Source organism: Daucus carota, chromosome 9 (genome assembly GCF_001625215.2).
Source record: "Daucus carota subsp. sativus chromosome 9, DH1 v3.0, whole genome shotgun sequence".
Classification (NCBI taxonomy): domain Eukaryota; kingdom Viridiplantae; phylum Streptophyta; class Magnoliopsida; order Apiales; family Apiaceae; genus Daucus; species Daucus carota.
The window spans coordinates 13,269,978-13,342,066 of record NC_030389.2 but is presented as its reverse complement, the minus strand read 5'-3'; the positions used below and the strand labels follow the sequence as shown (position 1 = coordinate 13,342,066).

The 72,089-nt window shown below is 32.9% G+C and overlaps 5 protein-coding genes across 6 annotated transcripts in view; 4 read left to right on the top strand and 1 right to left on the bottom strand.

The window, feature by feature from the left end:
- LOC108202987 (serine--tRNA ligase) overlaps nucleotides 1-4,048 on the top strand; it is a 6,968-nt gene extending 2,920 nt beyond the window's left edge. For both annotated transcript variants that reach the window (XM_017371661.2, XM_017371662.2), the window contains exons 6-10: nucleotides 657-850; nucleotides 2,152-2,255; nucleotides 2,430-2,613; nucleotides 2,790-2,969; nucleotides 3,581-4,048. In XM_017371661.2, coding sequence (XP_017227150.1) covers nucleotides 657-850; nucleotides 2,152-2,255; nucleotides 2,430-2,613; nucleotides 2,790-2,969; nucleotides 3,581-3,781 — 863 coding nt within the window. In that variant the 3' untranslated portion in view covers nucleotides 3,782-4,048. The remainder of the gene's footprint in view (nucleotides 1-656; nucleotides 851-2,151; nucleotides 2,256-2,429; nucleotides 2,614-2,789; nucleotides 2,970-3,580) is intronic.
- A 2,744-nt stretch (nucleotides 4,049-6,792) lies between these two features.
- LOC108202375 (non-specific lipid-transfer protein 1) lies at nucleotides 6,793-7,250 on the bottom strand. Its single transcript, XM_017370754.2, has 2 exons — nucleotides 6,922-7,250; nucleotides 6,793-6,805 (listed from the first exon to the last, which is right to left on the bottom strand). Exons 1-2 carry the CDS (start codon nucleotides 7,248-7,250, stop codon nucleotides 6,793-6,795), a joined length of 342 nt encoding a protein of 113 aa, XP_017226243.1.
- Nucleotides 7,251-50,454: 43,204 nt separating this feature from the next.
- On the top strand, nucleotides 50,455-51,003 carry LOC108202165 (ethylene-responsive transcription factor 13). Its single transcript, XM_017370549.2, has one exon. It carries the CDS (start codon nucleotides 50,455-50,457, stop codon nucleotides 51,001-51,003), a length of 549 nt encoding a protein of 182 aa, XP_017226038.2.
- Nucleotides 51,004-59,675: 8,672 nt separating this feature from the next.
- Nucleotides 59,676-60,251, top strand: LOC108202124 (ethylene-responsive transcription factor 13-like). The gene has a single exon (XM_017370506.2). It carries the CDS (start codon nucleotides 59,676-59,678, stop codon nucleotides 60,249-60,251), a length of 576 nt encoding a protein of 191 aa, XP_017225995.1.
- Nucleotides 60,252-66,214: 5,963 nt separating this feature from the next.
- On the top strand, nucleotides 66,215-66,751 carry LOC108201933 (ethylene-responsive transcription factor 13). Its single transcript, XM_017370279.2, has one exon. It carries the CDS (start codon nucleotides 66,215-66,217, stop codon nucleotides 66,749-66,751), a length of 537 nt encoding a protein of 178 aa, XP_017225768.2.
- Nucleotides 66,752-72,089: the final 5,338 nt, after the last annotated feature.

Here is a 72,089-nt window from a genome sequence, read left to right as displayed (position 1 = left end):
GAATATAGACATGGGAGATGAGATATCTACGATGATTTGATTGACAACAAAACGAGGGAGAGAATTTTTACGATATAAATAACACTTTACATTTCCTTATTAGATTTTGTCAAATGTTATAATAACAATTTTGAATGCTCTATATTATGAAAGATTATATGGGTCAACAAACTTAGTTATGATGTAACTTGATTGTGGTGGGCCATGATATTAGCTAAAAAAAAAAGTGTTTTATATTAATGTAGATGCGGAATTATTGTTTTTTTTGGTGCCACGATAACCTTAAGGTATAGCGAACTTTTTTTGTGGCTATATATACAAACTTTTTATTGTTGGACATGCTTTAATTGAGCTTCTCATCTATTAGAAAGTCAAACTAGTTTATAAGATAATTGTACCAATTTGTTGAGTGGAAAAGCTAGGACATGACTCTACCTTTTGTTGGATTAAATGCTTTTGCTTTCTATATTTTTTAAACCAATACATGTCCAAGTAGAGGATAAATCATGTAACTGTCTAATATGCAAGTGCTTAAGCATTAATATTTGTATAAACAATGATTTATGGTGGTGTCATGAATCCCATTAGATTCAAGTGAGTATTAGAAACCTATTACTATAATTAGGCTCCAAATTATATATTTTTGAAATTCTCAGGGGCAAATGTAGCCGGAGGTAGAGGTTATTATCTAAAAGGAGACGGTGTACGCCTTAACCAAGCTCTGATTTGTTTCGCTCTTGATTTTTTGGAGAAGAGGGCTTATACCCCATTGCAGCCTCCTTTCTTCATGAGAAAAGATATTATGGCCAAGTGTGCTCAATTAGCACAATTCGATGAAGAGCTTTACAAGGTAATGTTTCTTCTTTCTTCCATAAATCAAGAAGTATTATTATTGTTTACTTAATCTTACCCTCTACTAGCGTGTTTAATATTGTGGTAACTGGTAGCACCCCCATGTAATAACACTAACTAAATCCTGTACAGCTAATTTGTATACAGTATTACATCTAACCATTAATATGTAATACGAATAGTATATATATACTGATAGTATTACATTTATATATTAAGTGTATTCTGTTAAGTGTATATAATGAGATATCGGCCGTAACAAGGCCAGAAACATAATGATAAAGCAAAGCCCCAAACCTGTGGGCTAACCTGAAGTCCAATAACATAATAAGCCATCTATACTATGTTTGGACATGGAGTTCAAGTTAAAGTTGTGTTTTTTACCACCTGTGCCTCATTAGCGTCAGTCATTTCACTAAGCAGTAACATAAACTGTCTAATACTTATATACGTAATAAAATGTTTGGACATGGAGTTCAGGTAACGGTTGTGTTCTTTACCCGCTGCGCCTCTCATCAGCGTTTCACTCAGCAATGTCTGACTCCGTCACATGGAAATGGTCATAAAGTCATTACAAAGTTTATTAGATAGTAACTTTGAGGAACAAGTAGCAACACCATTACTTGTCAGGTGTAGGTTAAAATTAAATTTTAAAGTGGAACTTAAGTTCATATAGAAGATAGTAAGCTGTTCTTGAGAATGATCTTATCCTCAGGAAAAGTCCACTTTGCATATAAGTGTTTGTTAAATGCATACAATTAAACTATTAAAGTTACTGTACGATCAATGTCATCTGTCAATAATTTTGCGCTTTGGCGCAGATAACGCTTTTGACAACACTGGTAAATTTTTAAAAATGTTCATTGCTTGTATAATTTGTAAAGAAGTTGTTAGCTTGTACAATTTGTAAAAGTATTGATAGAAATTACCAGAGAAATATGTGGATTACATGCTAACATATACGTATAATGTATGTATGTACCAGTAACCAGTATTAAAGGGTAACTCGATAGTTTTAGCCTTTTAGTTTATGACAGGAAATCACTATAAAACATTATCCACAGAGCCTCCTCTGTGATACATTATCATGTGAAAGGTTTCTAATATACAGTTGAAAGAAAATGGAATGAACATTTTCTGCAAATAGTTGATGACCATACAGTAACTGTTACTGTATAGGTAACCTATTATTTTAAGATGGACCGATGTAATTGGCATTTTTTATTCCTTATTTTTTATCCCTAAGCAAGATCAACTGTACAAGTTCGTTATACACGCCTGTTTTTCGGTTTATTATAGGTTAGTGGTGAAGGAGACGATAAGTATCTAATTGCTACAGCTGAGCAGCCACTTTGTGCTTATCATATTGATGATTGGATTCATCCTTCTCAGCTTCCAATAAGGTAAAATTAGACAGGAATGGATTCTTTGGACACAGACAATACAATACAACCTTTGCAACCACCCCTGCATCAACTCATATCCTCTCCAGATGCACTCACTCACACCCTTCTTTTTCCTTGTTGAAAGTCAGATATTCATAGATCTTAAATTGTTACATTGACTAATTTTGTTAGATATGCTGGATATTCCTCTTGCTTCCGTAAAGAAGCTGGTTCACATGGTCGAGATACTCTTGGTATTTTCCGAGTTCATCAGTTTGAGAAAGTGGAACAGTTCTGTGTGACTAGTCCAAAGGGAAATGATTCCTGGGACATGTTCGACGAAATGATCAAAAACTCTGAAGAGTTCTACCAGACGGTATATTTGTTTACTTGTTCTTGTACTAATTAAATTATTTATTTGCGTTTTTCTTCTTTGATTTCTTTTCTGTTTTGATTTTTCGACTGAGCGAAATTCACAAGAACATCGTACTGATTTTAGCAATGCCAAGTTACACTGGTGTCCAAAAAAACTCATTGAATTCTACGTCACAGCTAAAAATTCCGTACCACATAGTGGCAATTGTCAGTGGTGCTCTAAACGATGCAGCAGCGAAAAAATATGATTTGGAAGCATGGTTTCCAGCATCCCAGACTTATAGGGAGCTCGTCTCATGTTCAAATTGTACCGACTACCAGTCCAGAAAGTTGGAAATCCGATTTGGGCAAAAGAAGGTAGATTTTCTTTATCTTGTTTTTCTTGCAAGGATGATTTGTATTTTATATATATAGGGTAAAAGTCTAAAAGACTAGGCTTACCATAAACCTAAAGGTCAAGGAATTAGAATGAACACCTTACTTCAAACATAAATTCGTTCCTGTGTATTTGGTCAGTGGCTTGAAATTATAGTAATTAGTACGCAATGAAGCTCATATATGCAAAGCAGCACATTAGTTCTTTTGAAGAAGGCTGTAAAGTTATGTCATTATACTGCTCATATGCTGCTAAGATGAGATTTTAAGGAAATAATTGCAACAAGCTTTGCGTTCATTTTTTGAAGTGGAGCATAGTGCAGTTTAGGTGGCAATCGACGAACATCTCACTTTTTTGTTTTGGTTTCTTCCTTGATCAGGAATTTTTGCATGAAGTCTAATTTTGAACCCAATGACAGTGTTTTGTCTGCTTATTTACTATACACTTTTCTGGTCAAAATTTTAAGATCACCTGTACCTTCTAAACTTGTGGATTGTAATGCGATAAATGTATTGTGTGAGGGTACCCTTTATATGCCTCACTTCTGTATAGCTGTGGCTTTTACTAAAACACCTTTTCCCTTTATTGGCAGAGCAATGATCAGACAAAACAGTACGTTCATATGTTGAATTCAACCCTTACAGCAACAGAAAGGACAATATGTTGCATTCTCGAGAACTACCAACGAGATGATGGAGTGGAAGTACCAGAGGTTCTGCGACCATACATGGGTGGCAAATCCTTCATGCCTTTCTTGGCCAAGGAAGCAAAAGGGAAGAAATCAAAGTCTTGATTATATCTTCTTATTAGTAGCCATGATTAATTCCCATGAAGATTGAAAGGAATCATTGAAAGGGAACTGTAATGACTATAGTTTGGATAAAAGTTTTTTGTTTGCTTGGATAATATTTGATCAGGCGCCCTTTCAGTCTGTGTTTAGATGGTGCATCAAGAATCAATTTCTGGGAGAAGGATATCAAACTTGTATTGATGATGATTGGATACATTTTGAGGATGATGATCTTTACTTGGATGATATCTCATCTTTTAACGAAGACCATTGCCTGACTTGTCACCTTGTTAGGGAACACATACAGCCAATTATGAGTACTCGTAAGAGGATTTAATTGAATTTTACAGAGCAGAACACTGTTCTTATTTCTTGATTGAACAGAACATATGATACTGTCCTATGTTAGTGGTAGGAAGTATGGTTCCGCAAGTCACTTTTCTCAGCCTGTGGGGTGTGGAGGGAAGGTCACTCTATCTCTTGTTTTAGTCTGTATAATACAGATAAAATATATTGTTATGATAAATTTAAAGCCACAGGTTATTATAAAGGTTTTACAAAAACAAAAGACTTGAAAGAACAGGTAGTTTTTCTTTTACCGAAAATGAAAACGAAGATGCAATGATTATATATAGTGAAACAATTTGCGCAGAGAATCAGGCATATCATCCCCGCATTTGTGTCCATTATTTTATTTAAAAGTCGAAATTCTTACACAATTGTATTTAATCCCCTTCCACGGTTGTTATTAGTTGAGCAACAATTCTAACAAATATTTTCATTGAATATACTTTTCAAAAAATTTTAATATTAAACAAAGCACACTTGGCATTCTTGGTGTTAGGCCGTAAATTTTATAATGTTCTGTATACCAAGCAAACTAATCTCTTCTCTGGTGTTTGCTTTAGAAATTAAGGTTTTAGATTAATATGAAATATTATTTTAAAGATAGGTTACTTTTTTTGAGAATGAAAGATAGGTTACTCATATTTCAGTGTTAGTGTTTGAAGTGGTATCTCATATTATTTTTTCTGTTATACCAGGCATGAAAATTTACTTGCCATTCTTGGGAGTTATTAACTAAAAAACCCAACTAATTAGTCATTTTTTCTGCCAAAAAACTTATAAACCTTTTTTTCACCGATAACCCCAATAAATTTTACTGAATCTTTGAAAAATATTTAACTAGAGTTACTTATAGCTGATGTCGACTAACCATGATCATCACGTATCTTATGTGGCAAATTGATTACAATTAATCAAAATATAACTGAAAAATATATCAGCACCACTAAAATCAGCTGGGAAGTACCAGGCTCTCATTCGAACAATAAACAGATTGAGAATTGCTCTGCCGCCATAGTTATCCGACTGAAGGCTCGGGCCAGGCATTTTATCTACCTCGTTTCTACTTGATTGATTTTCAATGTAGAAAAAATATATCTTATGGGGTATATTAATGTGTGAAATCCTTACTTAACTACTCGAGCATAAACAATTAACCAAGTTTCAGGTGCAGCTGTGCAGCACATCAAATATCAGAATGGAAACTCTGAATTGAGTAAGACATATTTTAACCACTTAGCACGAACAATCCACCAAAATACAAACAAATTACTCAATCATATACTTTGTCCAATCAACAATCCTGAGCAACTCCAAATAAAACACCCCTAAATTTCTATAAAAATTAGTCGCGTGAGACACCCCAACCAAACCTGTGAACTCAGGAAAATATAAAAAAGCTTTTCCATCTCCTTAATTTTGTATTGAATGGAGTCGAAAATAAAAATGATAACCCCATAATTTATTTCAAACATTAAACTCAGCCTTTATAATAATCTGTCAATATCACACGTCTTCACTTGTTTTTTTTTTTTTTTTTTAAATCTTAACTAGGATATATCATATCATAAATTATTCCTATTAATGACTAGGCGCTATGTGTGGCACACACGTGTACAGAAAGATACTCCCTCCGTTTCTTTTTTCTTTTCTTGTTTTTGATGTTGGTACTGTTCATAACATGAGACAAATTACTAATTTACATCTAATTTATAAAATTAAATATAGTCATGAGTGATCTTGTTAGATTCGTATTCATAAGTACTTTAATAAGGTGAAGTTTTTATATTTAATGCTATTACGAAATGAAAAATATTAACGATCAAAAGTGTGTGTTGACAAACGTGAAAAGTACAAACAGGAAAAGTATTTAGAGACGGAGGGAGTACAAATCAGGAAAAGATACATATGACAAGTCACATTGATTTAACCATGGTTTATTTTGTATTTAATTTTATGTTTTTAATAAAGTTTATTGGGGTTGTTGAAGAAAACACAAGTTTAAAGGTTTTTTGGTAAAAATTTGACAAGTTGATTGAATTTTTTAGTTAAGATAGGTTTATCTTATCAACAAATATTTATAAGATCTTTGATTTTAAGTCCGAAATTAAGATTTTGGGTCAATATGGAATATTAATTTCAAGATAGGTTTTATTTGAGTGTGTGTTTGACGTACATCATATTATCTTTTGGATATTTTTGTCGATAATTGACTAATTTTTGTTGAAATGTTAAGTTGTAAACATGTCCAAGTTAGAAACAAATTTTACTGAAAATCAAGTCATTAAATAAACATGAAATCCGTATCATCCCAAATTGATTATTAATTTGAGAATATTTTTGAGAAAATAATTTGAGGTAGCTAGCATTGTCCATTTTCTATCGCTAACCCTTTTTTTTATTATTATTATTTTGGTAAATCATTTATTGACGTTTTATTTGGCATATTTTTTCCAGCGGCGTTGATTATTTGTCAAAGGGAGAAAGAGCAGAGAAGAGCGAGTAAAATAAACGTCAACAGCATGCATAACAAAAGTAGGACGCTCGAAAAAACAGGTTCTATGCAAGTAGAACCATCTTATTCAACAACAAAATCTTATAGTATTACATCAACCAGCGTCTTGCTAGCTTGTCTTATTCATTATTTCTTCATCCCTCCTTCCAACTCTTCAAAAGCTGATCCTGCAACCAAAAATCATACCAATAATCAAATAAATATCGTAAAGGAGCCTGTTTTCCCGGGACACCAGGTTCGACTCTGGAAAAAAAAACTTATCGTAAGAGTTGCATCAACTTACGCTTCACAGTTGGTAGTCCTCGAAATGGGGATATCCAGGGTAACTTTACACATAGCTGGAAGAGCTTGAGCTACTTCATCTTTCAAAGTCGGGTATCGCTGAGCCGCCGCCTTGAGACAGTTGCAAGAATCACGCTTGTCCTGAGGGGTTACACTGATATCCTTAATACTCTGCACCCCTTGACAACACTTTGGCGTGGGAGTGCCTCCTGCAGTAAGATAAGGCACGCACGGTACTAAAAATGAGTCCACTTTCCCGCAGTCTAGAGCAGCCTCAGCCGTAGCCATAATGGCTATCAATGCGATCACTGATATGATGGCTCCCTTCATCTTGTTTGCGGATTTTGATGTATGAGCTAGCTGAGTACTTGGTTGTGGTTTGAGAATTGAGATGATATGGTTTGTTCATCTCATGGAGGGTTTATATAGTGGTTTGGCGAGGGGTTGAGAGAGGAGTTTTGAATCGTTTTGGACTTGTTATTAGCTTTTTTACATCACTTTGCTGCAGAATGGGGCTGCGCAGCTTTATTAGTTTTTTTTTGGATGCCAAATTGTATCAGCAGTGATATCAGGTGGGGGTAGGGTTAGTTTCTATTTGATTTTATCTTAATATATAACTAGGGGAAAAGGCCGCGCTTCGCGGCGGCGTTATGAATTTTTTTTAAATTTAGACAAAAAAATTGTTTTAGCTACTTTCCCGTCAAACATAATACTAATAAAAAAATATTATTATTTAGGTAAAAATTAATTTGGGCCGCCCTCCCCTTAAACACAATACTAATAAATAATCTTTTTTATAAATTTTGATACGAAATAATATTATAATTTCATAAAAGTTATTTTCAGTCGTGTTCCCGTTAAACATATCTTCAATATATCTTATCGAAAATAAGAATTGTATATATTACTTTACATATCTTAAATATAAATTGTATTTTATCTATTATTATTAGTTTGAATAAATAAGAAAAAAATTGTATCATCTTTAGAATTCAATAAGAAATACTATTGTATCATCTTTAGAATTTAATAAGAAATACCAAATAAGAAAAAACTGTATCATCTTTAGAATTAAATAAGAAAAGAATTGTATTACTTTTAGAATTCTTGGACCTGATTTTTTGAATTATAATTATATTTTATCTCCGAAATTCAAGAAAATTTAGAAGACTGAATCGAACAATCCTAGAGACGCTCGCATCCTCCTTTATATATATATATTGATTGATTGATTGTTCAGCTGTAAAAGGAATAATTTAAAATGTTTTCTTTCATGCAGACAATTAATATGCAATCTCAAATTTTATATATTCTATAGACTTTAAAAGATTGAATCTGATTTTAATTTTTAATGTTTATTTTTATATGTTAATTCACTTTTTAGATAGAGTTTTTCATGGTTGGAATCGCTATCATGATTTAAATACAATACTTCAAAATCTCATAAATTTTGATGAGATTTTAAATATCTTAAAATATATTGTACCATCACACGAAATTCATCATTCTAGCAAGTCCAAAAAGAACCTATCCAACATTTGAAAATCATCATGACTTTAATATATTTCAAATGGTGACAAATAAATACCATTAATTCTTTAAGTATTATTTGAAATCATGATTGAATTTGATATCATTTCGTCACATAACTTAAAATCCTAATCGAATATCTCAGAATTCCAAAACATTCTTCAAAATCTGAATCAAATACCTTCAAATTTCACAAATAAAAAAATTCTTCCAAATTACAATTAAATCGTACGCCTTTAATTTTATTTTTTTATCACATGTACAAATCTTTTTTCTTATGAATGAGGACCCTGCCCAAGATATTACAAATGTAAACCAACCTACGGCCCTACTGTCCGTTACCAATCTAATACGAGTCCCCCTTTCTTGTTATGCATGCACCTCCAATTTTGTTCATTCGCACAATCTTTTTTGTCTTGCGTCTCTTATTATTTAATTTTCCCTTCCAACATTCGGAAATTTTGCAATATTCGAGTCTCCGTTTCTTGTTATACATGTACCTTCCAATTTTATTCATATGCTATATGCCCATCCTTTTCCGTCTTGCACCTTTTATTATTTAGTTTTTCCTTGGTTCGTCGAAGCAATGAGATTCGAAAAATTGAAGTTAGGGGATGAAATAAAAATCTATCAACTTGTCGAAGTTAGATTAATAGTACTTGTAGCTTCAAAATAAATAAATAAATAAAATGGTACTTGTCAATCATTTGTGACAAAAAAAAAATAGTACTTGTATCATATATAAACACAAACACATATATTATTTTGAATAATTATCCTCTTACTTCAATCATTATAGATTTTCATAATTCATGTATCGGTTTTTCTATGGTGTGCCCATGGGCACACAATAAGCACTAACTCCTATGAGTTTGGTGCATTTTTATTGGTCACCTAATCATAAGTAAGGATGGCTCCCCTGCATTTACATCAAGTCCACCAATCAAAATCCACCAAAACCATCAATTTTAGTGTATAATGTGTGCCCATGGGCACACACTAGACAAACTATATCAACCTATCTTTTTCTTTTTTAGTCGAGGATGGGTCATCTAGTTACGTTACAAGGCAAATAGAAGGTGAAACAGAAATTGTGCAGGCTTATCCTCATCATCACTTGAAATGGGATGGGATATATATCTTCTTTGTATCTATGCATGGAATCAGATGATGATGGCCGACGATGATGTTATTCATTCATTTATATGGCAAACAATTATAATCGCAAGTGACGTTTGGAGTTGCTTCACTTGGTGGGCTCAATCATTGTATTTTGTTTTCCCTTGTGGGCTAGCTTATTCATTGATTGTATGAGCTATGGGCTTTTAATTAGTTAAGTCCATAAACCTTCGGCAGAAATTTGTGTGATTGATTAAACTTATTTTTATATAAATAATAACTTATTTATGGAAAAAATTAATTAAATTGATGTATAATTTTTTTTTTCAAATGTAGAATAATAATCATATATAACATGCACAAACAATTTAACACATATTATCTAATTAAAAAAATATGATTTTTAAATTTGGTTCTACTATAGAACCATTTTGGATGATTATGGTTCTATTGTAAAACCAGTTTCTATATTATAATTAACTTTCAATATCTTTTTAAAGTAAAATGATGAAATTTTATTTTTTAATACATTAATTACATATTTGATGAATAATGAGACTGGTACATGAATTTTATTGTATACAAAAGTGTTTTATACTAAGACTCTATATAAGGTGTATTGGAGTACTAGTCATATAGTTTCGTTAATCATATATATGATTTATCGTTTATATGTTGTCCTAAATATATTTATGAATTAATCATTAATATCTTTCAACTTGAACAAGCATAAAGATTGTTGTTTAGCTTGTGAGTTATACTGTAGAATATAGTGTCTTGTGATTTATAAAAGTAATTGTTCTACCTTTTGATTACAACTAGCGCTAAAACACGTCTCGCACGAGTATTGTATTTAGTAACTCGGTTTAAATATGTAGTTCTTTTTATTTTTTTATGAGATTTAATGTGATCATATGATTTAACCTTGGTAAAAAATTTCAGGCTATATTATTTTTAAATGTTGGAGTATATGTTGGTTTACAAGTCCTCTGATTTATTACCTCTGGGATATACCGATTCGGATTTCCAGACAGATAAGGATAAGAGAAAGTCCACCTCGGGATGTGTTTTTACTTTAGGAGGTGGAGCCGTAATATGGAGGAGTGTGAAGCAGAAATGCATCGCAAACTCAACCATGGAAGCCGAATATGTGGCAGCCTCTGAGGCAGCCAAAAAGGCTATATGGTTCTGAAACTTCCTGCTGGATTTGGATGTGGTTCCTAATCTGCCACAGCAAATCACGATTTATTGTGATAACACTGGTGTTGTGGCGAATACCAAGGAACCACGGGCCCATAAGGCAGCGAAACACATAGAGCGTAATTATCACCTCATACGACAGTTCGTTAAGCGAGGAGATATCATTGTGGCTGACATAGCATCGAAGGATAACCGGGCAGATCCTTTCACGAAGAGCTTACCAGCTAAGGCTTTTCAGGAGCACGTGGAAGCGATAGGAGTCAGATACTTGGTCACATAGTTGTTATAGTTGGTAGTGGATTGCTTGTAATTGACACTGATATACTCAAAGAATATCTTGAGTATAAGTGGGAGATTGTTAGGGTTATACTGAAATATTCGTTTGAAGTATATAACAATTATTTGAGAATCTTAAATGCATGTTTTCACATTGTCTGTATATTATATATTGTAGACAATCTAGTATCAAATGGGATAGCAGAAGATTAGATTGTCAGACTCCTTATATAATATAATAAAGGTTCACAGTCGAGGTGGTGTTAGACAAACCACTGGAACGGCTGAAGTATTATTTGGAAATAGTTTATCTTGACTATTGAATAATACTTATATACTTTGTGTATATTGAACGGGATCAAAATAGTAGAATAATTGTTTCTTTAATTCTAACAATAAAGAACTAAGATTCTATGATGTTATTAATGCTTAAGTTCTTAATCCGGATATAGTGATTGACACTTGTATTTAATGCACATGACTTGACTCATAAGTTAAGTAATTTATTTTAAATTACGAATTTATGTATTGGACAATGACATTATATACAGAGTGGGATATTGACTATAAAAGGAAACCGTGTCCAAAAAATATATTCGGGTGATGATGTCCTCTTGAAAGCTCATGAAGATAATTATGCTTTAGTCCTGCAGGCAGATTTGTTCTTGCATAATTATAAGGTTGAGTGGATGATCAAGGATAAAAGATATTGATTAAATTAATTGTCAGAAATTAATTTAATTAATGGACATGCGATATCTCAAACATGGGGAATTTATAAGCAATTAATATGGGAGCCGAATTAAATAATTAATTTACGGAATTTGGAAAGGTAGTGCAAATATTAATTCTTTAGTGGATTGAATTAATATTTAATGACATTGGACCTGGCCCGGAATGTCATTGGAAGGCCTAACCTAATGGTCCAAGATCCCTACTGTAGCCTATATATATATTCTCGTTCTCCTAAAGCTGGAAGACACACCAAAACGAATTCATCCTAGAGTTTGAGAGAGGCAGACGTTTTTCTCAAGGAGACAGCTAGGGTTTTGGGTTTTCGAAGCTTTAAGGAGAGGCACACCTTGGGAGATCGAAGGCCACACTTCGTCCAAGGAGAATCAGGGAATACAGTAGAAGACGTGGATTTGAATCGCTTGCGCCGTAGCGATTAAGGTTAATATTCTGTTCGAACTTTTAATAAGTATCATAAAACGCAGGGCCAAGGTCCGATTGTTCCTACAATGGCATCAGAGCCAGGTTGCGGTTCTGCGTTTTATGATATCCATGTCATGATTATATATGCATGTATGTAGTGGTTCTGTGATGTAGGTTGTTATCCACTATTATGGCCGTGTTTTAATTCTGTTATGTTTGGATTCCACGTGGTTTATCGTGGTTGTTGTAAATCACGAGGGTTGATCGTGATAGTTTAATCTTGTAATTCAATTTGTAATTGTTTTAGATTATGATCTGATGTAATAGAATAGGCTGGTTCGTCCGTACAATTTGTATGTAATTGTTGGATCAACGGGGCTGCAAGAAACAGAGATCTTCCGCTGCTGCGATTAGGGTTTCGGGGGTGTTGCACTGTTTTGGCCGTAACCTTTGCATACGATGTCCGATTTGGGCGAACGAGCACTTTTCGGAGACGGCAGAACGAGACCTACAATAATAGGTTTTCGAGTCTGTTTTTCGGAATTTTTCGAGGCATTCTGAGGCCGTTTAGGCATCCAAACGGGCTCTCGAAGTTTTCTTGAATTTTTCGAAGGATGAATTCGAAGCTGATTTTTCCGGAGCCATAATAGTGGATGTGTTTTATTATGATTTACATAATGCTTGATTATTATTCTTATGTGTTTTTTGTCTTTGTTGTTATGCCATGTGATACTAACCCTTCGCATGCTAGAATGACATGGACATAGGGATGTTTTTCATTAATGCTTTAATCATGCTAGTATGCTGCCATGTTATGTGTTCTTTGTGTTGCCATGACCATGATAGTATGCATGTGGACTTCGAAGAAATAACATAGGGCGATTCATCTAGATTAAAATTCTCAAAGTAAATTCTAAGTGCGAGAGGGACTTAATATGATATTAAATCCCATGGTCTCCATCATTGTTTGTATGTAATTTAACATAAAGACGAATATAAATTATGTATACGTCACCCATCGTGGCATGTAATTTATGGTGTCTAGAATGTTATAGATATTACTGGAACAAACTTCCTAAATTAATACGAATAGATACGAATTTTCTTTATCTCTGATTTGGGGCGATTTCTACGGCTTATGGGTATTAAGTGAGACCGATGTGACTCCTTCACTGCCTAGAAATCAAACCAGACACGAATATTGAATTGAAGTATTCTATTCAAAGAATATTGGAAGGTATACATGCCGCCCATCGTGGTGTACCAAGTTCCATAGGTTTCGGATAATTTAAGATTTGATGATGGTATGCACTTAGCTATGAAAAATAATATAGACCACCCCAACGTGGCTTAATGTTTAGTAATAGGACCGAAGTAACGTTTAAACAAATTTAGGTGGTATACATGTCACCCATCGTGACGTACCAGAAACTTATGGTGTTTAAACGTTAGTGCATTTAATTTTAATGATTGTTAGAGGAACCAATAGGTCTTAATTTAATTTTCATGCATGATTCTCAGGATAAAATGGGCTTTAATCCACTGTTCACCATACTTAAGGATAACAAACTTACCGGACCTAACTATATTGAATGGAAACGTAATTTGGACATTGTGTTGACTGCTGAGGAGTACAAGTTTTGCACTTATGAACCCAAGCCTGAGCAGCCTGCTCCTGATGCTCCTGATGAGGAGAAAGAGTATTATAAGCGGTGGATAAAGGCTGATGAGATGTCGCGATGTTACATTCTGGCAGCAATGTCGGGTGTTTTGCAGCATCAGCATCAGGCTATGGCCACTGCTTCGGATATGCTCTTTAATCTCAAGGAACTTTTTGGAGATCATAATAGGGCTGCTAGGCAAGTAGCCATGAAGGCTTTAATGAACACTCAGATGGCTGAAGGTACACCTGTAAGGGATCATGTTCTCAAGATGATGTCACATCTGAATGAGATAGAGATCCTTGGTGCTGAGCTTGACGGGGAAACCCAGATAAAATTTAATCAATTTAGATAAGAATTTCTGTATGATATCATATATTTTACAGAATTTTACAAATAATATAGTCTGTGTTAATTATAATATAGATTAGTGTGTAATAGGCCTGGAAATATAGGCCCACAACTATTTATCCAGTCCAAATCAAATCAATTTTTAAAATTTGTCCCAACAAAAAGTCACATATTTTATTTGAATTTGGTTGGTTTTTCAAAATCACCTTGTTTATCCAAAATATGGACCAAAATATATGATATCCATATTTCAAAGAAAAAGACTTCAACCTAGAGTCCGATTGAATATTCAGCACGGTAACTCTCGACGCACTGTAACTCTCGGTTGTGAACTTCCGACTAATTTCCATTCAGCGTTTGAAGATTCACGGCTGATTTCTGCCCACTACAGCTTCTCTGGTATATATCTCTACAAACACACACACACACACACACACACACACACACATATATATGTTTATGTGTGTTTGATTATTTAGGTATGTTTGATTTATATATGTATGTTTAGGTATGTTTATCAAATTGAGTATCGATTGTGATAAGTTATGTATATGTGTTTATGTTTTATCATGTGTTTATGTATTTTTCTTATTTGGGTAGTCTAATTCTAATGTGTATATCTATATTTTCGTGTTTCTTGTTGGTTTAAAGTAGATTTAAAGTTGTAATGGAAGAAGAACAAGTCCGACCTCGAGTAGACCTACAAAAAGATTTAATAAATCTACATCAATGATTTGAGAATTATTTGATAAGTTTGTGGAGAATGGAATACAAAAGTCTAGATGTAAAAAATGTGATCAAGTTTATATAAGTGAGCATGGTACCTCAAATATGCGAAAGCATATGATGTCAAAACGTGGAGAAGCTGTACCTGGTGATGAGCTTTAAATTGTTTCATTTGAGCAAAGTGTTTACCGGAATCTAATGGGAAAATCAATAGTACAACATAACTTGCCATTTAATTTTGTTGAATATGATAGAATTCAGGAAATGCATAGGTATTTAAATCACAAAGTACAAGATGTTTTAAGAAATAGTGTAAAAGCGGATATCTTGAATATATATATATATATAGGATAAAAGGAGAAAAATGAAACAAGAGTTAGAGTTTTTATCTGGGAGAATATGTCGTACATCTGATTTGTGGTCTTCATCAACTATGGATGGGTACATATCTCTTACTGCACATTATGTGGATGAAAATTGGAATTTGCAATTAAGGATCTTAAATTTAAGATTTATGCCTCCACCACATACACGACAACTATTGACAGAAAATTTTATTAGTTTACTTAAAAGTGGGGAATTGAGAGGAAGGTGTTTTCATTAATTCTTGACAATGTTTCTGCAAATAATTCTTTCGTAGAAATTTTGAAAAGTCACTTAACTATAAATGGTGTCTTGCTTTGTGATGGAGATTATTTTCATGTAGCATGTGCATCGTGGTGCACACATCTTGAATTTGATTGTTCAAAATGGCCTTTAAGTGGTAGATAGTTGTGTAAGTAAAGTTAGAGAAATAATAAAATATGTTAGAGGAGCAAAAGCAAGGATGATAAATTTGGCAGAGTTTGTTAGTCAACTTTCAATTAGTTGCAAGAAACTTTCTCAAGATGTTCCAACAAGATGGAACTCTACTTATGTCATGCTTGAGAGTGCGTTATACAAGGTTGCTTTATCTCAGTATGGATTATAGACAAAAATGTGGGTTTTCTAACAGATTAAAAATGGGCCAAAATTCATAAAATTTGTGAAAGAACATCTTCGATAAATGATTATTTTGGTATTTGTATAACTCACATAAAATTTAAATACAGTTAGAATCCTCTCCATTAGGACATATTATTTAAATGATTTTATCAAAAGTCAAATGGTCAAACTAGCTCAAAAAGAATCTCCAAAGTTATATTTATATGATAAAAATAAATAATACTCCTTGTTTACAAAATGATTTTCAATATCTTTTTAAGGAGTATTCAAAGTTTTTACATCGCAATTTATCGGACGAGAAATATTGATTAATGGTATCTTCTTGTTTTACAATTGCAAAAGCGAAATGCAAAAGGAGCTTGAAAAAGGAATATACATTCATTATATTCTTTAGAACACTCTTTTGACATTTATTTAAAAAGACAAAAAAGTTATTACTCAAGTCTTTTATTTTAAAGTAATTTATTCCCAATTATTCAATTTATTATTTTACGGAATAAATTATTTTAAACTCTCAAAATATTTCCTTCAAAATTCAAAATATTTTATCTTCAAGGAAATATATTTCAAAGTGTTTACTCAAGTCAAAATATTAGCCAAAGTTCTGTTCAAACTCGCAAATGGCTAATCGTGTTTTATTCAAATCCGGAGACCGGTTTTTATCGTTTTAAATCCAAATATTATACTTCTACTTTCTAGAATGACTTGAAACTTGAGATGGATCATTTGAATAATGTTTTTGGTGCATAGTAAAAGTTTCGTAATTTTCTGAGAAGTTTGGTCCGGACGCTATTTTTTGGGGCTGACTTGGATCTTTGACTGAACGTTTGACCAAGTCAACATTGACCAAAATTGACCAAAATTTCCAGATCACCATTTTCCAATATTCTATGATTTATCATATTTTTGGTGTATTTTATTGGAGGTTTCGAAAAATCGTCGCATTTAATAACGATACAAAGTTACGGTTTTAATCAAATTCTCGGGAAGCGTGCTTGTCTTTTAGTGACATAACTCAGCTGAGATTTTTCCCATAAAGTTGTTTGTCTTCTTGTGCAAGTGGCCAACAAACACAACAAAACCACAATCCACACCTTTTCAATCTCCACCCTTTATTTTCCTTTCATCTCAACCATTCACTCCACCCACTTCCCTCTATAAATACCCACCTCCCACACACCAAATACTTCTAAGCTAAGAGCCAACAAAGTGCTGAGATTTTTAGAAGTGTTCAAGAAATCCAAGTTTATACTCTCTCTCTAAAATACTTCTTCTCCAAAACCTTCTCTCTCCTAGATATATATTCATATATACAAGGTTTTGAATTACAAGCTCTCTCACACTAACCAAGCACTTTCACAACCACTTTCCGGCCTTCGTAAGGGTTGCCCAAGATCGTCCAAGTGATAAGATCCGGTCGAACCTCCGACGAATTTTTCCGGCGAACCTTTTAAGTTTATCTCGTAAGTGGTTTCTCTTAAGCTTCGTATTTGTGTCTTAACCGACCATTATTGTTTTAGAACTTTGTGCTCAACATCTCTTCATCTTTACAAGTTCTCTAAACACGGATCTCTAAACGAGTCCGAAGATTCAATCAAGTTCAAGACATATCTTCGTCTCGCTAAAGAGAAAAGATTTGAACTAAAGTGCTCCGTCTCTACAAGAGATAATCCCTTTGAATCAAATTTCAAGGAGTACTTCATCTCTACTAAAAGAGATATTTGACTAAACGTCAAATTTGTGATAAAAGCATTGTCGTTCTCCTTTTAAGCACTTTAGTGTTTCAAGGAGTAATCATACGACTAATCGGCCTTTTATCTCACAAGAACTTCAAACGAGAAGTTTAGCCACCATCTCAACTTTACTATCTTGGCTACACTTCAAAGAAATTGAAGAAAGCTCATTCGATATCCCAAGTAACCTAACTATTCGATCTTGGGAAATTATATCGAATATCCGAACTAAGTTCATGAGAGTTTTTCTATATCCTTACAATCTCCACTAGACACTACTAAACAACGAATAGCCAACCGGATAATTCTATTTCGCTATATCATAGTACGTGTAAGGAGTTACAAAAAGGATATTTTACAATCTCCGAGATCTCTCATTATATCTCAAAACGGAGTTTTGTAAACCAAGTATTCTTTGATCAACTTTTTGAATCAAAAGAAAAGAATACTTGTGTGGCCTTAAGCTTATTTTGCTTAAAAGAAAAGGCTTGATTAATTACTCCCAACTTAACCAAACTTGGAGTAATTAAACGTATACTTTATCTTAATTTATAGATCCAAAGATAGTATACTATACTTGACCATAATATTTATATCTTGAATATTATTGTCATCTCCGAACTAGTACAGTAACATACTAGTTCAAAACTCATCTTTTATAACTTGTTTGTTTCGTAGATATTGTGTTCTAACCTTTGCAGTGAGGTGAAGTGAAGTGAGGTGATTCTTGTTCTAAGACCCAAGTCCTAGACGCACTAACGGGGAGTTAGACGTCTTCGCACCGTGAAGAAAAGAAAAGACCCAAGATCTAAGACCTAAGATCCAAGACCCGCAAAAGCTTAGGAATACAAAGACTACACCAAGGCTCTACACCGACTTTGAAGAAGTAACGGGGAGTTACGTTCTAAGACAAGTCAAGTAGAGGTTTTACATTTATTGTGAGGTTGTAACGGGTAGTTACGGACCAAGATAAATATTTGTAAGTCTATATTGTAAAGGCTTCTCCGCCGGCTATAAGGAGTACATCTTTCTTATAGTGAAAAATCTCGAGTCCTGAGAGGAGCTCGGGGACTGGACTAGGGGTGAGAGAATCTATTAGAGGTTGCTCCATCGCGAACCAGGATAAAATCAACCGTGTGATATTTGCTCTTTACTTCCGCATATATAATTGCTTAACAACATGGTAAAAAAACTTTTAAAACTTGGAAAATATTTTTAAAAGGCATTCATAATTTTTAAATTGGACATTAAGCTATTCAACCCCCCCCCCCCTTCTAGCTTAATTTACGCCTTATTCAGGACCTAACAATTGGTATCAGGGCAGTGCTGCTTAACGTGCTTTTTAGTGATTTTCAGATCTACAGGCACAACAATCAGTGATCCTAAATGGCGTACTTAAATACCATTGGCTGCGGTGAAGGTCTATCTAGCTCTCGACCACCTCTATTTGACGGCACCAACTTTGCAACATGGAAAACGAGATTTCGCATCTATGCTCGATCTCAAGGTGTCAAAGTTTGGATGGCTATAGAGGATGGCATTATCATTCCAACCAAAATTATTGATGATGTCATCTACGAAAAGAAAGTGAGTGAATATACTCATGACGAGGAAGATAGAATGAACATTGCCGCCAAAGCTGAAATGGTTCTCACAAGTGCACTTGCAGAAAAAGAATATAAGCGTGTGAACAATTGCAAGTCGGCACAAGAAATATGGAACAAACTTGTGGTCACCTACGAAGGAACCACTGATATTAAAGATTCTCGAATGGATACTCTAATCATGGAGTACGAAAACTTTAAACTCCAAGAAGGAGAAAATATCATTGACATGGAAACGAGATTTACTCGTATTGTCGATGAGCTTGCTCAACTCGGAAAGAACTACACGCAAAATGAAAAGAATCGGCGAGTTCTTAAATCTCTTCCTCCGAGCTGGAAAGTCAAAGTTACAACAATCAAAGAGATGCACAATCTCAATGATTATCACATCGACAATCTTTTCGGAAATCTTCGTGCTTACGAGGAAGACAACGTTCCGGATATCGTCATTCCTAAAGTCGAAGAAAAGAAGAAAAATATGGCACTCAAGGCCATATTAATCGATGATGATGATAACGACGAAGAACTAAACGAGGAACTCAAAAACCTTGATGAAAGCGAAATCGCTTTATTAACAAGACAACTTCGTCGTGTGCTTCAAAGCAAAACACAAAGATATGGAAAAGGCTTTCTAAAATCAAACAATCAACAAAGAGTTTTCAACTCTAATGGAAGGCCAAATTACTCTCAAAATTATGCTCCTAACTACAAGAGTAATTTTCCTACTTCGGGATACAACAAAGGCAAAGGAATTCAAAATTCAAATTCGAATTCCTACAACAATGCAAACAACAACAACATCAACAACAATAACTATACTCCTCCTAAACCTAAAGAGCCTGTTCAAGAGGAGACACAAGATGTTTGTTTTGAATGCAAACAACCGGGTCACTACAAGAGGGAATGTCCTAAGCTTGCCAAAGGACGTGTTCTCGTAGCTGAAAACGGTTGGGATCTAAGTGAGGATGAAGAAACCTCTGAAGCTAGTGAAGAAATCGTGAATTTATGCTTAATGGCTTCGGATGATGCTTCCACCTCCTCTGAAGACTTCTCTATAGATCAAGAGGTATGTGGTCCCTCACGAGTGTTAAATAATTTGCACTTATTTAATATCTCAAATTTAAGCCTACTTGATATGAGCAAAGATGATTTAATGGCTCTAGTCATGGAGTTAAACCGTCAACTCTGTGATGTGAATCAAAGATTTCTGACATTATGGTCCGAACATGAAAAACTCAAGAATTCGAGAAATGATCAACAAAAGGAGTTGACTCGACTGAAGGAATCAATGATCGTATGTGAGGATGAAATTAATTCCCTCACTAATCAAACCGATCTTCTAAAGATTGAATACAACAAGTGCAAGGACAACTTCATAAATCTTGAAGTTGAAAATATATCCTTGGTACTACAAGCTGAAGAATTGGAAAATGAAAAGTTACAATTGAATGATAATAATTGTAAACTTCATGTTGATATATTAAACTTGAAGATTCAGAATGAATCATTAAATCAAGATAAATCAACTCCGAGTCAACAAAAGAATTCTCCTGGTGAAGAAAATCTTCTATTGGAAGCAAGAAGACTGAAGGATGAAAACTTCAAACTCTTATCTCAAGTCAAGGATCAAGAAAAATCTTTAAATCTGAAGATTGATTCCTTGATTAAGGAAAAAGAAAACCTTGAAATAGTGGTTCAACGATTCACACATGGCAATGAGATACTGAACAAAATGGTATACTCAAAGACGTCCTTTAACCGCGAAGGTTTGGGATACAATGCTGACACTCACACTAAACGAGTGATCCCATGTGTAGAATTACCTAAGGTTACTCCCAAATCACCAACTCTTAAATGTTCTTATTGCAATAAAGTCGGACATTCTGTCTCCTTTTGCAAACATAAGAATGGTGAAATCAAGGGGAAGCATGTATGGATTCCAAAGGAGTCAAAATCATACACTCGGGTTGACAAAGCAATACCAAAGAAAAATGGTGCCAACATAAATCAAAGGCAACCAAGGTTCAGTTATCATCAACAGCCATTATCGGCTCAAAAACGAAACAAAAGGCAATTTATAAGCTCTAGAGGAAATATTCCTAGAGAATATAATATGCCTAGACAAAGTTTCTATCATCATTCAGCTCCACACTATAGTTATGATAGGAATTATGCACATCCTAGGATGGATATAAGGCAAAATGCTTATTATGCTAGGAATCATGCATCTAGATTATTGTATGTGCCTCAAAGTGATTATCCCATGCCTAAATTCTATTATGCTAACTCTAGAACTGCTTATGATGGACTAACCCCTGGACCCTCAAGACAAAAGGGTACCAACAAGTTTTATTGATTGTATTTGTAGGTGTGCCTTGCTGCTAAATCAGACATGTGGTACCTTGATAGTGGATGTTCGAGGCATATGACTGGAAACAAGTCAATCTTAAACAACATTAAAAAGGTTGCTGTTGGAGATGTCACATTTGGAGATAGTAGCAAAGGTCGCATCATTGGAATTGGAGACATTGGAAATGATCGAGTCAAAATCTCAAACGTTCAACTTGTCACCGGATTGAAATACAATCTTCTTTCAATCAGTCAACTGTGTGACAATGACTACAAAGTGATCTTCTATCCTACTCAATGTTCTATATTGAACAAGGATGGAAAGTTAGTTCTTACATGTCCTCGCAACAAGAATGTCTACACTTGTGACATGGGTAAAGTAAAGAACGTATGCCTAATCACTACTAATGATGATCCATGGCTATGGCATCGAAGATTAGGACACGCAAACATGAAGCTCATAAAGAATCTTTCATCAAAAGATCATGTTCGAGGGATACCAAAGCTGAACTATCAAAAAGATCACATTTGTGATGCTTGTGAAATCGGAAAGCAAATTCGAGCTACTCACAAAGCAAAGTCTATGATATCTACATCAAGACCTCTCGAGCTTCTACACATGGATCTAATTGGCCCTGTTCCTGTTCAAAGTCTCGGAGGAAATTCTTATACACTGGTGATAGTTGATGATTTCTCAAGATATACGTGGACGGAATTTCTCAAAACCAAAAGTGATACTTTTGAATCTTTCTCCGCTTTATGCAAAAAGATTCAAAATCAACAAAACAATACCATTGTCTACATAAGGACAGATCATGGTAAAGAATTTGAGAATTCTAGCTTCACATGTTTCTGTGATGAACATGGGATCACACACAACTTTTCGGCTCCCTACACTCCTCAATCAAATGGAGTTGTCGAAAGAAAGAATCGAACGTTGCAAGAAATGGCAAATACGATGCCAAATGAATATCGTCGGCCTAAGTACTTTTGGGCTGAAGCAATGTCAACTGCGTGCCATATTCTAAATCGAGTATTGCTGCGACCAATAAAGCTACAAACTCCATACGAGCTTTATTTTGGAAAAACTCCGAAGTTAAGCTACTTTAGAGTATTTGGAAGAAAATGCTACATTCTAAATTCCAAAGACTATCTCACAAAGTTCGATCCAAAGTCAAGTGAAGGTATTTTTCTTGGATACTCAAAGAATAGTAAATCTTATCGAGTATTCAATCTCAAGACTCTTGTGGTGGAAGAGTCAATGAATGTCGCCTTTGACGAGTCAAAGCCATCCTCCAAATACATTGATCTTGTTGATAAAGATGATGTTGGACAAGATAAAGTGGAAGGTGTTATTCGTCAATTTGAGAACATGGACTTTGGAACAACTACACCAAACAATCCATTGGAACTAGCTAATGTTGAAGATGATCTACCAAAAGAAATCCCTCTTGTTCGAAGTCATCCCTTGGATAATGTGTTAGGTGATCTAAGCAAAGGAGTTCAAACGCGTTCACAAGTTCAAAACGTGGTTAATCATCTCAGCTTTCTGTCTCAAATTGAGCCCAAAACTGCTAAAGACGCTTTACTAGACGAGGATTGGATTTCTGCTATGCAAGATGAGCTACTCCAATTCACACGTAGCAAAGTTTGGGAACTCGTTCCAAAGCCAGAAAATACTTCCATTATTGGAACAAAGTGGGTATTTCGCAACAAACTCGATGAAAATGGAACGGTTGTTCGAAACAAAGCAAGGTTAGTTGCTCAAGGATATACTCAAATGGAAGGTATTGACTTTGATGAAACTTATGCACCCGTAGCTCGAATTGAATCTATTCGAATGCTACTAGCTTTCGCGTGTCATAAAGATTTCAAGGTATTTCAAATGGATGTGAAATCTGCATTCTTGAACGGGATACTTGAAGAAGAAGTATATGTGAAACAACCTCCCGGTTTCGAAGATGCAACACATCCTGAGTATGTGTACAAGTTACACAAAGCTCTATACGGATTAAAGCAAGCTCCAAGAGCTTGGTATGAAAGGTTAAGCAAGTTCCTATTGGATAACACCTTCAAGATGGGAAATGCTGATAAAACCTTATTCACAAGACAAGAGAAAGATGATATTCTGCTTGTCCAGATATACGTAGACGATATCATCTTTGGCTCTACTAATGATGCTATGTGCAAACAATTCTCAGATAGCATGAGCAAAGAATTTGAAATGAGCATGATGGGAGAATTAAACTTCTTCTTGGGATTGCAAATAAGGCAATCTGACGAAGGTATTCACATCTCACAATCCAAGTATTGCAAAGAGATGTTAAAGAAGTTCGAAATGGATGATGCTAGACCCATCTCTACGCCTATGTCTACTTCTGACAAATTAACGGAAGATCCAAAAGGGATTCCTGTAGACACAAAGAAATATCAAGGAATGATTGGAAGCTTGCTTTACATCACTGCAAGTAGGCCCGATATTCAATATAGTGTCTGCAAGTGTGCACGATTTCAGGTAGCACCTAAGGAATCTCATTTATCCGCTGTCAAAAGAATCTTGAGATATTTAAAAGGCACCACTGAGCTCGGTCTATGGTATCCAAAAGGAATGTCATTCGACTTAGTGTGTTTTTCTGATTCTGATTATGCTGGACATCTAGTTGACAGAAAAAGCACAAGTGGCACTTGTCAGTTTCTTGGTGGATGCCTTGTCTCCTGGTTCTCTAAGAAACAAAATTCCGTATCAATATCCACCACTGAAGCTGAGTATATAGCAGCTGCAAAGTGCTGTGCTCAAATCCTATGGATGAAACAAACTTTGGCTGACTATAACAAAAAGTTCGATGTTATCTCTATCCTATGTGATAACACTAGTGCAATTGATCTGAGTAAAAACCCTGTGTTGCACTCGAGATCAAAGCATATCGATGTGAGACATCACTTTCTGCGAGATCACGTCAACAAAGGAGATATAAAGATGACTCACATTGAAACAGAAAATAATGTTGCTGATATCTTCACAAAGCCATTACATTCTGAACAATACGCTAAGCTTCGTCTGGATTTGGGAATGTTGGAATACACTAAGTAACTTAGTGTACAGGTTTGCATATTATTATTATATATATATATATATATATATATATATATATATATATGTTTATTTTGAGAAAAATGATCTACATGATTTTCTTAGTTATCTTACGAACAAATAAACTTTTCGATCGAACGTCTTGACATACCTCTACAGATTCAGATTCAGTGATAAAGAAATTTGTCAATCGGATTTTATGAGGTATTAGAGAAATTCGAAGGAATCGATCAAATTGTTTGTTCGAGCGAGTATCATTCAATACTTCTAAGAAACTGAAGTTATGAATTTTGTTTTTCTCAATATCGGTTAAATATTTCTTAAATTTTACCTTTCCCAGCATAAGTATATAAATAATATATATACATATATAGTTGTGTATATTTAAATATGCATATATTAATTCAAAATATTTCATAAGTTCTAATAACTAAATGTATCAATTTACTTTAGTTAAATATATATATATATGCATACTTTCGTATAAGTCACCAAAACCAGCTGAGAATTGCTTTTAGTTTATTCATCTTATTTTCCACCGTTGGATCCACTAATTGGATCAATCGTGGCCACTCATTTCTAAAAATACATATTCCGATTTATTTTGTCTGAAAAACGAGTGCGTGTGTCTCAGTTTCGCGACTCTCTTCTCTCTTCCTCTCTGCGGTGTCTCTCGACCTCTCAAGTCTTCACCGACTTAAAACCCTAATTTCCGATGGGTGTTTTCGAGGCTCGATTAATTGTTTGTTTACATTTTCTCGCTTCTAATCTGAGAAATTTGAAGCTTGAAAGCTGGATTGGTTACATCAAACTGGTTTTGAATCGATGAAACCCTAATCTTCTATAGATCCTGGGTTTAGATTCCGAACCAACATTCTCCTGCTATATTCCTCCTTAATTCATGTCAGACAGTTAATTGCATGTAATTGAGCTTATTGATATAACCCTAATCGTTGTTAGTCAAGAAATTTGCAGGTCTGGAGTCTGAAATGGATTCATTGAATACTGAAGCATCTTGAAAAAGAAAACGAGAAGAGAATGGTTTGAGGACTCGTAAATCGAACAAGAGAAGATGGTGAGGAGATGAGCAAATCGACTCGATTAAATATCTAATGGGAAAAAGCTCGTGTGAATGAACTCCATGAGCCCAGGTAAGAAAATATGTGCTAAATTTTGTAGCTAATTCTATAAGACCCTCTATTAATCAAACTGTAGTTGAATCATCTGACTTGGTGCTGTTGTTCGACTTGATTACATGATTGTTGATTAATTAAAATTGTGATATTTGTATTTAACTCATTCAAACCAGTAAGTTCAATATGCTTTGTTGCTTATATCTGAGTCAGTTCGATCTTGAGTAGCGTAATTTTTGATAAAACTAATCATAGTAAGAGAAGCATGTATATTAGTGAATGACTCTTGAATGCCTGACATTTCATTGCTGATTGTATGTATGGTTGAGCTGATGCATATTCACTTAAGTGTTAAAGATTTGGCCCCTATGTGACTAACTTCATGTTTTGTTTAAGAGAGTTATTAAACTCTGCCTATTGCTTGTTTTAAGAAATGATCTTACCTGAACAATTGTCTGAGTATGTGTGTCTAGATTAATGATCTGTATTGATGGATTGAGAGACATTTTTTTTGATTCATATAGATTAGCAAGTCTTGAATTGATTAACTTGTGGCATAATATCAGCTTCTGAGATTCTATATCTATATATATATATTTTCGCTACATGATAATTTCATGAAATTTGTGGATTTATATGTCCTGAACTCTTTATAAGCAAATTGATTCTTGAATGCTTAATCTCTGTCATCCAAAAGACTTATGCTCATACAAATGTTACTTGAGGTAAGGGATTATTTGAGGAATAATGCAAGGATAAAAAGGTACACATCTTCAATCTCTCTTCAAATTACTTGACAAATGTGTGCTTTTTGAATGTGTCACCCTTCTGCATAACAATTTTTTTGTGATATCTTGTTGTGTTGTGAGCATGCCAGTTCATTCTCTCAGTATAAATAAATCTAGAACACACACACACACCAAGCCCTCTTAGAAAGACCTGGCTGGACAGCAAAAAGCAGTCCAGTATCTGGATCACTGCTGAGATAAACGGCCACTGTTAGAACTAGGAAGAAATTATATGGTTTGATATATATATATATATGTAAAATTCACTCTTCCTGGCTGATATGTGTGATGCTCAGCTCTGTGACTATATATTGCCTGTCTAAGATGCTTATATGTGGTGAGTCTTTCAAGATTGTGGTGGTGCAGAGTAGAGTGTCCTTGATACAAATCAAATCAATCATGTATGCTTGCCTCTGTACTTTTAGTGTAATGAATATATCCTTTTATTCTTCTTGACTGTAGACTGTAAACATAATCAAAAAGGTGTGCACTGTTTGCTTCTATGTGCTCTAGGTAATAAATGCTTAGTCAGCTAGAGTGCAGAGTAGTTTGAGTCCTTGTTAGTCCTTATTTACTGTTCTGAGGTGGACTTTTGGAGACAATATACTTTTTGAGAGACAAAGGGATGTCTGCATGTGTCATATATGTACAGTGTTATGCCATCTGTCTAATAGAGACAAATAAATTGTTTTGTTTGAATATTTTCTACTGTTTGCCTTCTGTGCCAGATTATGTGTATATATATATACTCCTCCACACACTCACATAGTCACTGCATTCCCTCCCCTTTGCAGCTTGAATTCAAAATTAGCTCTCCCTTTATGGAGTTCACAAAGCTCACAGCCAACTACACTAAAAACCCCTCTGAAAATCCAAACCTCCTAGATAATATGGAAAGAACCCAATACCACATTTCCTCCTCATCCAAACAACATCACTACTCCACTAAAAGACAACCCATCAGACCTTCCTCAACCAGAAAAGTCAGAACCTCAGCCTCTCACAACTCCATACCCTTCTACCAAAGCTCCAGATTTAGAAAAGCCATTAGGAACTCTTCCCCAACTGCCTATACCTACCAAAGAAGAACCTCAAACCTCAACTCACACCCAAACTCCATAAAAATCACAGCTCCAACCCCAAGACTCACAAATCCATCTCTTTCAAAGAAACTTCTAGCCATGAACAAAAACATCCAACCTGGCTCTTGTGTTGAAGTAAAGGGAGAGGTAGAGAAATTGTTTCTTGCTACAAAATGGGAGAACTTAATCTATAAACTGGAAAATAGGCACTTTGTATACTTGATGGGGGAATTCTACTGTAATATGAGGCTAATAAGGGGTTTGGAAGGAGTTATGCACATTACCACCATTGTAGGAGGTAGACCAATCTTAGTTGATCACAAAGTCATCAATAGGGCACTCAAGTTTCCACACAAACTCACTGATTTGCCATGCATTGATATCTATTCTCACTTTGTGTTTGACAAAAATGAATTTCAACTCTATGTTAGCTACTTCTGTGACTCTGATGTTCCCCTTGGCATGTTTGAGTCAAATGTTGGTGTCCATTACAAACACTTTACCCCTGTTTATCAACTAGTTGCACTGATTGTTAGAGCTAATGTGCTTCCCAAGCCAAATCAAGATAAGTTCTTTGACTTTCATGACCTTAAGTTGATGTTTATGCTTGTTACTGACTCTGTTGACTTCAATCTGTCATATGTGATTCTGCTGAATATGATCAATGCTCACATCATGGATTTTATGCCTTATGGAAACCTCGTGTCTGCTGTGCTTAGTATTTATCATGTTACTATGCCTCTTGTGTTTAAGACTAGGTCTACTTCATTTATCTCTAGTGCTCATGTTAGGACACCAGTCCCACTAGACAAATGTGAACCAGAACAAGTAGAACTAACTTACATAGATGAAGAAGACATCTACTTGGCTGATAACTCATCTGTGTTAAAAATGTTTGAAGAACAAAAGGTTGAAATGAAAACGCTTAGGGATGAGAATATTCATATCATGAGTAGGGTTACTTATCTAGAGGGGGTTGCTGCTGCATCAATTGGTAATAGTTCTAGGCAGATGGATGTGGACTTTAGTCACTTGTACCAGGTTTCTATGACTAGTGAAGGGCATTTCATTAATGATGTAGACATGTATCATGAGATTGAAGCTGTAGGAGTGGGAATTGGGGGTCAAGGTTCACAATCAATGATGGATTTTAACTTTGTTGGAACTAGTTTCATGGATGCTATGGAAGAAGCTATGAACTGATATGTTGTGGTGCTTGCCTGCTGTTTATCTCCTGCAGGAACTCTCTTCCCTGACTTGCTAAGTCTTGGAAATTATCTGTAATTCTGTTGAACTACTGTATTACTTTATGCTTTTGGATGACTGTAATCTTAAAACTACTTGGCTGGATTTGAATTTGTAGAAGTACTTGCACTTCTGGCTTGTAATTGATACAGGGTGGATGCTAGTTCTATATAATCAGTTGATATACTGATTATTGAGAACTGAATTTTCAATTGTAATATATAATACTTTCCTGTTTATAATGCTTATTTGATATGCAGCATTTGTCTCATATGATTCAAGTTAGTTTTCAGTTTCTGAACAGGTGAAGTCATGAAAACTCAATCAGAAATTATGGAGAAAAATTTCAAAATGAGCTTTCATGCAGATTACTTGAAGTCATCTGCCAAGGTAATTTTATTATTCTGTTTTAGTATAATATCAGTGATCTGTTCTTATCAGCAAAGCATGCCAATCCAGCTGAAATGTTTATACATTTATCAAGTCTTAGCTTGCTCTAGTTCTGGGAAATATACTTGTTGTGATTACAGGAATGTCAAGATGAGTAAGATCACCTGATGAGATAGATATTGATGAGAATAATTGAAAAAGAATGTATTAGAATAGTCCTTGTATTTACACAAGATTTGGCACTCCTGTATTTAGTCTAGCAAATGTATTTGTAGATGGTATTTGCTCCTGTATTGCAAAACTGATGGCAATGTATATGATCTTATTTACACGAAATTCTACATGTAAACACTTGCCATGATTAAGCTGTTTAAGCTGATATATGTCATCATTTTTTTTCAAAAGATCACTAGTTGATCCATGACAGGATACTTTTTTATATATAAGCATGTCGAGTTGTCTTAGTTATCAAACTCTTCGAACTCTATTACTCTGTTTTAACAAATTTTTAGTACACAGGGTTTAATACAAAAACACTGCATCAATGGATTTCGCTTAATTCTCTTGCCATGTGTTACTAACCAAATGACTAACAAAAAAATTTGCCATAAGCTCATGATTTGTCCATCAACAAACCAGTGATACCAAGGTACGAATTCCTACTAAAACCAGTACTCTTTAAATATATTCTCTCAATCCTAATTAATTTAATTTTTGGTGTTATACCAAAAAAAAGGGGAAGAAGAAAATTGACTCAATTTTAAATTTTAAATTCTTATAGTCTAATTAAATCTTTTTGAGCACATACTGACTAGCTAATTTATTTTTGCAGGAAGCAACTATTAGAGGATTTATATGACTAACCCTTATTATGTGCAAAATTTAATTCATGCATACACATAGGGGAAGCACATACTTAGAATTATTTAAATTTTATGTTTGTTTGGCAAATACCAAAAAGGGGAAGATTGAAAGGACATCTTCGATAAATGATTATTTTGGTATTTGTATAACTCACATAAAATTTAAATACACTTAGAATCCTCTCCATTAGGACATATTATTTAAATGATTTTATCAAAAGTCAAACGGTCAAACTAGCTCAAAAAGAATCTCCAAAGTTATATTTATATGATAAAAATAAATAATACTCCTTGTTTACAAAATGATTTTCAATATTTTTCTAAGGAGTATTCAAAGTTTTTACATCGCAATTTATCGGACGAGAAATATTGATTAATGGTATCTTCTTGTTTTACAATTGCAAAAGCGAAATGCAAAAGGAGCTTGAAAAAGGAATATACATTCATTATATTCTTTAGAACACTCTTTTGACATTTATTTAAAAAGACAAAAAAGTTATTACTCAAGTCTTTTATTTTAAAGTAATTTATTCCCAATTATTCAATTTATTATTTTACGGAATAAATTATTTTAAACTCTCAAAATATTTCCTTCAAAATTCAAAATATTTTATCTTCAGGAAATATATTTCAAAGTGTTTACTCAAGTCAAAATATTAGCCAAAGTTCTGTTCAAACTCGCAAATGGCTAATCGTGTTTTATTCAAATCCGGAGACCGGTTTTTATCGTTTTAAATCCAAATAAAATACTTCTACTTGCTAGAATGACTTGAAACTTGAGATGGATCATTTGAATAATGTTTTTGGTGCATAGTAAAAGTTTCGTAATTTTCTGAGAAGTTTGGTCCGGACGCTATTTTTTGGGGCTGACTTGGATCTTTGACTGAACGTTTGACCAAGTCAACATTGACCAAAATTGACCAAAATTTCCAGATCACCATTTTCCAATATTCTATGATTTATCATATTTTTGGTGTATTTTATTGGAGGTTTCGAAAAATCATCGCATTTAATAACGATACAAAGTTACGGTTTTAATCAAATTCTCGGGAAGCGTGCTTGTCTTTTAGTGACATAACTCAGCTGAGATTTTTCCCATAAAGTTGTTTGTCTTCTTGTGCAAGTGGCCAACAAACACAACAAAACCACAATCCACACCTTTTCAATCTCCACCCTTTATTTTCCTTTCATCTCAACCATTCACTCCACCTCCCACACACCAAATACTTCTAAGCTAAGAGCCAACAAAGTGCTGAGATTTTTAGAAGTGTTCAAGAAATCCAAGTTTATACTCTCTCTCTAAAATACTTCTTCTCCAAAACCTTCTCTCTCCTAGATATATATTCATATATACAAGGTTTTGAATTACAAGCTCTCTCACACTAACCAAGCACTTTCACAACCACTTTCCGGCCTTCGTAAGGGTTGCCCAAGATCGTCCAAGTGATAAGATCCGGTCGAACCTCAGACGAATTTTTCCGGCGAACCTTTTAAGTTTATCTCGTAAGTGGTTTCTCTTAAGCTTCGTATTTGTGTCTTAACCGACCATTATTGTTTTAGAACTTTGTGCTCAACATCTCTTCATCTTTACAAGTTCTCTAAACACGGATCTCTAAACGAGTCCGAAGATTCAATCAAGTTCAAGACATATCTTCGTCTCGCTAAAGAGAAAAGATTTGAACTAAAGTGCTCCGTCTCTACAAGAGATAATCCCTTTGAATCAAATTTCAAGGAGTACTTCATCTCTACTAAAAGAGATATTTGACTAAACGTCAAATTTGTGATAAAAGCATTGTCGTTCTCCTTTTAAGCACTTTAGTGTTTCAAGGAGTAATCATACGACTAATCGGTCTTTTATCTCACAAGAACTTCAAACGAGAAGTTTAGCCACCATCTCAACTTTACTATCTTGGCTACACTTCAAAGAAATTGAAGAAAGCTCATTCGATATCCCAAGTAACCTAACTATTCGATCTTGGGAAATTATATCGAACATCCGAACTAAGTTCGTGAGAGTTTTTCTATATCCTTACAATCTCCACTAGACACTACTAAACAACGAATAGCCAACCGGATAAATTCTATTTGGCTATATCATAGTACGTGTAAGGAGTTACAAAAAGGATATTTTACAATCTCCGAGATCTCTCATTATATCTCAAAACGGAGTTTTGTAAACCAAGTATTCTTTGATCAACTTTTTGAATCAAAAGAAAAGAATACTTGTGTGGCCTTAAGCTTATTTTGCTTAAAAGAAAAGGCTTGATTAATTACTCCCAACTTAACCATACTTGGAGTAATTAAACGTATACTTTATCTTAATTTATAGATCCAAAGATAGTATACTATACTTGACCATAATATTTATATCTTGAATATTATTGTCATCTCCGAACTAGTACAGTAACATACTAGTTCAAAACTCATCTTTTATAACTTGTTTGTTTCGTAGATATTGTGTTCTAACCTTTGCAGTGAAGTGAGGTGATTCTTGTTCTAAGACCCAAGTCCTAGACGCACTAACGGGGAGTTAGACGTCTTCGCACCGTGAAGAAAAGAAAAGACCCAAGATCTAAGACCTAAGATCCAAGACCCGCAAAAGCTTAGGAATACAAAGACTACACCAAGGCTCTACACCGACTTTGAAGAAGTAACGGGGAGTTACGTTCTAAGACAAGTCAAGTAGAGGTTTTACATTTATTGTGAGGTTGTAACGGGTAGTTACGGACCAAGATAAATATTTGTAAGTCTATATTGTAAAGGCTTCTCCGCCGGCTATAAGGAGTACATCTTTCTTATAGTGAAAAATCTCGAGTCCGGAGAGGAGCTCGGGGACTGGACTAGGGGTGAGAGAATCTATTAGAGGTTGCTCCATCGCGAACCAGGATAAAATCGACCGTGTGATATTTGCTCTTTACTTCCGCATATATAATTGCTTAACAACACGGTAAAAAAACTTTTAAAACTTGGAAAATATTTTTAAAAGGCATTCATAATTTTTAAATTGGACATTAAGCTATTCAACCCCCCTTCTAGCTTAATTTACGCCTTATTCAGGACCTAACAATTTGTCAACTTTTAAAGCCTTTCTATGATATCACAGTTCTATTCTCGGGAAGTTGATATCCAACTTCTAATCTTTATTGTCATGAGGTGCACAAGATACAGTCACTTATTAGCACGGAATTTCAAGATGAGAGTAGTATTTTATATGAAATGGCGTTTGAAATGAATGAAAATTTTAGGAAGTATTTGGAGAATTATAGCTTGATTTTGTCTTTTGCTGTAATATTGGATTCTCGCTACAAGTTAAATTTTGTGGGGTATGTCTTTCGAAAGATCTATCCCACAAATTATTTTGAAAAAGTTAGACATATCTATGAGAAGATGGAAGAGCTTTACTTGGATTATTGTCGAATATCAAGTATTTCTTCAACATCTGTCACTTCTTCTCCAAGAGTCATTAACAAAGATCATGATGAAGCAATGGATGATATAGATGTAAGCATTGTCTTTTGATCTTAGTGTTCATTTTATACACTTGTATATGTACTTTTATTTTGTGCTAACTTTGTATTAATTTTGTAGGAGTTTGAATCAATTTTTTGTCTAAATGACTCGCAAAATGAAACTAAATCTGAAATTGATTTGCACTTGGAAGAAAGTAAGTTTGGATGCTAGAGTGAAACTTGATGTGCTTTCTTTTTGGAGATTAAATAAGAGCAATTAAATTTATTGCGGCACGAGATATTTTGAGCATGCTGATACCTACTGTTTCTTCCGAGTCTTCTTTTAGTATCGGAAGTCGAATTATTAGAAAGTATCATGGTTCCATTACACCGGAGAATGCAGAGGCTTTGTTATGCACCCGTGGTTGGTTGTATGGGTATAAACATAAAGTTATCAGAGACATTTGAATTGACACATTATTTAGTTTATTTGCCTACTCTAGTTCTGACTACACTATACACTAAACATTTGCCAACTCTGATTGATTAACAGATTCTTGAAGTTGATTAGCATCAAAACATGACACTGAGCTACTATTCTGACTGGGCTACTCAAGTATTTGATCAGCATCTCAAACAAGATCAAATTATTTTCTCTAGAGCTTCTCAATTGCCATGACAACTTTGACATTTGCATTGCCACATTGTTTACTCAAAATGAATTTCTCTATACATTTTCGTAGTTCTCTATTGACGAATTTACTAGCTAACCTGCAGCATGCATGTAAAAGTCAAGAGAAGATGTGTAATTGATTTAAATATTTAAAATTTTGATATAAATACGGATATCCATATTTTAATCATTAACCATATAAAACCAAATCAAATTAGGGTTAAATCTCAAAATGCTCACTGAAGTGAAGGGCTGGTATCAAATTAGTCATCAAACTTAACGAGGTATCACTTGAATCACTAAAGTCAAAGTAAATATCAAACAGATACCTCATATATGTGCTCGAGAACTTAAAATTATATCTATGAAGTTCTATGCATTTTTCTTGAATACTGCCACAACCAAATGAAAAGTTATGAATTCTACTATATTAGATGATATTTTTAAATTGTGATCTACTAATTGTTTTCATTTAAATTAAAAAATAACTACAAAATTAAAATTAAATAGTAGATAAATTTTAAAAAATCTCATTGTATTATCCAAAATACTAGAATTCATAACTTTTCATTTGGTTGTAGTAGAATTCAAGAAAAATGTATAGAACTCCGTAGATATAATTTTTAGTTCTCGAACACATATTTGAGGTATATATTTGATATTTCTTTTGACTTTAGTGATTCAAATGATACCCCGTTAAGTTTGATGACTAATTTGATACTAGCCCTTCACTTCTGTGAGCACTTTGAGATTTGACCCAATCAAATTATTACTATATTTGATATAATATACTCCCTCCATTCCACTATATTAGATGTTTTTTGACTAGTTTTAAATTCCATTATATTAGTCGTTTTTGTATTCTCAATGACCTAGTTTTACTCACCTGCTTATCATTAATGGCTTATGTTGACTTGTTATAAAAACTTTTAATTGTCACGCTACTTTCTTTAATGTCACCCACCTATCTCCTTCTTTGTTTCCGTATAAACTCATATGTTCACCCACTCTATTTCTTTTTCTTTTTTTAAAATACTCTATTTCATTCTTATTTTTTATAGTGCTCATTTATGTATTTAATTTGATTTCGAAATATAACTAAATACAACAATTTATTTTTTAAAATAATAGGAATAGGATTTTTTTTTTCAAACTTTGAGGATATAAAATAAATTCTTGTAACAATATTAAATGAATACGGTGATATATCACTTAATTAATTTGATAAATTTTTTTAAATATTGTTTCTTTGATTGTGAGAATATATCACACTTTCCACACACACATGTATATTTAAACTAAATTATTTAAGAGTGGTTATATATGAATAAAAGTTAATTTCCAATGTAATTTTTTTAAATACAAGAAATTATTTAAAATATAGATTTAACCTTTTTTCAAAACTTTGAGAATATGATTTTTTTTTTTTGTTAAGCAGGCAAATTCATTAATACAATAAACCCAGGATCTTTACAAGGCCAATATTAAACAAATTCTTGCAACAACATCAACTAAAGATGACAATATATAACTTGATTTGATCATATTTGTAGTAAATATTAATTGTAATTAATTTCAAATTAACTAGATTATATTAGAACGATCATATATAAATACAGAATATAGAATAGATTTTGCCTTTTCTCAAAATCTTGAGAACTTCGAAGTATATTATTTAAAAGTGATTATATATGAATGAAACTCAACTTTCAAATGTAACTTGTTTAAATATAAGAAAGTGATTATATATGAAAGAAAATTAACATTCTTAAATACAAGAAATTGTAGAAAATATAGTTTTAACCTTTTCTCAAAATTTTGAGAATATAAAATAAATTACATAAAAACTTGATATAAAAACATTGTTATATTATAACTAATTTTAAACTAAATTATTTTAGAGTGATTATATATGAATAATAATTAACTTTAAAAAAGTAACGAGGAGTTTCTTCATAATTAAATATTTAAGTCAAAAGTATAATTTATGTTACTCATCAAAAAAAATAATGTAACTCATAAACATATTTATCCTTCACTATATAGAATAGGAAATAATATCAAAATAACATATAGAGAACCAATGAAAGGCATATGTTAAGCCTATTTGTGTTTAAGAGGAATCAACTCAACTCTGATAAGAAAGCAAGTAAATAGCAAGTACTGTTATCCGGAATCCGTACGAAGAATGTCAAATGATTTATTGAAGATTTTATGTCAGAAGAATTTCAGGATGCTGCTGCAAACCACTGGAAGAAGTTCATTAATATGATCAAGCCTCAGTGTACAAATAATCTTTTGTAGCACGTCCAGAAGATTAGAAGGTATAAAGTTTCAATACTTTATTTATTCAGAAGATTCCATCATTGTGTCTACAAATGAAGAAGAACTAAGAAGACGAAGAATCGACGAACAAGTCACAGCTTAATTGTTTAAATGACAAGGAATATTTAATTGAGCTAGTTACAGATGAACCAGACAGTACATTTGTGTATCAGCTCATCAGATTAAATATAATTATATATGATGTGTAATTTATTTATTAAATTAATTCTATCTCGAATTAATTTAATTTATGAATTTATGCATTTAATATAATTAAGTGGATGTTAATTGGTTAATTAATTAAAGGAATATAAGCAATTGTCTTGTTGGATCAAAAGGAAAGACAATTACTATGATTGTCTTTAGAAATAACAAGGTAAGACAATCAAACAGATTGTCTTACCGTGCCATTTCCTTCCTCCAACACACGGTAAGACAATCCCACAGATTGTCTTACCGTGCCATGCATTTGTCTTACCGTGTGGATGGCAAGACAATCATTCTGATTGTCTTACCGTGTGGCTACCATGACAATCAGGATGATTGTCTTACCGTTTGGAGTGTAAGACAATCCTACAGATTGTCTTACCGTGCCCTGATTGTCTTACCGTGTCCCTGAGATTGTCTTACCGCTTTAGATTGTCTTTCTAAGCTATAGACAATGCTTATGATTGTCTTACCTTATGTTTTTTAGCAAGACAAAGTGCCAAATTGTCATAGCAACCACTAGATTGTCTTTGCCACCATTGTCTTGCCTAATTCTTGAGATTTGCCTATAAATATGGCTCATTCTCATTCATTTCAAAGTGTTCAAAGTGCTTGTAAGCTTTCAAGTTGTGCTAAACTTGCTATTCGTTAAATCCATAGTTTACTGTGCTTTGATCATTCGGTTGTTTTGTTCCGCTGAGTTAGAATACTTTTTGTCAAATTTATTCTACGAACTAGTGGACATTAAAACGAACCATATTAATTATATAACGACTTAAAACATTGTTATATTAATTAATCTTAATCTGATTAACAAGTTACATTCCAATCAGATTTATTCCGCCGCGATTATTTTTAAGTGACCATTGTATTCAACCCCCCTTCTACAATCGTTCCAGGACCTAACAACCAAAATTTTAATTTTATGGAGGGATTAGAATTTTATTGGAGGGAAGAAAAAATTTTGTTGGAGAGTTTACAGAGGGGAAAATGGATGAGAGTAAAAGAAAAGTAAAAGAGAAAATTTAATGTTGATAATTCCCGTAAGCACTAACATGAAACCTAAGCTGTATTAATTACAAAAACAAGTCATAACTTCACTTCTTAATATTTGTGCAAAATAACAAAACGACTAATACAGTGGAATGGAGGGAGTAGTTAATATATGATTTAGTTCATAAACAAGTCCAAATCCACATTAATCAATTAAAATTAGTTCAAAATCATATTCTGACATGTCGTAAAACATAATTAATTCAACTTATTAAACTAATACCCAGAGTATCCTTTCATTGTTTAACAAAAATGAAAAGTAAATTGACATAATTCTGTTTCTGTATACTTAATTCAAACTTCAGATTACGCTACGTTTTGTACGTCCCAACAAGGTCGCGAGACAAAATCCAAAATCCAGATCATCTCCGGGTTTTTCTAAGTGATAGTATTTGTTAATCATACACAAGATTTTATACTCTTTGCATTAATTTATATAATAAGCAAACGACAAAGGGTAAATATTTTCCACATTCACCCTGTTTTGTCTTGTTCGAAAACTAATATTTTAGTCTAAACATTTCGTAAAGCTAACAGTATTATTATTTCTTAAAGTTGGAGCTGCTCCATGTGATGAAAGATCCATTTAGTATTTTTGAGTCATAATTAAAATATCATGAGTGCACTTCACATGGAACTATTGACACTGTACAATTATTAAAAAGAAATGAACTTTAAAGTGACTGTCCATAGTGCCCAGCAATTAAATAACGTTAGCGTCAACAAATTTAACTTATAATATTGATACATAACCCACGATCTAATATAATAGGTTTGATTTGAATTATTAAATAAATCCACGATTTCATTTAATATGCATAAGATGGCAGCCAGGATTAGGATTAGAGTGATAAAATATAATTGTAAAGAGATCTTCTTCGGAAATGACAACTAATAAAGCTCACCACCTCGATACCTAATCCGCATTAATTGGAATCTGAAAATGTGGGTGAGCAAATTCGAATCGAGACTCGAAACTAGAAACTGAATGGGACTGTGCTAATTCGTTTTAGTTCGATTCAATTCTAATTTCCCATAGATTCGGTATTTTTAAAAATTATCGGTCTGGACAGAATATTTCAAATGATATATAATATTAGGGTTAATTATCAAACTCATCACTGAAGTGGACAAATGGTATCAACTTCATCACTGATCTCCACGGGGTCTCAAGTTGCTCACTAAACTCACTTAATGGTATCAAACTCATCACTGCCGTTAAAAAAAAGTAACGGAGGTTAGACAGAGTGACAGATTGGCGGTTGATGTGGCACATTATAAAAAAGACTGAAGAAAAACAAATGAAAGAAAATAAAAAAAAAGTAGAAAATATAAATGCCACATAATTTGAAGTTTATATGTAAATAAAATATGCAAACTTTTTATTAAATTGATTTTAGGATATAATTATCTAAATAAACGTATCGAACTAAATTTTAATATATAATTAACTAAACAATTAAGATTAACTTTTATGTTTTTTATTAGATTATAATTATTTTTGAATAATATTGAAATGTTTTCTCTTTTAATAAATTTTATTTATGTGAATATTATTGTTGGCAAAAAAATATTTTCAATTTATTTTATATCACCAATTTTTTTAAAATTTTTAGAAAAATTTAGAGATAGAACATAAAGAAATTCATTTCAATTTTTAACACTTCTAATTATTTTTGGAGTTTCTTATACCAAACAAAAACATGAAAATAAATATATGTAAATTTAACATATGAAGCAACACACATTGTCCAAATCATCAAAAACAACACATAATGTTTAAAAATATTTTTTTGCCAACAATAATATTCACATAAATAAAATTTATTAAAAGAGAAAACATTTCAATATTATTCAAAAATTATTATAATCTATTAAAAAACATAAAAGTTAATCTTAATTGTTTAGTAAATTATATATTAAAATTTAGTTCCATACATTTATTTATATAATTATATCCTAAAATGAATTTAATAAAACATTTGTATACTTTATTTCCATATAAACTTCAAATTATGTGGCATTTCTATTTTCTACTTTTTTTTTAGTTTCTTTCATTTGTTTTTTTTCGGTCTTTTTTATTAATGTGCCACGTCAACCGCCAATTTGTCACTCCGTCTAACCTCCGTTACTTTTTTTAACGGCAGTGATGAGTTTGATACCATTAAGCGAGTTTAGTGAGCAACTTGAGACCCCGTGGTGATCAGTAATGAAGTTGATACCATTTGTCCACTTCAGTGATTAGTTTGATAATTAACCCTATAATATTATGATATATAATATTAATACATACACATAAGTTATAATAATAATATCTAATTTGTAAATTTAATTATATATATCTTTGATGAAATGATGGTGACTAATTGATATTAATATTTGGGAAATTATGAATGGTACCATTGTGTAACTGGCTTTTATGAATACTACCATTTCGAGTTTTTGACTTACAAATGGTATCATCGTCTTTAAATATTAAAGCTACGAAACCACTCCGTCGAGTAACCATTAAGCAAACATTTGTACGAGAGGAATTAATATGTATTTAAGCGTGCATTAGCAATTGAAAAAAAATAAAGAATACGTTAAAAATACAGTGACACGTGTTGAACAGCGGCAAAATAGAAAAAGCCCAAAAAAGAAAGAATATAACAGGCAAAACTCTTTTTCTTCTTCTTTAACTGAACATTGGGTTTAAGCGAAGCGGAGCTGTGGGGATTCTCGTTGCTTGCATCTTATTCTTCGTTAATAATTCATGAAATTTAATTTTCTTTATAATATAATATTTTTTTTTTAAATAATTCGGTTCTTTTGGGCGGACCGGAATAGACCGAATCAAATTATTTTGGTTTGGTCCGATTTGATACATAATAGAATTTTGGTCTCCTTCAGTCTAAGAAAAAATAAAATTTCGGTTCTCGGTCTATTCAACACGCTTTTGTTTTGAAACTAACGAATGCTCACCCATAAATGTCAAGTAAAATTACGTATCCATAAATTGTCAAATACAACCGCTAAGATAATTAAATAAAATTTTATTATAATACATATTAATTATTTTTAGTTAAGAATTCTACTAAAGATGTTATCCGACTTTCTGACGATGTTGATTATTAAATATTATAATGGGTCGATTGGTTCACGGAGATCCGAAATCAGGTATGAGTTTTGTCCATTCCAAACTCATATATACTTGGTATTTGGTTGAAAAAGGTAAAGTTCCAAATCCATACTTTAAACCCCCAAGTAATGTGTTTTTGACACCCAAATAGGGAGGTGGGTATGAGAGATGAAGGTATGAAAATCAATTTTATTTTTGATTTTTTGTCTCTATTTAAGTAATTAAATATTAATATTCAATACAAGAATAATCAATGATGCGAAATATAAATAATAATAATAATTTTATTAATATTTTTGATTAATATAAATTAATAACTTAATTTTTTTTAAAATTGAATATATTTATTGCAGCATTCAACCAAAAATATGATATCTTAAGCTCATACCATTACTCATGTCAAACACGTACATACAGTCCGCGAACCAAACGACCCCTAAGTGGGATTAATTTTTATTATATTATTTAAATATTATTCTTTTTAGGACTAATATATATCATAATGACTCCTGTCATCTTCCAATGATTTTGAGTTCAAATTGAAATTTTTTTCTTGTCGAGGGAAGCTAAACTCAATTAACTTATCGATCACTTTTTCTTCCTTAACTTGAATTGGTTTATCATTCGTGAAATTTTAAACTCAACCTGCCTGTCAAGTTGAGTTGAGCCAAGTTGGTGCCCGTCAAGTTGAGTTGAGCCAAGTTGGTGGATACAAATTTTACTTTTTTCTCCGATGACTTTTTTCTAGTGGATTAGATTAGCTGCGACACAAAGTAATTTTATATATATATGTATATATATAGATTTTCTTTAGTGATTTGAAAGTTGGTGGATACAAAATATTTGAACAAATGATAAAGAAACATATATTAAATTTGAAAATCCATATATATATATATATATATATATATATTAAAATCATAGAATTGAAAATCAAATATTTATATTGATCTCAGTCTTTCAAGACTCCTGTTCACTATATTTTCACAACTATAATCTTTCATCAATTTATCGTCTTGATTATTGTAGATCTATTTTCACCATTTTTATCATTAATTTCGTTCAATGTATATGATATTTATTTATCTTACATGTGTGTTAGGTCACTTAGTTTACTCTATATCCCTCCAAAAATTCAACACTATCTTTATAATGATTATAACAATGTATACGTGACAATGAATCGATAAATATATATGATATATGTGATACATACGAAACTGATATTTTTGCAAACATTTCAAATTAAAAAAATATTCAATAAATAAAATAATTATTTTATATAACTTATCTAATCGAGCTGAAATTTAAAGAGCTGAATCGAGTTGAGATGAATATATAATTATAAAATTCAATCCGACTTGATAAATTTTGGCAAACAACTCATTCAAAATCGAGTTTGTTAACAAATCGAGTGAGGTGAATTCTCAACCAATCACAACAAGTTTCCTCTTAATAGCTAGTTTGATTGGACTACGTCCTTCTTTTTCTCTACATGATGCGTAGAACTCAATATGTATTAATTGCTACTGGAATTTTGGAGAAGTTGACCTTCATACCTGAAAGAATTTGAAAACATTTGGGGGTCCTTTTAGTTCCAATAATTGGATTTTGGTTGTTTGTAATGAATCAAATCGCATCATCATCAAACTATAGATGAATGATTTCGATTGTACCATCTGGAGTTTTATACCCCTGAAAATGTCCTCGTCGGCTCACCTATAAAACAGAATGGATAGGCCTTTCCCCACTAGATTGAAAATAAGCAGTGATAACGGATCGCCCTGTCTTAAAACTCTCAATGAGTTGAATTCTTCTGTTGGCGATCCATTCACTAGAACTGAGATTCTTGAAGAATCGGATCTTCTTGATCCGTAAAATTCACCTGAGTCCAAAAATCATGGCATGAAGTACGTTGGAGAAAATCCCAACTAACTCGATCCAATGTCTTTCCAAGAATCAATTTTGAAAATTATTCCAGATGTTTATTTTTACTACAACATTGACACAACTTCACTTGTGATTAATATACCATTCGAGATTTGACGACCTTCAATGAAGGCTGACTGTTGCGGAGCAACTAAAACATGGATTAACGTTTTGAGCCTTGTCGTCATGACTTTGGTTATCAACTTCATCAAGGCATTCATAAGGCTTATTGGACGGGAAGGGGGGGGGGGGGGCGTTGCTTATTTTAGAATCAAAGAGATATATGAAGAGTTGCATCCCATGGGAACTTCCTCCGAACTATGAAATTTCTGAAGGAATAGCAGTACCTCATGTTTTATGTTTGCATTAATTCCATCCAGACCCGGTGCTTGAGTCTTGCCAATTCATGAAGGCCTACTCAATTTCTTTTAGCGTGAAACATGCTTATAAGGAACTAATTTGTACCGGGCTCAAAGTATTAGAAAAGATGCATTTATATTCAAGTTCAATACTTTGAATGTGAGAGGAAGGTTTTGAATTAATTGTAGAGTGTCTTTTTGATTTCTTGTGGTTTTGTAAAAGCAAACTCTCCTGATTTGATTTTTCTTATAGCATTGAAGGATCTTCTCTTAGCTATAGCACTATGAAAGAATTTTGAGTTCCTTTCTTCGTGAAGTTGCTAGTTGACCTTTGATTTTTGACGCATCATACTCGATTTAATCCGGTATAGATTCTTCAGTTCAGAATTCATAAGCTTTGTCTCTTCCAGCTGCATATTCTTTCGATCACATTCTGCTTGCAATTTATCTACCGCATCTGATATGATATTAATAACAAATAAATTGGAAGCACGCGTACTAAAACAACAGGATGTATGGTTTGGGATGATAATTGTCTGGATTTAACTTCATAACACACAAGATTCGACTGTATTCGACTCGATCCGAACTGAAATCGAGATGTGATTCATGATTATGATTTGACTATTTTAAACGATTATGATTTGATTACTTTAAAAATCATAATTTTTGGATTGATTTTGGTTTAATCTTAATCCAAATTATTTTAAATCAAAATCGCGTATACAGACACAATAAAATACATACATATGTACGTACGTACATACATATATAATATATTATATTTATATATTTATCATATGATATATTATGAATTATAAAAAATGAACCCAATATCTTTTGTATTTATCCGTTTCCATGATAATATTAAAAAAAAATCTAAATTTCATCAACTAAAATTGATTATGATTTGTGTTTTAAGTGGACTTATGAATAATTTTACTCTTAATTGTAAGCAATAATATAATGAAAATTAGAATATTAGGAATATTGTTTTATTATAAATTAATAGGGTTTATTGAATAATAATAATAATAATAATAATAATAATAATAATATCATAAACTGTTAAATTCGCTAATCTGAACAAATTAGTGGATTAGGATAAAAAAAATGGTTTGAAAGTTTTTAAAATGTAATTAGACGGTCTGATTCCAAACACAATCCGAGCCAGTTTGAATACTCTTGTCCGATAGTACGATCACAATGTCTAGAATTGTTATAAGAAATGAGGTAACATTGACCATCTAGTTTGTAAAAATGAATCTACAGTTAGGAACTCACTTGGTGTCGTTGAAGATGAAACATGTCATTAACGTTTATATGTAAATTTTGCATGTATGATGTATCCAATCTTTTCTTCATCACACACCTTTTTAGCCAAACCCGTTCTATATCTTCAAATTACATACCCCTCAAGCACCAAGAACTTGCATATATATATGGATGATGCCAGCATCTATACAACTCTTTTTTGAATGAGACATCCTCTGAAGAAGCATCATTAACTTGTTTTGACACTTGCATTTAGTTGTCATTCACAGAATTAATGTGAAATTCAACCAAATATTAAACTTGTATTTCACCGGCATCCATGGTTGACATAAAAGTCATCGACCACTTTGGGTTGTGTTAGTTCGATATGTTATAGCACTGAAAGAAAGTAAGCGAGCAAATAATTTAGGGTAAAATGTCTTTTTAACCTCTAGAGCATATCTAAGAGACTCCTAAAATAGCTCTTAAATCAAAATATAAGGAGGATGAGAAAAAATAAAACACTAAGAGGCTGCTAGTGGCTCTTATAAATCTTAAGAGCATCTTCTCTCTCCTGTAAATTAAGAACTACTAGTTGGCTCTTAATCTAATAAAATAATCATTTCCTCCAATTTTCACATTAGATTTCCACTACATGACAAATATTTGAATACAAAATATGAACAAAATATAAGTTAAGAGCAAATATAGAGAGTGTTGGAGTTGACACTCTCAATATTATATTAACTTACTAGGAGGTTAAAATTTTAATTTATATATAAGAGCCAACTAAGAGACTTTTGGAGATGCCTTAATGCTTGGGGTGTCTATTGATACAGTTTCAAACTTTTGACTCGGTTGGTTCAGCTATTCATATATCCAATATATATTCATATTAGCTCTTATATAAAAAAAAGGTATATAATGGATGGACAATCATGACATTCACACTCGTAAAACAAAAGTACATTAACATTAAGTATTAAAAGGATTAAAATACACATCTAATGTATTCTTTGAGGTTAAAATAAACAACTAATGTATTATTTAGAGATTAAAAGAACGAGAAAATATTATCTTTAATAGTGTCAATTAGTTTACTCTTCATTATATACTGGTTCTTGACTTCATTAAAAGATAGCGGATTTTTAGAGCGTTAAATCGTCTGAATTAAAATATTGAGATCGCATCAGTACACAATTCCAAATATCGAGGATTAAAAGGGTATCAAAGTAATAATTTAATGAGCACAAAAAGAAACACTAAGGGGCCGTTTGGGTGAGCTTAAAATAAGTGCTTATTGCTTAAAATAAATAAGTAGAGTAGAAGTTAGAAGCAAGATAAGACTTATAAGTGATTAAAGTGTTTGGGAAATAAGCAGAAGCCCTGAGACAAAAGCTAGCATTCCTAGCTTTTTATAAGTGCTTCTTGACTTATTACACAAACGGTACGAATAAGTGCTCATAACTTATAATCCAGAAGTTGGACTTAAAAGTCCGAAACAAACACCCTCTAAGTGTGAATAACGTTTTTACTTTAAAACCATTCAACAGTAACTGCATGTAAAAGATCAACAATTAAACAGTGTTTGTTTAGTTACTTGCAAGTTTTATTTAAAATATCTTCTCCAAACAGCAGAGTCTCCAAACAGCAGAGTGATAAAATATATGATGTGCTGGTCTTCCATTCATAATATTTTAAAGGAGGGGAATAAAATATTTATATGTCACGATTCGGGTCTTCCTTGGATATTATTCTAAAATTTTTTTAACTTTTTGAAAATGACAGTTTTTAAATTGCACCATCAGCTTTTTATATAGTCTCGTAAGAATTTATATTGGCACTTCCAAATTTTTAATTTTAAATCCATGGCATTTTTTCTAAACCGCATTGAGCCAAAATAGCTAACAAAGGAGCTGTCTATATAAGGGATTATATATAGACGTAGTAGGCGTGTTTGGTAAAATAAATTAAAGGGAGTGTATTCGATTAGGATTATAATGGATTGTATGTGATTTTGATTTTGTGCGGATTCTTGATAAAATGTCATAGGATTTAAGTACAATGCTTCAAAATCACATGAATTTTGGTGGGATTTCAAAAAACTTAAAATACACTAAATAATGCCACAAAATTCATCATTTTATAAAATTCAAAAAAAACATCAGCATTTGAATACCATCAGATTTTAATGGATTTTAAACAATCCCAATTGAATACCATCAGATTTTAATGGATTTTAAACAACCCCAATCGAATACCATCAGATTTTGTAGCATAATTTAAAATCCTAATTGAATACCTCAAGATTTTAATGGATTTTAAACAATCTCAATCGAATACCCTCGGATGAAAGATTTCATGAATGAAAGAAAATGCTTTTAAATCCCAATCAGATACACCTATATAAGTTCTTATTTAGGACTTAATTTTTTTAAAAGAATACATATTTTTATAAAATTTTTGGGTATAAATATTATTAGGTGTTTCATATTTATTACATGACAAAAAAATTATTTTAAGAAAAAAAAATTCATATACTAATCTTCAGAATTAAGTTTTTAATCCTGAAATATAAATATAGTCAAATAGACATCATCATAAATAAAATTCCATCCGTAAAGTTATTGTAAAAACGAGGAGAATAAATATTTGGGGTCTTTTCATATATATCCACATCTAAAAGAATTTTTACAAAAATACTTCTAACTTTTTAAACAAATTATAAAAATACTATCTTTTAAAAAAAATACGGTGGTTTCATACACAACCATATCTGCAACTGTTAGTAACCTTATATGCAACCGCAAATAGAACTTTAAAAAAACTGTTAAAAATTATATTTAATTGCAAAATAAGTTACAATTGGTTGCAAACATAGTACCCCTGCCGGACCAATATTAATATAATAAAATCAACTTTTCTCTTTTTTCACACTCTCTCCTCTCTCGCACCCCTCTCACTTGCACTTCGAAATCTTGTGTTATTACCTGCTTGATATCAGATTTTGAAATGCCGTCAATCGTCAACTCTAACCTGGTATGTAGTGAGTTGACTTGGAACGAGTTACGATCGAGAAGAGAGGAGAGGGAGAATAATGGCTAGGAGAGTGAAAGAATACAATAGAAGATAAAGATGGGACTTACCAAACAAAAAGTCTTGTATTTGTGCAAATGTTTTAAAAGAAGTTATAAGAAAAACGTACGTTTGCAATAATTATAAGTAAACGGTATTTTTTTTCAAATAATATGACAAAAAGAGGCATTTTTGTCAAATTCCTTAAATATTTTATAAATAAATTAAAATATGAAAGATGTAATATTCATATAATTAATCAAAAAATCTCAGTATGAGAGTATTTGGTTTAACGAGTTTTAACGGTATTCATGACCAAAGTTTGTCCCAAGCTAGCCAATAGATTCGACATAATGAAACAAATTTGGATTTGAAAAGTTAGTTTAGTTTTTTAATATAACTTAGATTTGAATTAAATTAAACACAGCGATTAATTTAGACAGTCGACTGATTCAGGAAATTTATTTTACCAAACGAGGATATGCCAAGTGCCCAACGAGGCAACGACCCTTCCAAAATTTATTACAGAGGCTGCCATTCGCCGTGTTTGTCCAAAGACCCTTAGTAAATCGATACTCCCTCCGTCCCATTTTAGTTGTCACATTTTTATTTTTATTGGTCAAATTCACTAATTTTTGATCAAAAATTGTAGGAAATTTACTAAATATACTAACTTTTGGCTATTTATTTGCAAATATACTACCTTCTCTAAAATCTTGCAAATATATTATCTTTTATAACATATAATCAATTAAATTGCAAAAATACTACTTTAACCACCCACCCCCATTTACCCACTTTATTAACCCCAGCAGCGGCGCGTGCAAACCCATCACCACACACCGCTGCTTTCCTTCAGCCACACACCACTTCATCTCAAAAGTATGACCTTTTCTGCAATTGACGATCAATCAACTTTCTTCGATTCACATTCGTACATCAGTAGCATCAGGTTTCGTATAGTTCCGAATCGATTGCTTCTTATTCTCGATCTCGAGAAGATTCTGGTTGGGACTGAGTTACCAACACTCGAGCAATGAGAGATTGTTGTTCACAGTGCGTACATATCGTTTTCGCATCTTCACAGCACTATGGCATTCATCAGCATCTTCATCTATCCATCTTCTTCATCGTAATAATTGCTTTAAGTTGATTTAATGGCCGCTTTTAGTTGATTTTATGGTTGCTTCGTGATATTAGTACTGGCCCCGCAGGCGTACTCATTTTCCTGCATTTGCAACTAGATACAACTTATTATGCAACTTAATATAATTTTAACAATTTTTTTTCAAAAGTTGCATGTGTAATTGCAAATATGGTTGCTCGTAGTTGCAGATTTGGTTGCATATGCAAAATCGTATTTTTGCAAGAAAAAAATTGAATGATAGTATTTTTGCAATTTGTTTTAAAAAATGACAGTATTTTTGCAAAAAATCTTTTTGACTTGAGTATTTATGAAAAAAGCCCAAAATTATAAGTCACTTTTTCATTATTTAAAAAAACCGAAAATTGGATCTTAAAATAGATTAAAAGTTATTTCTGTTAAAATAATTTTTTTATTTTATCTATTGATAAAATATCAATAAATTTTAGTCAAATTTTGGTCAATTTGACCGGCACAAAACCAAATGTAACAACTAAAATGGGACGGGGGGAGTATTTTGGATTATAATTAAACTTTTTGTTTATTTAACATGTTTAAAATATTTTAAAAATCATAAGATGTTGCAAAAAAAATTATATCAATCTATTTTAATTTAATAGTTTTAATCAGAATTTGAATATATCCGTTTGAATATATACTTTCTATAACTTTTGAATAATTTATTTTAATTTAAAAAATTTAATTATTATTAGTATTATGCTTTCGTAATAGATAGATTTTCAATACTTCAAGAAAACTAATTTAGAATCACTAAAGACGCAAAGGAAGTGTATTCATTTACGATCCTTATTATTCTTTAACTTCAGAAGTATTTAATTTGAATTTTTATAAATTTACTGAAATCCTGTATCATCTAGAATTTAAATTATTCTAAACTTTTTGATATTATTCAAGTCAAGATTTTAAATTGTATTTAAAATATGAGTTTCAACTTGGATTATATTAAATCTCTTCATATCTAATGATGTGTAAAATATGATGGAATTTTATTTTATAAAATAATAAATTTTATGAAATTGTTTAATGTGCTTTATATTTCTAGAAATTCATTTCTCTAATTTATAAGATTTTAAAGAATTGTATTTAAATAACTCTATATCAATTTCTATACAATCAAAACCAGTTATATAAAATACAAAAAATTACAAATCATTACTCCTTTTGTCCCTCTTATTTGTTTACATTTTTTTTTGCATTACTCGACCGGCGTATATAAAACATAGTTTCATAACTCTTTTCTGAATTTTTTCTTTTTTATATAAAAGTTTAGATAGCAAATTTTTATTTAAAAGAAGAAAAATTGTAAAATAATTAATCAAACTATATTTTATGAGAAAATTAGATGCGTGCGGAGCCCCGTCTTCCGATATAAACAATTGACGGGGACGGAAGGAATAAATTAATCAAATATAGATTATACCTGCTTTGTTTTTTACCAACCCTTTTTTTTAATGAACTGCATCAACCAGTAAAACAGCTTAACACCGATAGGAGTAGGACAATAAATCCTATGGAAAATTCATCTGGAATAATTTAATCGGCAATATGTTAAATATATGCACGCAACACATATACGTGTCTATATAATATACGAGGGGCACCTAATATCTTAAGCCCGCAAAATCATTTTGCAGGAGAATGATGATGGAAGAGAGCCTACTAGACTTCGACCTCTCTCTTCTTGAATCCATTCATCACCAACTTATCAACGACTCTGATTTTTCAGACATCTTTCTCCCAATAAGCCCATGCAGTACCCTAAATTACCACCCCACTTCAAGTTTTAGTAGCTTTTCTTCTGTGGAGAATTGCATTGACGAGACTTTTAAAGCCGACGAATCTTTTCAGACGATACTCAAGCCGAGTGTTCAGGAGGAGGAAGAGAAACAGGCAGATGTAGCTGGGAATGCATGTGAAGATGACAGCCACAGGCCGCCAGAACCCAGGCGTTTCCGCGGAGTCAGAAGGCGGCCTTGGGGGAAGTTTGCAGCGGAAATAAGGAACCCGAATAAGAAAGGAGCGAGATTGTGGCTCGGGACGTATGATACTCCCCGGGAAGCGGCTCTAGCTTATGATCGTGCCGCGTATGATATACGCGGCACGCGGGCTATCCTTAATTTTCCACATTTAATTGGGTCTAATTTTGAGCCGACTAGGAAGGGTAAGAGGCAGAAATCGGCATTGGAGCAGTAAGCCTTTTCGTCTTGTTCATCCTCGGATAGTGTCACGAAGCCAATAAGCTTAGCACAATAAGTTTATATATATCATCAGCTTATAGACTAACCTTGGCTCTGTGTGGTGCTAATAAGTTTCGCCAGCATTAACAGTTTATCGGTTTTTATATGGTGTGCTCATAGGCACATGCTAAGCACCAAATACCAAATTTGATGTATTTAACTCATTTTGAGTGGCTACTACTTATTAATAATGATGGACTCCTGCATACAAAAAAGCTCCACCAATCAAAACAAGTTAAATACATCAAATTTAGATCTCAGTATGTGCTCATGGGCACACACTAGCCAAACCCGTAGTTTATATCTCAAGTACGTGATGAAATTAGTGTCCCGAAAAGCCTTCACTTCTTGGTCTAACATTAAGATTTCTCAATATCAGTCGGCTAGAAAAAATGGTTTTAGATTCTTGTAATGGCGCCTGAGCAAACCAGACTTCACTTCATCACTTGTAATGCAAGGAAATAAAACCTATGCAGTGAAGATGGTACTTTCGTGATGTATATCGATCTTGATAAAATAATGATTATTTGGCTCCGGTTGTTTCCGCTAATTTCTGGTTTCAAATAATATTACACATCTATTCTCCTTGTCTTGTCTCTTTCTCCTGGCCGGATCTGGTGTTGAAAGTTTAAATGTTGTGTATTTCATGATTTGTTAATTATGGAAACCATGTGAAAGACGCCTCGGAGGATACAGTAAATATTCTTTGAATCACTCTCTCTGGATATTCAAAGTCTTGTTAATACATACATCATCTTGTTTTGTCTAGAATTGATTTCTACAGCTAAAGAACTGTAACTCATTCGGTGTCGTTGAAGATGAAACATGTCATTAACGTTTATATGTAAATTTTGCATGTATCCAATCTTTTCTTCATCACACACCTTTTTAGCCAAACCTGTTTCATATCTTCAAATTTCATACCCCTCGGACACCAGAACTAGCATATATGGATGATGCCAGCATATGTACAACTCTTTTTCGAATGAGACAGCCTCTGAAGAATCACGATTGTTCCAAATATATCGAATTTCGAACGACACGGCCAAATCCCTTGTGATCGTAACTTCTTTTGACACTTACATTTAGCTGTCATTCACAGAATTATGCAAGATACGATCAAATATTAAATAGAATTTTATATGGTGTGTGGTGCTCCAAACTTGTATATTTGTGGCATTTATGGTTAACATAAAAGTCATAGACCACTTGGGTTGTGTTATTCGATATGTTACAGCAATGAAAGAAAGTAAGCGAGCAAATAATTTAAGTTAAATGTCTTGTTAATCCTAAATGTTTGGAGAGTGTACTGTGTTAATATTTTAACTCGGTTTATTCTACCCTCCATGTATCAGATATGTTTCGATTAACTCTCACTATATAACGAATGAACAATCATTACATTTCATACTTGTAAAATTAAAAGGGCATTAAACTTAAGAACTGAAGGTGTAATACACATTTAATATATTTGTTAGGGATTAGGAAAACATCTAACGTATTATTTCGAGATTAAAAAAAAAAACGAGCAAATTTTATCTTAAATAGAAATTGTCAAGTTTATCCTTTATTATATACCAATTTTTGACTTCATCTTGGTATAAAATTGATCAAAATATATGAGATATTTGTAGGGTTAAATCGGTCAAGTTAAAATATTGAGATTGTACTGGTACACTCATATTTTAATAAGCACAAAAAGACAGAATAGTGTGAATAACGTTTTTACTTTAACACCATTCGAACAGTAACTGCATGTAAAAAATCGATAATTTAAACAGGATTTGTTTTTTTTTTTTGCCACGGAAGGTAAAGATTTTATTAATCACGCAAATCTTTACAGAGAACATAAGAAAAAGCAGGGTGGACATTTTCCATATCCCACTTACGCTCAGCTATTGAACAGCTATACCTCGCTAGATAGTGAGCTACTCTGTTCGCAGAACGTTTAACAAAACGAATCGATACATTCTGGCTTCTTAAGTCCTCCAATAGGTGTCTACAATCGTTCACAACCTTGCCTAAATATGAGTAACTTGAGAAAGAACTGCGAATCAACTGAATAACCTGGAGGCAATCAGATTCAACTATACCATTCGAGACGCTACCTTGTTTGAGCCAACTAAGGGCTTCTCTGATGCCTACACTCTCTGCTAGCTCGGGAGACGACTTCCCTAGAGAGCATTTTGACATGGCATGGACCAGATGTCCTAAGTGGTCACGAACAACAAAAGCATAGCTGTAGCGATTTGGATCCGTGAATAAAGCTGCATCTACGTTCACCTTAACACTATTTGACGATGGGGGGCACCACTGCTCTAATCCGTCTTTCGGAGTCATGAAGCTCAGAAACGGATCAAAATTCCTATCTTGAGCAGCCTTCCATTGGTTAAGGAAAGACAACGCTGCATGAACTACTTCAGGGACACTATCACCTCGCTGCTTCCAAACTATGTCGTTGCGATTTTTCCACAAGAACCAACAAACTGTTACCTGGATACATATATCTCTGTTATTACTCTGCTCGAACACCAACTGGAGCCACTCAGCAAATATATGATAGCCACCTGCAACTTGTTTAATAGACGAAAATTGATGGCACTCTGCAGCAAATGAGCATGTGACAAGCGAATGAATAGTTGATTCGTCACAGAGGTTGCAAACTGGGCACTGAGCGTTAACCTGAATTCTTCTGGCCTGCAAAGTATCTTTTGTAGGCAAACAATTGGTCGAGGCTCGCCACAGAAAATTCTTAACTTTATTCGGTATCTTCAGGTTCCATAACTTTCTCCAAAACCCCGAATTATCCTCTGTATTAGGCTGATTTTTGGATGCTTGGATGACATTATAGCCACTTTTCACTGAATAGTGGCCCATTTTCTCATGGCGCCAATACCAGGTGTCTTTGTCATTCTCAGTAAGAGGAATAGAAAGAATCAATTCTGCGTCCCTCTCCTCAAAGACGTCCAAAACCAACTCTACGTCCCAAGCCTTTTCATCGATCTTGAACAACGAAGCAACTTTCTGATTTGATATGGCCTCATTATCTGAATGAACAAACGGGTCTTCGATTGATGGCAGCCACGGAGAATCTGTGATGTCCACTGATTGACCATTTCCAATAGAGCAAGAAATGCCCTGACTCAGTAAAGCTTGAGCTTCTATCACGCTACGCCAAATATAACTAGGGTTGGATCCTAGTTTAGCTGTTAAGAAGGAACCAGATGGATAATACCTTGCTTTAAGAACACGACTAACCAGCTTGTCCGGAAAAGAGATTAATCTCCATGCTTGGTTTCCTAATAATGCTATGTTAAAATCTCGAAGATTTTTAAAGCCCATACCACCCTTGCACTTGGCTGCAGTTAATCGACTCCAACACATCCAATGGATGCTTTTATCTTTTGAACTGTCAGATTTCCACCAAAACTTAGACATTGCCATTTCCAACTCCTTGCAAATTTCAACTGGAAGAAGGAAGACGCTCATGGAGAAGTTGGGTAAGGTCTGTGCAGCGGATTTTATTAGAATTTCTTTTCCTCCTTTTGAGAGAGATTTCTTATCCCAACCTTGTAACCGAGCTTGCAAGCGATCCTTAATATAACCAAACACAGCTGACTTCTTCCTCGACATCATGTTAGGGAGGCCAAGATAATGAGTATTCTCACCAGCTTCTTTGATATTTAATTGCTGACAGAGCTCCTGCTTCAGGTAAGAGCTAGTGTTGCGACTATAGAAAACTGATGACTTCTCCCTATTAATTTGTTGTCCTGATGCTTTCTCAAAAATACTCAACATTTGCATAACATGATTAGCACTGCCTTCAGTAGCTTTGCAGAAAATATAGCAATCGTCCGCAAAAAACATATGAGATATGGGAGGGGCACTTCGAGCAACCTTGATACCTTGAATAAGGTTACGCTGCTCATAATCATGGATTATAGAAGAGAACCCTTCTATACAAATTAAGAATAAGTAGGAAGAAAGGGGATCTCCTTGACGAAGACCACGAGAAGGATTGATACTTCCAAAAGTAGTTCCTGCATGATTAATTTGATAACTGACAGATGACATACAGGCCATAAATAACTGGATTACCTTGCTAGAAAATCCCATTTTTTTAAGCACTGCCTCCAGAAAATTCCATTCCACTCGATCATAAGCTTTGCTCATGTCGAGTTTGAGAGCCATCCAAGCTTGTTTACCAGAAGTTTTCCGTTTCATGAAATGCATCACCTCGTAAGCAATAATAACATTATCCGTAATTAAACGGCCTGGAATGAAAGCACTTTGTTCGTTTGAGATAATAAGATCAATCATGGATTTCAGCCGATTTGCTAAAACTTTCGATATGATCTTATAAACCACATTACACAAAGATATGGGTCTCAATTCAGTCATCAGAGAAGGATTCTTCTTTTTGGGAATTAAGACTATGTTGGTACTCCGCAACTGATGATCAATATGCCCTGTCAAGAAAAAATGCTTGACAATATTCACGATATCTCCTCCAACAGTTTGCCAATATTTCTGATAAAAACCCGGACTCATCCCGTCTGGGCCTGGGGATTTGTCAGGATACATGTGAAACAGGGCTGCCTTGACAGGATTTGTTTAGTTGCTTGCAAGTTTTAATTTAAAATATCTCCTCCAAACAGCAGAGTATTAAAATATATGATGTGCTGGTCTTCCATTCATAATATTTTAAAGGAGGGGAATAGAATATTTATATGTTAGGATTCGGGTCTTCCTTGGATATTATTCTAAAGATTTTTAACTTTTTGAAAATGACAGTTTTTAATTTGCACGATCAGCTTTTTATATTGGCAAAACTTTTCCATTTTCACGGCTCATACTCTATAATCAGTGTAAGAAGAGTTGTTATATAGTCTCGTAAGAATTTATTTTGGCACTTCCAAGTTTAAGTTTTTTTTTTTTTTGAGAATACTTCCAAGTTTAAGTTATTTTAAATCCATGGCATTATTTCCTTACAAAAAAAATAAAAAAAAAGTCCAAGGCATTATTGTAAACTGCAGAGAGCCAAAATAGCTGACAAGGACTGTCTATGAGGGTGTTTGCTTGGGCTTAAAGCTCAGAGCTGATCAGAATACCGCCCAAACCACATAAACCGATCGCACCGCATCAAACCGCACCACAAAACGCGGTTTTTAATTTTTGTGGTGCGTTTGCGGTTTAAATTTTTCACAAACCACGCGGTGCGGTGCGAGTTGCGGTTTGACATATTAGTAGTGCGGTTCAAACCGCACCGCACCGCGATATTATAATATAATATATATATATATATATATATATATATATATATATATATATATAGGGTAGCACTCCATAGCATACTCTCTTATATGGAGTTACGTAGCACACCATTATAAATATATACATAATATATATTCTATTATATTTTTTATGAAATATAATTGCAAATTTTGATTATTAAACCGAAAACGAAGTTATACAATTTTTTTATTCCAAAGATCATATAAAATTACGCAATATCTCAACATGATTCTATAACAGAATAATAATCATCCAGAATTATTCTGTTGTAAAATCAGTTTCGAAAATATACTTTTTTTAATCAAATTTTAAGTGTTAAATTACTTAAAATAGATTTATTTAATAGTATTCTATATTAGAATCACGTTTTATATGTATTCTATAACAGAATTTATAATAAAATTGATGATTTATAGTGGCGCACTATGTAACTCCATATAAGGAGTCCCTCTCTGGAATGTTGGCCTATATATATATATTAGTGATTGTCAAATAAAATAATATTATATACATATATATTATTTACAATTATGTTACATATATTTGTTAAATCTCTTCAAATAATTGTTAATTTTTATTTTATTAATCTCGCATTATCATTATACCAAATTTGTATGAAATGATTATATTATTATAATGTGTCTCTTTGTAGTTAGTACTCATATTTATTATCATATTTACACTTTTGTTTGTGTTTTTTAGCAGTTGTAGTTTTAAAATGATAAATATCATATAAATTCATTACAAGAAAAGATTTTAATTATTATATATTTAAATTCTATTTCGAATTCAACTAAATATATTTATTCTTCAGCATACAAACCGCACAAACCGCACCACACCGCATTTTTGTGGTGCGGTTTATGCGATTTTTATGCTAGCGTGGTGCGGTTGCGGTTTGAGTTTTCAACCAAACCGCATGCGCGGTTTGGTTCGCGGTTTTAGCGAAAAACCGCACCGCCCGCACCGCGATCACCCCTAATAAAGCTCGTCTCTGACTTTAAGCTGAAAAATGTCTGTTTGTGCAATAAGTCAGAAGCCAGCTTAAAGTCAGAAATAGGCCAGAAACTGACTTAAACCCAGAAGTTAGTTTGAGGTACTTTTTCCAGTGGCTACTTTTTTTTTGAATTTGTATTGATAAAAATTATACTCCTAAATCATAAATTACTCATAAATCACTTTTATTTTTATTATTATATTTATAATGAATTATAAGTCATTCATAAGTCAAAATTACCCGAACAGACATTTTAAGCTGTCAGCTTATCAGATAAGTCACGTTAAGTCATAAGCACTTTAAATCATAAGCTATAAGTCCAGCCAAACGGGCTCATATATGGGATTATATATACACATAATAGACATGGTTGGTATAATAAATTAAGTCCTTGTTAAGGACTTAATTTTTAAGAAAAAAACATATTTTTATAATATTTTTGGATATAAAATATTAAGTAGGTGTTTCATAATCTTTATGTGATAGAAAAATAAGATTTGATTTCAGAATAAATGGAATTTCGTGTTTTTTTTTACGAATTAAATCCTTACTTCTGGAAAATGAGGGTACACAAAGAGCAGTCAATAAGTTCATCGGTAAAGTTACGGTAGAACTAGGAGAATAAATATTTTATAAATAAATTCAAATATGAAAGGTATAATATTCATATAATTAATCAAAGAATCTCAGTATGAGAGTATTTGGTTTAACGAGTTTTAACGGTATTCATGACCAAATTTTGTCCCAATTAAGCTAGGCAATAGTTTCGACATAATGGAATAAATTCGGATTAGAAAAGTTATTTCTAATTATTAAACTTGAATCAAATTGAACACTAAAATTCAAGAAAAAGCGATTAATTTAGAGGCCATTTGGGTGAGATTAAAATAATTGCTCATTACTTAAAGTGAAAAAAATGAAATAAAAGTTAGATACAAGTTAAGATTTATAAGTGATTAAAGTGTCTGGGAAAGAAGTAGAAGTTATGAAACCAAAGTCAGTGGGCCGTTTGGTTAAGCTTAAAATAGTGCTTCTTAATTAAAGTAAACAAGTGAAGAAGAAGTCAGAAGCATCTTAAAACTTATAAGTGATTAGGGGTCGTTTGGTTCAGCTGATTCTGGTATCAGATATGGGTTTTGTTCATTCCAAACCCATACCTGGTGTTTGGTTGTCTATTTTTATAATCTGATACCCATACCTCAAACCCACCCGGAATCAGATTTGATACCTTAGGGGGAGGTGGGTATGAGAGAGGGGTATGAGGTATCAAATGAAAATTTTATTAATTCATTTTTATTTATAAATTTAAATACAATCTCAAAACACATAAATTAAATATGATTTTTTTTTAATCTGAAATAAGTTATACTTATTTTTATTTACTATTAATTAGTAATATTAGTTATTACTAATTATTTATTTTCATTCCAGTACATAAATTATTTATTTTCATTCCAGTATTAAACCAAACACAAGATATCAAGAATGATTCCTCAACCCCATACCAGCTTAACCCGATTCCTGATTCCAAACCCATACCGTCTCGTGAACCAAACGACCCCTTAAAGTGTTTTGGAAAAAAGCAAAATTTTTGAGAGAGAAGCTAGCATTTGTAACTTTTAAAAAGTGCTTTTGCTTTTTTACACAAACGGGTCAAGAAAAGCAGAAGCCAACTTCTTTAAAAAAGAAGCACTTCTTGTGCATCACCAAACAGCCATAGTATTTTGCACTCTTTATAACCACTTCTTGACTTTTTACACAAACGGTACGAATAAGTGCTTCTAATTTATAAACCTACGAGCCCAGCTTTTAAGCCGCCGCCAAACATCTCTTTAGACGGCTCCTTCGCATTACTAACCACCGTCAAACAAATCTTCACAAATCTGATCACCAAAAAATTCAGTTTTCATCGGTAACTACTCTAAATCAGCAGGGCTCGGGCGGACGCTAACACGCTAGGAAAAGTTTTCAAACTGCCACATAAACAGGCAGACATTACAGTGAGAAAAATTCTTAAATTTTGTGTCCGACCCCTCCCTGGGCGACCTAGGGGTGGGAGAAAATTCGATTTCCTCTTTGTTTATAAAAAAATAATATAAATTGAAAAACACTATAAATTAATATTATAATATTTTATTATTTTAATTTTGAAATATTTATTAAGGTTATATAAATGATAATAGCGGATAAAAAATTTGAGAACTTATATGGATTGAAATAAGATTAAAATTGATCGTATATTATAAAGTAAGGTTAATATATGCACGCAACACACATACGTGTCTATATATAATCCAAATATCTCAAGTCCGCAAAATCATTTTGCAAGCAGAATGATGACGGAAGAGAGCCTACTAGACTTCGACCTCTCTCTTCTTGAATCCATTCATCAGCAACTTATTAACGACTCTGATTTTTCAGACATCTTTCTACCAATAAGCCCATGCAGCACCCTAAACTACCACCCCACTTCAAGTTTTAGTAGCTTCTCTTCTGTGGAGAATTGTATTGACGAGACTTTCAAAGCCGACGAATCTTTTCAGACGATAATCAAGCCGAGTGTTCAGGAGGAGGAAGAGAAGCAGGTCGATGTAGCTGCGGATGCATGTGAAGATGACAGCCACATGCCGCCAGAACCCAGGCGTTTCCGCGGAGTCAGAAGGCGGCCTTGGGGTAAGTTTGCAGCGGAAATAAGGAACCCGAATAAGAAAGGAGCTAGATTGTGGCTCGGGACGTATGATACTCCCCGGGAAGCGGCTCTAGCTTATGATCGTGCCGCGTATGATATACGCGGCACGCGGGCTATTCTTAATTTTCCGCATTTAATTGGGTCTAATTTTGAGCCGACTAGGAAGGGTAAGAGGCAAAAATCAGTATTGGAGCACTCGAATAGTGTCACGAAGCCCTTTTAACCCTCAAAGTTTGAACGGTTGAAACCGTGCGGCCTCGATGTTTTAGTTTGACCGATTCAACCATCCAACTATATATCAAATGTCATCCATGTCCACCCGTTATACACCCTCTTTTGCTGTGAGGGTTAAAAGAAATATATTGAATACTTGAAGGGTTGAATTGACCAACTTAAAATATCGAAGCCGCATCGCTACAACCCGGTTTGAGGGTTATAAGAGCATTAAGCCATTTATATATATTGTCAGCTTATAGACTAACCTTGGCTCTGTGTTGTAACTCTAAAATATCGAAGCCGCATCGCTACAACCCGGTTTGAGGGTTATAAGAGCATTAAGCCATTTATATATATTGTCAGCTTATAGACTAACCTTGGCTCTGTGTTGTAACTCTCGGTCTACTTATAATTCGCCAAGTGAAGAAAATGTTACATCTTGGTGCTAATAAGTTTCGCCAGCATTAATAGTGTTCCGAAAAGCCTTCACTTCTTGTTCTAACATTAAGAAATCTCAATATCAGTCGGCCAAAAAAAATGGTTTTAGATTCTTGTAATGGCTCAAACCAAACCTATGAGAGCAGACTTCACTTGTAATGCAAGGAAATAACCCCTATGCAGTGAAGATGGTATTTTCGTGATGTATATCGATCTTGATAAAATAATAATTGTTTGGCTCCGGTTGTTTACTCTAATTTCTGGTTTCAAGTAATACAGATGTATCCTCCTTGTCTTGTCTCTTTCTCCTCGATTTGGTGTTGAAAGTTTAAATGTTGTGTATTTCATGATATGTTAATTATGGAAAGCATGTGAAAGACGCCTCGGAGGATACGGTAACTATTCTTTGAATCACTCCCTCCGGACTTAATGACCTTTTAACCGTCGAAGTATGATAGGAAGTTCCGATTCGGTCTCGAAGTTTAAAAACGTACCTTTCGACCCTCAAAATATCTTTGTCGTACTTTTTAGCCTTTTTCAAAAATACCGGTATAAATCGGGGGATAAACTTGACAATACATATTCGGGGTAAAGTTTGGGTGTACCTTTTAACCCTTAATGTATGCGTACATATCGTTCCTTTTAACTCTTAAAAAATACATTAAAATACATTAGATGTTCCATTTAACCCTTAATGTTTAATGCCCTTTTAACCCTCACGTGTGAAATGTCAACTTTGTCCACCCGTTATATATCGGTATACGCCATAAGGGCTAAAAAGTACGACAAAGATACTTGGAGAGTCGAAAGGTACGTTTTCAAATTTCGAGGCCACATCAGAACTTCCACCCAAACTTCAAGGGCTAAAAGGTCATTAAGCCCTCCGGATATTCAAAGTTTTGTTAATACATACATCATCTTGTTTTGTATTGAATGGACTCTACTCATTACTCAGGAATCAGGATACATCTCTGAAGACTATGTGCCTGTTTGGCAACAGGAAAGAAGTGTTTCTCTGTAATAAGCCAACTTTTACTTTTCTTGACCCGGTTGCGGAAAAAGTCGAGAAGCACTTATAAAAAGTTGAGAATGCTAGCTTTTCTTTCGGGGCTTGTACTTCTTTCCCAAACACTTTAATCACTTATAAGTCTTAACTAACTTCTCAATTCTACTTCACTTTTTTACTTTAATCAAGAAACACTTATTTAAAACTCACTCAAACGGCCCATATATATACAGACATTCCTCGATCTTCGCCACATGAAATTTTATAACGGCCACGGATTCAAATATTCATCTTTAGATGAAATCCAACATTTCGCTTAACTCGGCAAATTAGTAGCTGACAAGGGTCATGCTCCCTCCATCCCCATTTAGATGAATTTTGTGAGAGAAAAATTCATTATTTATTAGTTGAGTTTCTCCACTTTCATGTATATATACATTATCTTTCAAAACGACTCCTCCTTAGAGCATCTCCAACGCACGTCCCCTGTTAGCTTTAAAGTCTATGTGTCAGCCCATAAACCTAATATGTAAAAAAAACATCACTCCAACGCAGAGACCTGTTAGCAATATTTTTAGATGCCGAGAATTAAGCACGCTACATTTGCTGAACCAAAGTATGTCATCTATATCATATCCACGTCATTTTCATTTAAAATTTAACTCAAAAAAATTTAAACTTGCTCCAACCTATGTCTATATTATATTATATATGTATTATAATATTATAATTCTATTATATATATTTGTATAACTTTTTAATTTTATAATTTAATCAAATGTATTGTTAAGTGTAAAAATATTTATAACAAATAAATAATATAATAAAAATAATATAATAAAACTAATATAATAACTTATATAGTTATTAACGTTAATTATGAATTTTTAACAAAGAAAATTAGTAAATGTTTTACATGATACAAGTAATTTTTGTTAATTAGTTTTTTTAAGTTTTTATTATTATAATAGTATCGGTATCTATGTTTTTATTAGTTATATTTTTTATTTTCACCTGTATTAAATAAAAAATTAATTAACTTTTTATTTTAATTCTTTCAAACCCATTTTATCAAAAGATAATTAGCTTAAAATCTTTAGCACTAACTTTATTCTTACCCTTCTAAATTTTATTTTATTTTTATTTAAAGCATATAACATTCTACCTAAATCATTTTTATAATATCTAAATTGAAATATTTAAGGTATTATTATTATTATTATTATTGCAAGTATAGATGTATTATTTATTTTTTTTACAAATAATATTGTTATGTGAAAATGTTACTTTATTTTCAATCAAATTTTTTAAAATTATAATATAATAATATAAAAATGTTAAATATTAGAATTGATCATTATCTATTAAAGATATTGTTAATTTTTCAATAATATAGAATAAAAACTAAATAAATTATTTTATTGTATATTTATAATTAACATTTAAAATAATATTTTGAATATAGCTAATGGTTTTAGCTAATACCATTGGAGCAAAATTCCTTACAGGCTCAATTTTTTTTTAGCAAATCATGTTTTCAGCTAACAGTTTCATCTTTAGCGTTGGAGATGCTCTTAGTTTGTCATTTTCAAAGTACCATCTATCTAATTTTATTGAAAGACAATACAATAAAAATAAGTAGAGATGATTATATGCACTCATTTAATACATCTTTAATATATTTGAAATCAACAAGACGTTCATCTAAATTGGAATGAATAGACTACTTTATATTGAACTCGAGGAGGTTATGCGACGTGCATAGCTTGCTTGAAGACCATACCGGTAACCATCCTGAAACTCAGACAAGATTTAGCAAACAACTTGGTGAAAGACAAATTTGCACCAATTAATCCTGAATTGCGTTTAAATATATTTATTTTCAAATTTGAATTTCAAATGATAATTATTTGAAGTGTCATTTTAAATTCTCAACTTTATATTCAAAAAATCTCAATTTTATACTAGTTTTTGAATGTCATGGATTTCAAATGAAATCCAAACTTATCTTTTTTTGTGTGTTCATATATGTCATTTGATAAAATATAGAATTTCAAATAAAATTTAAGTTTCCAAACATGTCTCGTTCCACCCGGGGGTTAGTCATCATTGGCTGTTAAGAGCCGGTCCTTCCACCCGGGGTTTTAGTCGTCATTAGCTGTTGAAAATCAATGCATTTGAAATTTTAATGTGTTAGAGGAATGCCTAAAATGTATAATATGACATATTTTAACACACTCCTCTTCACTCTAAATGCTATTTTTGGTTGAAGAGGGGATCACAGACACGCACCGATCTTTGTACCATGTTTAAAATTAGTTCATCTAAAATCTTAAATTATTACAAATGGATCTTATATTATATTTTGACGCACTAGCCCATACGTGCTCTAGCTACCGCTGATTGATGGTACTGAAAACTGCAGGATTTTGGGTTTTTTATGTTATAGCTTATTGGTAGTTTTGTGCTTTGTGTTTTATATTTTCTTCTCATTTCTTTTGGTCACTAGTTAGGATTTTGTTAGTTGTAAAAGAAGTCGAAATTATATATATTTATAGCAAGTGACAGTATATTTAGATGATCCTGATGCAAACTCGCGATAAATCCAGGAGAAGAATTGAAACAACCCGGGTCAAATCCCGAGCCTTTTTCGAAAATCGGGTCAAGTCCCGAAATCCGAATCCGAAAATAAGCCTAAATATACTGGCCCAACTGCAACAACTTGGGTAATCCACAAGTCCACCACAGGCCCCCAAAAGATCATGATTTGTTGGTGCAATTGGTAGTAGTACTTATGCTTATAAACTGAACTAAAGTCTCCACACGACTCGATGTGGGACTGGGGTGTTACAAGAATAGTGCGATCCTTCTTAATTTTAAACATAAATAATGATGAAATATCTAATTATAAGCAACATGACGGTATATATTTAATGGAAACGACTATAGATGAGTTGGATATTTGAATCTAAATTTTAGTCGAAATGTCGGGTGCCCATCACCCATCTGATCAAATGATAATAAATTTAGGGTCTTCAAAGGAACCGTTAAATTTAGTAAACAATGAACTCTTGGGAGTCTTGGCATTTTTAACAAGGCCGAAAACATGCTAAATCCCAATTATCATTCAATAAATCATTATTCAGAGTTCCGAAATAAACCAGTGCTCTAAAGAATTCTACTCGATCTTCAATATAATTCCCTCTCTTTCCTCCATGGTCTTTAATTAGATGGAGGAGTCGATGCTTACATTTACATAAACACTCTAGGCTTTGCTGCATTAGCCAAAACTAGCACAAATACATGAATGTATAAATGAAGTACATGTATATATACCTTACAATTGGTGAAAACGTTCTAGATAGAAACTGATCCAAACAAGTGTACCAAACCAAGCACATCAACCATATATGTTTGCGGGTTATTTGGGATATTGTTGGACTGGTTTTTTTCCCCACATTCCTTATATTTTGGTTTAAAACTCCATATAGCTAAGCTATTAAAGTTGCTTTTAGAGTATCTCCAGTGTTTTAAGGAGGTTCCCTAGATATATGACAAACAATTCAATATTTAAAAAATAGGGACTCTAATATTGACAACTCCAACAATAATCCCCATTTGTGTTTCCTATTATTACTGTAGCATTAAATTTAAATTCTTTTAACAAAAAGATAACAAAAAATGTGAGAAAAAGTGTGCAAAAGGTGAGAGTTGATCAATATTTAATCATTAAAAACCAAACGAGGAATGGGTCACGGATTACCTATTTATGATAAATGAAAAATGGATCATTAATGTTTAGGGAATGAGTAAGGACTTTGCTGCAGTGAATTTTTGAGCATATTCCTCGAAATTATAGCAAATCTGTTCGAGATGCTCTTGCATCCTCAAATATGAGAATTGATGTCTGCATTCGGACATTCCTCTTTCAATTGTTTTAGTGATCTTTCTGGCAAGTGATTCATGTTAAGGAGGAGTTTTCTTTGTTCTCTCAACCATCCGGCTGATTTCATACTTCCTGTTGAACATACATTACTTTCTATATATAGTAGTCTCTTCAATTTTTTTCGAACCTATACTCAACATTTCCTTTAATTCCGTTATATTCTACAATATTCCACTCCCGGCATATCAATATGTCTCCTACTAAAAGAAAAGCGCATACAATATTCAACAATTTCAGTGCCTTAATTAAAGGTTAAAGTGCTGGTATGTTTGATTACCTAGAACATGTAATGCGTACAGATGAACAATATATTCAAAGAATCTCCCTTTTGTGCATTTAAAGGAGTTCATCACCTAATGTATTTTTCATATGGATGGACACACAAATGAATTATAACATGGGAGCCTTGCAAAGTTAGAGTGCTCTTACATGTTCTCACATCCCCACATATTTTAGTATTAAATAAATATCAATTACTTTCTTGGTTTTCGTATAAATACACCATTCAGTAACATATTGTTGTGCCCCAACACATATTATAAGTACTCTTGTAAAACCCTAGCTAGTTATGAATCAAGAAATGGCCACATACCCTGATCTTTCTTTCTTTCTTCAATCTGTCGAAAACCATCTTCTTGTGGATTTCGAACTGTCAAGCCTTTTTCCAGCAATGAATACGTTCGATGCATCGCATTCGAGCTTAGATAGTATTTTCTTTCAAGAGAATAACATGGACCAAACATTAATCAATCTGGATTATTCACCTCAAGTGGATGTTAACTATAAGCTTGACTTGAGTGAGGAGACGCAGAAAGAGAAGCCGGTGGCCATTGCTAGTCAGCTTGTTCCACCTGAGAGGAGGCGGTTTCGTGGGATAAGGAGACGTCCGTGGGGGAAATTTGCAGCAGAAATCAGGTCCCCGGCTAAGAAAGGAAAGAGGGTGTGGCTTGGAACATATGAAACACCGGAAGATGCTGCCCTAGCTTATGACCGAGCCGCGTTTAAAATTCATGGCTCGGCTGCTAAGCTTAATTTCCCACACTTGATTGGCTCGGACGTGCCTGAGCCAGTTAAGGTGACGCCTAGGCAAAGGACTTCCTCCACCTTGTCTTCATGATCTCTTTCCTTTTCCTCCTCGTCTTAACATCACCGTAGTTTCTAAGGACAAATGCATCATGTATTTTGTTGTTGTTTTGATTGTGTACTAGATATGTAGCTTCCATATGCAGGGATTGAAGTACGTAGTTTGATGGTGTTCATAATGTGGTTAGTATAAGTCCCTTGTTTTTTCAAATGCATGTATTATCAGTCTATGAAAATATGTTCTGTGAGTTGATTGTCCAGAAGATTAAGCAAGGATTTTGTGTGTTGTGCCTTGATCTAGTACTCCCCAAGTAAGTTTTGATGTCAAGAATAATTAGCAACAATGTCTGTAGACTTGCTACGATATATATCTAGAATGCAACAAATTTTGTACAAGGACTAAAACTAAAGGGATTATATAGCTGATTATGATTGCCTATTAACAAATATAACCTCAGCCACCTTCATTTATTTTCGCTTTCCTTTTTAGTATCTCTTAAGTCATTATATTTCAAAAATATTAATTATAAAATATTCTCCCGGTCCCCTTTTACATGTCCATTTTAGTTTTCAAAGAGCCAAATTGACTAATTTTTGACTAAATATTACAAATAATCTATCCATTGTTTTTAAAATCTGAAAGTTAAATATTAAAATAGACTAAATATACTTTTTAATAATATAATTTTTATTATTTTTTTAATTATATGGTACATGTAAATTTCAATCAAAGTATAATGAATTTAACAAGTTAAAAGTCAAAATAGATATGTAAAACGGGACGGAGGGTACTAATTTCACCTATTAATTTCATTTAACTTTTCTAATTAATTAATTAAATATTAGTGGGAAATTTTACACTTTCCAAACTCTTTTACAACTTTGTATATACATTTTTATTAACATGTCCGATCACATGAGTAAAAATTGGTGGGAAAGAGATTTATTCATACAAAAAGTACTCAAATACAAACTAAATTAATTAATTTTGTAAAACCTAATAATACATGGATACAAATCCAAAATGAATTAAAGGTACATTGGCATTATAAATTAATGATATAATATGCCAGATATTAATAAAACTAAACATATATGTATAAGCAGACATTTCCAATTTCCTGTTATCGTGGTCCAATTAATCTATATCTTCTGCAACCACCACGCAATATACTATGTTAAGAATTAAGATCATAAAATCCTTTCTTAGCATTTAAAAAGAACTCCAAAATCATCATGAAAACTATGTCAAAGATTGATTGTTGTTTTTGTTGTTAAATATCCGGGCAAAATGGCAACGTACGTAGTTAAAAAAAGGTCAGATATATCAGTACCGCAACGAGTTGCATGTATTAAGCATCAAGTTTTTAGTTTTGGCAGCTCCCTCAGTGTATATACATATAACAAAATATACCTTCTAGATGAGAAACTAGTTGAAATTATTACTGTGGGAGCATCTAGCTAGGTAGGGTAAAAACAAAGTACAAATGTTTGAAGGTGTAAGGCTGCCAAAAAATGTCCCAACTCATTTTTCTTCGATTTACTATCATGATTTTCTGTCCAAAGTCAAAAGATATTTAGTAGGAGGATTGAGGAAATGCACTTTTTGTGTTAGTACATGTATCTTATACTTTCGCCTATGGTATCATCATCTGGACCATATCTGGGGAGAAGCCTGAGAAAAACCAGATTATTCGAGTTCCATCCATGATTTTGTTCGTCTATTTTACGGAGGTAGTCGATACTGTCTACGAATGAGAAAAGTTGAGCCGACACCGTTTAGAAAACTTTCGAATGAGAAAACTCAAGCTCTTTCTCATTAAAATTAATGCCAGAAGTTAATCGTTGGCAGCAACACTGTGAAATTTGAAATTATATTAATACAAGTACTCATCCTTCACAGATGAAAAGTTACTTAGAGCATATTTTAATTCAAGTGTTTGGATAAAAATTTTTATCTGATCAAGAGCATCTCCCACCATGCTGCTTGACAATATTGGTTAAATTAAACTTATAAGACATGTAGTAAAAAAATTTGAACGGGATAATAGATGATGTGTTATCGTAATATCAAATATAGACAACATTAAAATACTTGTTAAAATTATGAAAAATGTTAGGTACCCCAAAATATGTTGTTAAACTATTTCCCAAATTCTGGTTTGACAATATTTGATTGGTTACACTCATATTAATTTTTATTTATTAATTGACTAACTATTAAAAAAATATTTATTTATTATTTTAGGAAGTAGAAAATTACATATTAAAATAGATTAAATATACTTTTCGATGATATATTTTTTTTAAAAATTTCAATTTTACAGGAATAATAATAAGACCATTTATATACCCATAAACTCTCCGATTAAAAGTTTTCATTTGTCTGTCACATTATTTAAGAATAGAATTTAAGACAAGATATTCACAACTATGATTTATTGATATTGAATATTTTTTACATAATTCCCACAATTCTTAAATATATATTGACTACTTTACTAAGAGTATTCTGTGGAATCGGAAATCTCTCATCGGAGATGTGCTTAAAAAGCCCGGCGAAGCGCCACTGGCGTTTTATATCTGTGAGACTGTGACTACGGATAGTTCCTTGGTTGGTGAAATTTTCAGTCTGTTTCATTTGCATCTCTTTTCACTTGGCAGATGCGTAAATGAGCATCTCGTGGTGAGTATAATATTATCTCACACACAACGCATATGCAGACATATCACACGATAGAATGAAAAATGAATTATCTTATGGACAATTTTTAAGAAATTTCATTCTTTCTTCCATTCCATTCCTTATATCATAGGCTACATGTTACACTTTCAATTTGAGATGGAATGCTCCATTCTCTCGTATTCTCAATTTCTTCTCAAATCTCATCAAAGCAATTTTGCACTTCTTCAAATTTTTTTCAAAATTTCTTCCTATCTTTATTAGTTTCAAGTATTTTTACTCATTTCATTTCATTCTCCCCAACCAAACACGACAGTACATACACAATCGCGAGTTCTGGAAGCATGCAAATTATTATTACGAACTCCGAGGAGTTGCAATTTACCGAGCATGGTCCAAGAAGTTAGCCCACTGACCGTAAAGTGTACACTAAGTGAGTACTACTAGACTAGTTTGAAGTTGAGGGTTCATTAATTTCTCATTATTAGTAAAAAAATATTTCGGGGCACTTATTATTATGATGATCACAGTTTTGTAACTCTGGTAAGATTCTCAGTTCATGTTGTTTGGAAATTAGAGGTTAGTTGTTAGCGGATTGAATTAGATACACTGACTAATTGATTGAAGTAGATGTTTTGACTAGCGGAATGAATTAGCAGTTTCTTGGAAAACTGTTTGGTAAATAGCTGATTGATTAGTTTTTTCTGACACGAAACAAAACTTATAACCCAAAAAACTCCACCCTCCGTCCCACAATATAAGTCTCTTTTAGAAGAAATTTTTTCTCCATAGTACTTGTCTACTTTTAGTTTCCAATACAAATATATTGGCATCATTCCAAAATTACTCTTCTTGAAAGTTGTATAACAATTAATAAGAGTTGAATAAGAGTCTGCATTCATGCATTTATTAGGGGTACAAGTGAGAAAATATTATTTAAAAATTAATACTTTCTTGATATGCGTAATTTTTTCAAAAGAGACTTGTTGTATTGTGGAACGGAGGGAGTAAGAAATATTTTGGGGCACTATTATTAGAGAAGTTTGCATACATTCGATTCACCTAGCTAGTTCGGAACTGAGATCACGGTTTTATAACTCACGTAAAATTCCTAGTCTACACAATACATTTTTATGATGAGAATTAACAGTTGTTCATCAGTTTTAGACTACAATTGTCCTCTGGACCGTTTGTGTAATGACTCAAATGAGTGATTTTCAATTTAAACAATACATTTTTACGATGAAAACTGACCGTTGTTTATCAGTTTTGGACTACAATTTGAACAATGCATTTTTATGATGAGAACTAACAGTTGTTTATCAGTTTTGGACTACAATTTTTCTCTCGATCGTTTGTGCAATGAGTAACAAGTGTTGTTGATCATGTTTAAAAGTTTCCATTATAAAAGAAGAGTATTTTGTAACCACAAATTACCGAAAACTCCGATTGACAAAAACAAGCAAGCGACAGACAGACATAATTAACGTGATCGAAACGTAATAAAGGCGTGGATGGGTAAAAGAACATAATGGAGTGCATGATGAAAATGTACAAGGAAACGGCATGAAGAAAACCTTAACGGAGATGTAAGAAAGAAATGAGTTTTTTGTATGGTGGATCACTTCTAGTTGGGCATGTAAAACTTTTAAAATCTACAAAGAAAAAAGGGTCCAGATTCACAGAGCTGGCAGATATGACAGAGTTGTAAACTTAAACATTTAACATATGCAACATCTATGATGATACAAGTGAAAGGTGTGAAATACAATAATTGAAATACGACATGCCAGTAAAATGAGAAAAACCACCTAAATATCTCCAACAAGATGCTTATCAAAGTTAATGGGGCACTAGTTTTCCTAGCTTGTATTGTTTGGTAGGTAGTTATTTTTACAGAATTCCCTTCAATTTTATCTATGTTGACCAAAGACAAAGAGTCGGTTAGAGTCATAATTTGCAACATGTTATCGGGAAAATAATATAAAAATTATTAAAATAACTAGGGTTTTGATTTATCAGATTTAGATTTAAATGATCTGACCATTATAATCTATTGTTACATATTATAAAAGCAAATAATATCATATTTAGTTTTAATTGAGATCCATTTGGCATTGCTATTATAGAGCCCGAGGCCATTTGGCTGAATTTGTAATTTATCACTTAACATGACTTATTACTTAGAGCCAATAGCCGGCTTTTCTCTATTTATTTTCGTTTATTTCGGCCTCAAGCTGAAACTTAAAGCAATTTCTAATTTTAAGATAAAAAATATCGAGAAAAGGTTCTAGAAGTCACTATTTTAGATCAAATGGATATATATCAATGTCATTTTCGGGAAAAATGACCCCAACTGTCACTTCAAAACATGACCTGAAGTTGTGTTTTAATTTTTCTGAGTAAAACACAACTTAAATTTGCATTTTGAACCAAAAAATCGACTTGAAGTTGCGTTTTGAGCTAAAAATATGATTTGAAGTTGCGTTTTTGTTAACACAACATCAAGTTGCATATTGAAGTGACAGTTGGGGCCATTTTTCCAGAAAATGACAATAAAGACCTTTTGCTGCTAAAATGTGACACTTGGGGCCAACATCCAAAATATCCGTTTGTGTAATAACTCAGAAACCGTCTTAAAGTCAGAAATAAGCCAGAAATTGACTTAAAGCCAGAAGTTAGTATGAGA

Bases quoted from the DNA above. Each gene is read 5' to 3' on its own strand.
- LOC108201933 (XM_017370279.2), top strand. From the start codon at position 66,215: ATGGCCACATACCCTGATCTTTCTTTCTTTCTTCAATCTGTCGAAAAC.
- LOC108202375 (XM_017370754.2), bottom strand. From the start codon at position 7,250: ATGAAGGGAGCCATCATATCAGTGATCGCATTGATAGCCATTATGGCT.
- LOC108202165 (XM_017370549.2), top strand. From the start codon at position 50,455: ATGGAAGAGAGCCTACTAGACTTCGACCTCTCTCTTCTTGAATCCATT.
- LOC108202124 (XM_017370506.2), top strand. From the start codon at position 59,676: ATGACGGAAGAGAGCCTACTAGACTTCGACCTCTCTCTTCTTGAATCC.